The 54,485-nt window shown below is 49.1% G+C and overlaps 3 protein-coding genes across 3 annotated transcripts; 2 read left to right on the forward strand and 1 right to left on the reverse strand.

Moving 5' to 3' along the window:
- The first annotated feature begins 974 nt into the window (after positions 1-974).
- LOC146349176 (olfactory receptor 52P1-like) lies at positions 975-11,167 on the forward strand. Its single transcript, XM_084842117.1, has 3 exons — positions 975-1,085; positions 2,277-2,380; positions 10,285-11,167. The coding sequence occupies exons 1-3, from the start codon at positions 975-977 to the stop codon at positions 11,165-11,167; spliced, it is 1,098 nt and encodes a 365-aa protein (XP_084698243.1).
- A 7,161-nt stretch (positions 11,168-18,328) lies between these two features.
- On the reverse strand, positions 18,329-19,345 carry LOC146349177 (olfactory receptor 52P1-like). The gene has a single exon (XM_084842118.1). The coding sequence runs from the start codon at positions 19,289-19,291 to the stop codon at positions 18,329-18,331; it is 963 nt and encodes a 320-aa protein (XP_084698244.1). The 5' UTR covers positions 19,292-19,345.
- Positions 19,346-39,355: 20,010 nt separating this feature from the next.
- Positions 39,356-40,315, forward strand: LOC146349178 (olfactory receptor 51G2-like). The gene has a single exon (XM_084842119.1). The coding sequence runs from the start codon at positions 39,356-39,358 to the stop codon at positions 40,313-40,315; it is 960 nt and encodes a 319-aa protein (XP_084698245.1).
- The last annotated feature ends 14,170 nt before the right edge of the window (positions 40,316-54,485 follow it).

The following is a 54,485-nucleotide window of genomic DNA, read 5'->3' on the forward strand; positions in this document are numbered from 1 at the left end:
TTCCGCAAACGGGGGGCACCGCCGAAGAGGCTCCCTCCCGCAGCCCGCCAGCGCCCGCCGCGCCTCGCTTGGCAGATGCCCACGGAAGGCCGCAGCCGGGCAGCAGCAGCGCCCACCGTCCCTCCCGCAGTCCCCAGCCGCTGGGGCCGAGAAGCAGGCGGCCGCCGGTGCTGGAGCGCACGGCCGTTCTGGGCGGGAGCCGCGGCTAGCCGCGCCCCGCCCCGCCCCGCCTGCCTGACCCCCTCCACGGCTGCCGAAGCTGGCCGCGGCCGCGCCATGCGTCACGCCAGGCCGTGGCGCGCATCAGCTGTGCGCAGGCGCCTGTTCCCCGGAGCGCCCTGTGCCCGGCAGGCCTCAGGCAGCGAGCTGCCCCGCGTTGCGGCCCTGCCGCGGCCAGGGGGCCTGGCGGCGGCGCCACCATGTCTGCGGCCGGGCCCCTTTCCCGGCCGGTCCCGGCAGGGGCGGCTCCCTTTTGCTAATGCCCCCGGCCCCGTCTGGGGGGAAAGGCGGGGCCGGGAGCCTCGGCCGCACTTGCCCGTGATGTTCCCGGGTCCCTGTTCGCACCCACGGGAACGGTTGATTTTGTCGCGCAGACGTGCCGGGCTGCAGGCGGGGAGAGCCGGCTGCGGGCTCCGTTGCGGCTGCGGGCACCACGTTGCGCTGGAGAGCTGCCCGAGACGGCCGCTCTCCGAAGCCAGGCTCCTGGAGAGATCCCTCCCTGCAGGGAGCGGGGAAAGCGCCCTGCCTCTCCGGGGGAGGCGAGCGTGCCAGGCGCGGGGAGGGGTGGGAGGGGAGGGGGCGCCCCGCGCCGGGCACCCTCGCCTCCGCCGGAGGAACGGGACACAACTTTTTTATGTCACTGTTCCGCTCTTGCACAAGAACCGAACGAAGGCATTTTAAAAAATGGAAAGGGGGTGGGGGTGGGGAGTGGACACCCCAGAGTGGGCTTGGGGTGACATCCCACCCTAGCACGAATGGGGAACTGGCTGGTTATGGGGGTTCCAAAGCGGGTTGGTGAAGATCCCCCTGCTTTCCTCCACCCTGCTCTGGAACACCCACTTCCCAGCAGGATCCTCCTTGCCAGGGTAGCGGGAAACCCCAAGGCCCCCCAACTGGGGCACCCCCTCCCCCTGCCCTCACCTCCCTCCATCCCAAAAATCCTTTTCCCACCAGTCAGTGGAAAGGTTTTCTCTCGCAGCTTGATTTTTAAAACTCAAGCCCCAAAAGGAAACCTTCCTGCCAACTGCCTGGACATGCGTTTTTTGGGGTGGTGGTGGTGGCAGGGTGTGTGTGAGTGGATCCCCAATTTGGGGAGCCCACTAGGGTGCCAACTCAGCACAGCACAAAGGGGGAATCTTTCGGTAAGTGGATGTTTAAGACCCGTCCCAGTTCCAACTGCAGGGTGGGGGCATGGAGAACGGGTCTTCAGCACCCACTTACCAAAGGATTCCCCCTTCATGCCAGGGTGGGTCAGTATCCAAGAGGGCTCCCCCACTTGGGGAGCCCCACGCCCCATGGCATTTTCTCTATGTCCACTATTGGGGAGCTCCTTTTGGAGCTCTTCGCAATCCCTTTTTGTTGTAACCACCCTAAATAATTTGGCATCATCAGCAAACATGGCCAGGAATAGTGCCTTTGAACAAGGATGACAAACATCTGGTAGAAACCCAGTCCCAATGGGAATAAATGGGTCTCTCTCCCAATTCCAGACAGCTCATAGAATCATAGAACAGTAGGGCTGGAGGGGGCCCAGAAGACCCTCGAATCCAACGCCTTGCTCAGTGCAGGAATCCAAGTCGAAGCATCCCTGACGGGTGGCTGTCTAGCCTCGTCTTGAATGCCTCCGGCATATGCAAAGTATGGAAGCCCTGCAATGTAGCCAACGAGAGAGTGTCTTTGAGCTAAAGGTGCCACAGTGGCGGAATCTTTGGGGCTCCCAGCCTGCCAAAGAGCGATGGTCTGTACCATGCTGCTTCCATGATCCCAGAGCTTTCTTCAGTGCACGTACGGTTGGAGGGCCTGTTCCCCAGCTCCCTGATGAACAAAAAGCACCAGAGCCTGTTGCATGGCCCTGCTCTGCGCTCTGCTTTGGAGACTGGGCCAGAGCTGCAGCTTTCCCATTGGCAGCGGATGCCAGCATTGTCTCCTTCGTGGACCCTGCTTGGCATTCTGCACTCTGCTGGCGGGCGGGTGGGGGGGGGGTAGGCAAGCCCAGGGAGGGGGCACTCTTCCGGCCCTCCTGAGGGGCTCTTTTGAGCTGGGTCTGTGTGGAGCAGGACAGACTCCCCCAAGGCCGTGGATGGGCCTGGAGGAGGAGGAGTGGTGGAGGAGGCGACTGGGCAGGGCTGACTATAAACCGCTTGGATGTTGAGCCTGGCACGCCTGGGCCAAGGGGACCTGCACACAGAGCGTGTGGGATGGGCAGGCAATGCCTGTCCTGCATCTGTGCCAGTCCCAGGCAAGTCGCTGGGTGGAGGTGAGCAATTCTCAGGGAGGAGGGAAGCAAGATGTGGGGGCAGCAGGACTGTCAAAACAGACTCAGCCAGGGGTGTGGGTGGAAAGCTGTGTGTCGACAGGTGTGTTTGTGTGTAAGACTGACACTGGTCCAGGGCAGAATGTCAGGATTTGCTCTTGCTGTTGTTGTCAAGTCGTTAAGTTGCTTCCAACTCTTCGTGACCCCGTGGACCATAGCACACCAGGCCTTCCTGTCCTCCGCTCTCTCCCAGAGCATGCTCAAGTCCATATTCATTGCATCGGTGATGCTATCTAGCCATCTCATCCTCTGCCGTCCCCTTCTCCTTCTGCCTTCAATCCTTCCCAGCATCAGGGTCTTTTCCAGGGAGTTTTCTCTTCGCATTAGGTGGCCAAAATATTTCAGCTTCAGCTTCAGTCTCTGTCCTTCCAATGAGCACTCAGGGTTGATTTCCTTTAGGATGGACTGATTTGACCTCCTTGCAGTCCAGGGGACTCGCAAGAGTCTTCTCCAGCACCACAGTTCGAAAGCATCAATTCTTCGGTGCTCAGCCTTCCTTATAGTCCAGCTCTCACAGCCATACGTTGCTACTGGGAAAACCATAGCTTTGATTATACAAACCTTTGTCGGCAAGGTGATGTCTCTGCTTTTTACTATGCTGCCTAGGTGTGCCATAGCTTTCCTCCCAAGGAGCAAGCGTCTTTTAATTTCATGGCTACAATCACCGTCTGCGGTGATCTTGGAGCTCAAGAAAATAAAATCTGTCACTGCTTCCATTTCTTCCCCTTCTATATGCCAGGAAGTGATGGGGCCAGATCCCATGATCTTCATTTTTTTAATGTGGAGTTTCAAACCAGCTTTTGCACACTCCACTTTCACCCTCAACAAGAGGCTCTTTAGATCCTCTTTGCATTCTGCCATTAGGGTGGTATCGTCTGCGTATCTGAGGTTGTTGATAATTCTTCCGGCAATCTTAATTCCGACCTGTGATTCATCCAACTCGGCGTTTCTCATGATGTACTGTGCATATAAATTAAATAAGCAGGGCAACAATATACAGCCTTGTCGTACTCCTTTCCCAATTTTGAACCAATTGGTTGTTCCATGTCTGGTTCTTACTGTTGCTTCTTGACCCTCGTACAGGTTTCTCAGGAGACAGGTAAGGTGGTCTGGTACTACCATATCTTTAAGAATTTGCCACAGTTTGTTGTGATCCACACAGTCAAAAGCTTTAGCGTAGTTAATGAAGCAGAAATAGACGTTTTTCTGGAATTCTCTTGCTTTTTCCATGATCCAGTGAATGTTGGCGATTTGATCTCTAGTTCCTCTGCCTCTTCAAAACCCAGCTTGTACTTCCGGTAGTTCTCGGTTCGCATACTGCTGAAGCCTAGCTTGTAGGATTTTGAGCATCACCTTGCTGGCATGTGAAATGAGCGCAATTGTGCGGTAGTTTGAACACTCTTTGGCGTTGCCCTTCTTTGGAATTGGAATGTAAACTGACCTCTTCCAGTCTTGTGGCCACTGTTGAGTGTTCCAAATTTGTTGGCATATTGAGTACAGCACTTTAACAGCATCATCTTTTAGGATTTTAAATAGCTCAGCTGGAATACTGTCATCTCCGCTAGCTTTGTTGTTACTAATGCTTCCTAAGGCCCACTTGACTTCACTCTCGAGGATGTCCGGCTCAAATTCAGTGACCGCACTATCATGGCTATCAGGGACATTCAGATCTTTCTTGTATAGTTCTTCTATGTATTCTTTCCACCTCTTCTTAATCTCACCTGCTTCTGTTAGGTCCCTGCCTTCTTTGTCCTTTATCATGCCCGTCTTTGCACAAAATGTTCCCTTGATATCTCTGATTTTCTTGAAGAGATCTCTAGTCTTTCCCATTCTGTTGTTTTCCTCGATTTCTTTGCATTGTTCATTTAAGAAGGCCTTCTTGTCTCTCCTTGCTATTCTCTGGAACTCTGCATTCAGTTGGGTATATCTTCCCCTTTCTCCCTTGCTTTTCACTTCCCTTCTTTCCTCAGCTACTTGTAAAGCCTCATCAGACAGCCACTTGGCTTTCTTGCATTTCTTTTTCTTGGGGATGGATTGAGTTGCTGCCTCCTGAACAATGTTACGGACCTCCGTCCATAGTTCCTCAGGCACTCTGTCTATCAGATCTAATCCCGTAAATATATTAATCACCCCCACTGTATATTCATAAGGGATATGATTGAGGTCATACCTGAATGGTTTAGTGGTTTTCCCTACGTTCTTCAATTTAAGCCAAAATATTGCAACAAGAAGCTCATGATCTGAGCCACAGTCAGCTCCAGGTCTTGTTTTTACTGACTGTGTAGAGCTTCTACATCTTTGGCTGCAAAGTACATAATCAATCTGATTTCAATATTGACCATCTGGTGATGTCCATGTGTAGAGTTTTACTCTGCATAGTAAAAGGCAGAGGAAAGAAATGGTTGTTCAGCTATTAAATAAGGATGGGAAAACTATAACAGATGACAAAGAAAAGGCAGAGGTGCTCAATTCCTACTTTGGCTCAGTCTTCTCCCAAAAGAGGGTCTATGACCCCCCTGGCAAAGGCGAAGTACAGGCTGAAGGGGCAGGATTGCAGCTTGAGATCGACAGGCATATGGTCAAGGAACACCTCATTACTTTGAATGAGTTCATATCTCCGGGGCCAGATGAACTGCATCCTAGAGTCATAAAGGAACAGGCAGAAGAACTCTCAGAACCGCTGTCTATTCTCTCTGAGAAATCATGGAGGACGGGGGAAGTGCCAGATGACTGGAGGAGGGCTAATGTTGTCCCTATCTTCAAAAAGGGTAAAAAGGAGGAACCTGGGAACTACAGATCAGTCAGTCTGACATCAATCCCTGGGAAAATACTGGAGCAGATGATAAAGCAATCCATCTGGAAGCACCTTGAAAACAATGCCGTGATTCCTCAAAGCCAACATGGATTTGTCAAAAACAAGTCCTGCCAGACAAATCTGATCTCATTTTTGGATCAAGTCACCTCCCTTTTGGACCGTGGGAATGCTGTAGACATCATATACCTCAGCTTCAGCAAAGCTTTTGACAAAGTGCCTCATGTTATCCTGATGAGTAAACTAGCTCAAAGTGGGCGAGATGAAACAACGATCCGGTGGATCCACAGTTGGCTACAGAATCGGACTCAAAGAGTGCTTATCAATGGGACCTTCTCAAACTGGGGAGAGGTAACGAGTGGGGTACCGCAGGGCTCAGTCCTGGGCCCAGTGCTCTTCAACTTTTTAATGAATGACTTGGAGGAAGAGGTGCAGGGAATGCTGATCCAATTTGCAGATGTCACCAAATTGGGCGGGATAGCTGATACTTTGGAAGACAGAAACAAAATTCAAAGTGATCTGGATAGACTGGAGCGCTGGGCAGAAAACAACAGAATGATATTTAATAGGGATAAATGCCAAGTTCTGCACCTAGGAAAAAGAACCCAAATGCACAGTTACAAGATGGGGGGTACATGGCTCAACAACGCTACAAGCGAGAAGGATCTTGGAATTGTTGTCGATCACAAGCTGAATATGAGCCAACAATGTGATGTGGCTGCAAAAAAGGCAAACGCTATTTTGGGCTGCATTAATAGAAGCATAGCTTCCATAACCCGGGAAGTACTAGTTCCCCTCTACTCAGCACTGGTTAGGCCTCATCTGGAATACTGTGTCCAGTTCTGGGCACCACACTTTATGAAGGATGCAGACAAACTGGAGAGGGTTCAGAGGAGGGCAACAAAGATGATCAGGGGACTGGAAACAAAGCCCTATGAAGAGAGACTGAAAGAACTGGGCATGTTTAGCCTTGAGAAGAGAAGACTGAGGGGAGATAGGATAGCACTTTTCAAGTATTTGAAAGGTTGTCACAGAGAAGAATGCCAGGATCTCTTCTTGATCATCCCAGAGTGCAGGACACGGAATCATGGGCTCAAGTGACAGGAAGCCAGATTCCGGCTGAACATCAGGAAAAACTTCCTGACTGTTAGAGCAGTACGACAGTGGAACCAATTCCCGAAGGAGGTGGTGGGCTCTCCCACACTGGAGGCATTCAAGATGAGGCTGGACAGCCATTTGTCAGGGATGCTCTGCCTTGGATTCCTGCATTGAGCAGCAGGTTGGATTCGATGGCCTTGTAGGCCCCTTCCAACCCTACTATTCTATGATTCTATTCTATGATTCTATGAGTCACCTCCCGTGCTGTTGGAAAAGAGTGTTTGCTATGATCAGCGTGTTCTCTTGGCAAAACTCTATTTGCCTTTGTCCTGCTTCATTTTCTACACCAAGGCCATGCCTGCCTGTTATCCCGGTGATTTCTTGACTTCCTGCTTTAGCATTCCGATCCCCTATGATGAAAGGACATCTTTTTTTGGTGTTAGTTCTTGAAGGTGTTGTAGGTCTTCATAGAACCGATCAACCTCAGCTTCTTCGGCATCAGTGGTTGGGGCATAGACTTGAATTACTGTGATGTTGAATGGTTTGCCTTGGATTTGTACTGCGATCATTCTGTCATTTTTGAGATTGTACCCCAGTACTGCTTTTCCCACCCTTTTGTTGACTATGAGTGCTACTCCATTTCTTCAAAGGGATTCTTGCCCACAGTAGTAGATACCATGGTCACCTGACTTAAATTCGCCCATGCCTGTCCATTTTAGTTCGCTGATTCCCAAGATGTCAATGTTCAATCTTGCCATCTCACGTTTGACCACCTCCAGCTTACCTTGATTCATTGATCTGACATTCCAGGTTCCTAAACAATATTGTTCTTTACAGCATCGGACCTTCTTTTCACCACCAGACACATCCACAGCTGAGTGTCCTTTCGGCTTTGGCCCAGCCGCTTCACTCTTTCTGGCGCTACTTGGAAATCCCCTCTGCTCTTCCCCAGTAGTATATTGGACACCTTCCGACCTGAGGGGCTCATCTTCCGGCGTCATCTCTTTTAGCCTTGTGATACGTTCCATGGGGTTTTCTTGGCAAGAATACTGGAGTGGGTTGCCATTTCCTTCTCCAGTGGACCACATTTTGTCAGAACTCTCTGCCATGACCTGTGCGTCTTGGGTGGCCCTGCACGGCATAGCTTATGGCTTCACTGAGTTACGCAAGCCCCTTCGCCACAGCAAGGCAGGCAGTGATCCATGAAGGGGCTGCTCTTGTTGCTGGACCAGATTTCCAGCTGAATGGGTTGCCCTGTCTTACCTGTGCCTTTCCAGGGAGGTTGCACTCATAGCAGCTCCCCCCGCCCCCGAGTCTGGCCCAGGAGAAATTGGTGCCATCCATTCCCACCAGAGGGTCCTTCCAGCTGGAGCCATCGATGAGCAGATGGCATGTCAGGAAAGCAAGAGAGAGGGACTCACTTTCTGTGCAGTGAAGCACAGCGTGTCAAGGAGCTGCGGAGGGAGGCCATCCTTGGCTGCTCTGAAGCCAAGCTGCCGCCCTTCTTCAGAAACTGACCGGGGCAGGGTGGGGCGGGGCGGGGGGAGAGGCTGCATCACTTTTGAGGACAGGCCATGGATTTGGCATCCTGTGGGGGTGGGAGGGAGCTCCAGTTTGCAGCAGCTCCCCATCATGGCCCCACTGTCTGGAGACACAAGTCTCCCCTTGATGCCGGATGCTATATGTCCTGGGGCAGCACTGGTGTACCCACCACAGAGAGAGTTGTGCTAAAGGCAAAGTGCCTCTAAGTGGGATGTCGGGGCATTGGGGAGGCTGGGGCTTGGGCTCTGTCCTTGCGTGTCCCAGACAGCATGTCAGTAGAATCCGCTCCTCACCTCCTCAGTAGGAAGTCCCTGAATCTGAGGCCTTTCTAGCCCAGGACAGAGAACCCCCACCCCCCTGTTGCTCTGCAGTGAAACCTATTCCATGCAATGCCTCCACGAAGGCACCACCTGCTCCTGTTGCTGGTCCGGGCTCTAGAGCTCCAGGACAGACCAGGGGCCATCTTCAGGAGCCCCGTAGTGCACAGTGAGAGCCGCTCGGGACAGAGGGCGCTGTCACCCATCCACTGCCCACCAGCCGCTCCCCTCTTGAAAAGCCGCATTTTCTGAAACTCCTTTTACTCTGACTTTTTTACTGAAAGCGGCCCCCTGGCAGTTTTACCACAGTGTGCCATGTCCTCCCTGCATTAAATCCTGGCCATGCCTCTGTGACTTGGCAGTGACGTGGTCAAGGGGGTCGGATGCCCCATTCCCTCTTGTTTCCCCAATGGAAGAAGTTTTTCCCATCCCCATTGAGAAAATCCCCAGGAGCGCAGCAGCGATCCCTCACATTACTGCAATAGTGGGGTCACTCAATCACTTTAGATAGCCTGCTTTTAATCTTTAACATATCCCCCCTTCTGTGCTTTACTCAGAAGTTTACTCAGTTTACATGTTTACTCAGAACTAAGAAATAAATCTTGCTGCCCTGCAGTGAAAGGGTTAAAGGGTAACTTTAGTAACTCCCCCTAAAGTGCTCTTTCACTTCTCTGATATTGTGCTTCTTTGATGTCCTGTAGTTTCTCTGCTGTAAAGTCATTTCTCTGTTGTTATGTAAAGTCCCTTCTCCGCTTTATTGATTTATCACAGTAACAATCTTTTGGGTTTGCGGGAGCTTCTCATTGTGAGTAGGGAGAAGGAGAAGGGAGAAAGGAGGGGTTGGAAGGGGGGTTGGAAGCAATAGACAAAAGTGCACACATGGGGGGAAATGGGGTGGGAGCAATAACTCCACAGCAGATTGCTGGGGTGCAGCGCAATTGGGGTGGGGTGGGGTGGGGTGGGAAGCTCTCCGGAGCCTTCAGATGCTGCACTGGAGAACTGGGGATTTTGATTTCTTCAGGGAAATCTGCACACATGGAGAAAGTAGTTGCTCTCCATTCATAATGCAGTAGCAGCAGGGAGCCTGGACGGGGGGGGCAAGCCTCTCATTAGTTGAGCAGCCCCTGCCAGTTTGATGACATTCAGTTCTGCTCCCCCCCCCCTGGAAGTATGTTCCTTTCAAGTGCTGAAAACCAGATTTTAAAGGTAGGGTCCACTGGGCTTATCTTGCTTCATGTGTCCCTGACAGCCCAAAGCTGATGCCATGAAAATCCAGGTAATGCCCTAATGCACTTCTCATTCTGCTGTTGTGAAGATCCCCCAGCACCCCGCAGGAGACATCTTCAGTGTGCATCAGCTGCTATTTGCATCTGTGGTCTTTCCATTTTCACAACACTCTTCTGTGACGCTTAGTTCTCTATAAGAGGAAAGGTTTTGTTTACTGTCACCATAAATGTTAGACTCAGGAAAGCAACAACCCTATTTGGTACATACGCAACAACCCATGAATGTTCAGTGAAGATGGGCATGTGGAGAAGCAGGCAGGCAGGCAGGCAGGCAGGAAGGAGCTCTAGCGACGCAGAGAGCTCTTCCCTTCACCCACCCCAGGAAGCCAATTCAGCTATTTGGCGCTGCAGAGAAAAGGTTTATTCTGCTAGCATATAAACATGGGATGTGGTTCGGAGGAAGAAAGAAGACAGATCACTTAGCAGGCTGACAAATGGAGAGCTCTGACTGACAGCCAGACAGGTTTCTTCCTAGGTTTAAAGTGGAAATAAAATCCTACTGTGTGGCTGCAGGTTAGATCGTGGGGAAGTCCACATTTTAACAAAACCCTCTCCCACCAAACCGTGATCCTAACCTGTCCTTTGTTTCTGCCGAGGGGCTCCTTCTTGGCTGATCTAGCTGTGCCACTGACCATACCAGCTGCCATGAGTCTTCATGTCTGGCCCTGCAAACACCACGGCCAGCTCTTCTGGCAGCTTCAGCCTTCTGGGCATCCCGGGGCTGGAGCCCATGCACGTCTGGCTCTCCATCCCCTTCTGCTCCATGTATTTCATGGCTCTGCTGGGAAATGTCTCCCTCCTGCTCATGGTCAAGATGGAGCCCAGCCTGCATGAGCCCATGTACCTCTTCCTGGCCATGCTGTCCCTCACCGACCTGGTGCTCTCATCCTCTACCCTGCCCAAGCTGCTGGCCATCTTCTGGTTTGGCATGCAGCACATCAGCTTCAGCGCCTGCCTGGCCCAGATGTTCTTCATCCATGCTTTCATGGCCATGGAGTCCGGCTTCTTCCTGGCCATGGCGTACGACCACTACGTGGCCATTTGTCACCTGCTGCACCACGCTACTGTCCTGACCAACACCGTGACTGCCAAGGTGGGGCTGGCTGTGGTGGCCAGGGGCGTGGTGCTCTTCTTCCCCCATCCATTCCTGGTGGGATGGCTCCCGTTCTGCAAGTCCAAGGTCATTGCCCACAGCTACTGCAAGTTCATGGCCCTGGTCAAGCTCGCCTGTGCGGACACCGCAGCCGGCGGGGGCTACAGCCTCAGCCTGGCTTTCCTCATTGGAGGCTTTGATGTGTGCTTCATCAGCCTCCCCTACAGCCTGATCCTGCGCACAGTCTGCCGCCTGCCTTCCAAGGAGGCCATCCTCAAGGCCCTGGGCACCTGCAGCTCCCACATCTGTGTCATCCTCGTCTTCTACACAACAGCAGTCTTCTCCTTCCTCACCCACCGTTTTGGCCACAACGTCCCCCATTCCATCCACATTCTGATTGCCAATGTCTACCTGGTGATCCCACCCACTCTGAACCCCATCATCTATGGCATGCGGACAAAGAAGATCTGGGACAGGGTGCTCTAGGGCCTGTTCTGCAGGAAGAACTGATGATGCTTGGGCTCACTGAGAACTCTTCAGTGTGAATGGAGAAAGGGCATCACTTCCAATACAGGGCTCTTTGTCCAACAGCTGAGAGCATTTGGGGAGGGGGTGCCATGTTTTTGGCCACCTGAGATCTTGAACACAGCCAGGGCTCAAGAACATCACGAACTTGTTATGCTTGAAAGGTTGCTGCCTTTTTGGAATGCTTCAACAGGGGTGTCGTTTCCAATAATGGAGATTTGGATCAGGATGGAGCAATAATCCAGAGAGGTTCTGTGACCCCCACCCCCATGAACCAGAACTGAACCCAAACTTAGAATCTCCCCATTACCTTAATGAACAGTTCAATTATGAGGAGCACAGGACAGTGAGAAATGTGGGAGCCCCCCCCCCCGCAAACCTAAAGAGAGAAGCAAGACTTGGCAATGAGAGTGTGCTGGTTGTCAGGCTCAAGTGAGGCGAGGGTCTGTTCCCTGGCGTTCTCCACCCCATAGCTGGGCGTGCTTCCCAAGTGCAAAAAAGGGGTTGGAGCAACGCCCCATCAGGAAAGCTGGCAACGTCTGAGAGCATTAAGCTTAGAGAAAGGTGGCTGAGGGGAGACAGGATAGAGGTGTACAGAACTATGCCTGGTGTGGAGAAGTGCATAGGGAGACATTTCCCCCCCCCCCATAGTACTAGAACCCAAGAATCTGATAGCCCTGGAATCTGATAGCACTCTTCAAGTACTTGAAAGGTTGTCCCAGAGAGGAGGGCCAGGATCTCTTCTTGATCATCCCAGAGTGCAGGACACAGAATAATGGGCTCATAGAATCATAGAACAGTAGGGTTGGGATGGCCCACAAGGCCATCGAGTCCAACCCCCTGCTCAATGCAGGAATCCATGTCAGAGCATCCCTGACAGATAGAATCATAGAATCATAGAATCATAGAATAGTAGGGTTGGAAGGGGCCTACAAGGCCATCGAGTCCAACCCCCTGCTCAATGCAGGAATCCAAGTCAGAGCATCCCTGACAAATGGCTGTCCAGCCTCGTCTTAAAGGCCTCCAGTGTGGGAGAGCCCACCACCTCCCCAGGTAATTGGTTCCATTGCCGTATTGCTCTGACACTCAGGAAGTTTTTCCTGATGTTCAGCCGGAATCTGGCTTCCTGTAACTTGAGCCCATTATTCCGTGTCCTGCACTCTGGGATGATCAAGAAGAGATCCTGGCCTTCTTCTCTGTGACAACCTTTCAAGTACTTGAAGAGTGCTATCATATCTCCCCTCAGTCTTCTCTTCTCAAGGCTAAACATGCCCAGTTCTTTCAGTCTCTCTTCATAGGGCTTTGTGTCCAGTCCCCTGATCATCTTTGTTGCCCTCCTCTGAACCCTCTCCAGTTTGTCTGCATCCTTCAAGTTACAGTTAACTTGAACAGTTAACTTAGGCTAACTTACAGTTAACTTAGGCTCAAGTTACAGGAAGCCAGATTCTGGCTGCACATCAGGAGAAACTTCTTGACTGTAAGAGCAGTACGACAATGGAGCCAATTCCCTAGGTGGGAATTGGCTGTGGTGGGCTCTCCCACACTGGAGGCGTTCAAGACGAGGCTGGACAGCCATCTGTCAGGGATGCTCTGACTTGGATTCCTGCATTGAGCAGGGGCTTGGGCCCCTTCCAACCATACTGTTCTATGATTCTATGAGACAGATGTGCATAAAAATGTGCACGTGTTAATTTATCCACACAGATGCAAATGCAGAGGTGATTACTCCAATGTGAATGGAAACACGCCGTAGTGGGGAAGGCTGGCCAGGTGGGCTGTGTGCTGCTCAGCCTGCTGTCCCAGCGCCGAGTGTGGGTGGGCAGCTTGAGGCCCCTGCACTCTCCCTTCGATGGTGCTTGACCTTTTCGCTGGACAGCCCTTCCGATGGGGGATGCCCTCGAAGAGAGGAGTGTCCTCTGTAAAGTAGTACACAGTGCCAACCTGTTTTATGGTTGAGCCAGTTGTCCAGGATTTTTGGCTGGTACTTGTCAGGGCCTTGGAGGCTATAGCCAGGATTTGATTGGAAGTCACTGGGAAGGGCTGGGGCCTATTCAGTTTCTGGAACGCCAGAGTGTGTGTGAGCGTCACTCCGTCAGTGTTGTCCGAGCAGAGCCAGGGGGTCGCCTGACTCCCCTCCACCTGCTGGTCCGGCCTTGGCAGGAGGGAGGCTGGGACCTGTCCGTAAGGACCTGGCAGAGGTGGGGGGGGGGTGCAGAAGGGCTGCCCAGGCTGAAGCGTCGCTGCTGGAGGGCTGAGCGGTGCCGCCCTGTGCAGACGGGGGCCTGGCCGGAAGGCTACGGGCCGTCGTCTGCCAAGGGATCCGGAGCGGGGTCCTGCAGTCACGCCTTCCCTGTTAAGCCGATGCAAAGGCGAGGAGCCTTTGCAGGAACGTCTCGCCTTCATTGCCCGAAGCCTTCTCTGTTGGATCCATCATCGCCTGGGCTTTTGGAGGCCCTCTGCACCTGGACTGGAACTCTGGATTGTTAAGGACTTGCCATGAAAAGTGCTGTGAGGCTTTTCATGGACTTGAGCTCCAGTTGCTGTGGATTGTGTGTCTGTGTTTGCAGTCAGCTCAGTACTGGCAGGCTGGGTTTGATCTACGACTTTTGGACTTCCCTCCGCCAGAACTCATGGAGCGTGGAGTTGCCAGTGCGAAAGTGGTGGCCTGGAACTCCTTGCGTGCGTGGGTATGCCCTTTCCTCGATCTTGATGGGCCTTGACCATGTAGCCTGGAGTTATCAACAAAAGAGTCACTCAGGCACTCCCCCTTGCAGACGGATTGCCTATCAAGGATCATAAGAACATAAGAAGAGCCCCAAGGCTGGATCAGACCCAGGGTCCATCTAGTCCAGCATTCTGTTCACACAGCAGCCAACCAGCTGCCCACAGGAAACCCACAAGCAGGACATGAGTGCACAGCACACACACCCCATGTCCCCAGCCACTGGTGTACATAGGCTCACTGCCTCTGACACTGGAGGTAACATATCGCCATCAGGACTAGTAACCATCGATAGCCTTCTCCTCCTCCAAGGATTTGTTCAACCCCCTTTTAAAGCCATCCAAATTGGTGGCCATCACCACATCTTGTGGTAGTGAATTCCATAGTTTAACTACACGCTGTGCGAAGAGGTCCTTCCTTCTGTCTGTCCTGAATCTCCCACCCATCGGCTTCATGGGAGGACCCTGTTGGGTTCTAGTACTATGAGAGTACTATGGGAGAGTAGATAGTACTACTCTCATAGTACTATGAGAGAGGGGGAAAAAATGTCTCCCTATGCACTTCTCCACACCAGGCATAGTTCTGTACACCTCTATCCTGTCTCCCCTCAGCCGCCTTTCTCTAAATCTAGTATCATAGTCCTGCCCACGGGGCGTGTAGCCTTTGTGGGGGTGTCGCTCTGACCTCAGTGACCCCACCCTTTCCCTCCCTGTTTTCCGGACGTTTCATTGCTGTTTTGGAGCAGGATGCTGAGGGACCAACATTGAAAATAAGCACTAGAACACAGCCCATGAGCCCGTGTGTGTGTGTGTGTGTGTGTGTGTGTGTCTCCCATTGTGCTGAATGAGGCTTGCTCTCTCAATGGCCACAGAAATGACAGAGAAGCCCCTCAATTGACATGGCACATATCAAAGCCCTCAGTTCTTGAAATGTGATTAAGTGTGATCTGGTGGCTTCGTTCCATTGCCTCAGGACGTAACTCATTCACAGCTTCCAAATAGAGATCCTGTGCGTTAAAATAGGGGCTGGTTTTGCTCTCTTTCTCACCACAAACCCATTAGTGTCGCCTCAGAAGTAACTCCCATTGCTGTGGATGAGGCTGAGATTCCCCCTCAGTTGAAATGGCACACATTAAAGCCCAGTGGCTATTGCCTTAGGACATAAGTCCCTCATCGCTTCCAAATGAGATCCTGCATTAAAATGGGGGCTGGTTTCACTCTGTTTCCCACAACAAACCCATTACTGTCTTGTCAGACGTAACTCCCATTGTGGTCAATGAGGACCTCTGGGTTAAAATGGGGGCTGGTTTCCCTCTTTGTGTTCTCCCCCCTTTCCCAGCATAAGCATATGTGTGTCTACTCGGAAGTGACTCCCATTGTGCTCAATGAGGCTTGCTCTTGAAATGCAGGTGCTTCTGGACATTCAGGGGAAAGGAGAAAGGGGGGAGGAGAAGGGAAAGCCTTTTTAAAAATCCTGTACTCCTCTATTAGCTTCTCCTTCTGTTGTCCTGGAAACTTGGCTGAGGTGGTGGGAACACTGAAGTTGTGTGAAGGAGAGGGGGAGATGATCCTGGAGGGAGCAGTCAGACAGAGATGAAAAGATGCACACATAAGCACCTGTTTTAGGGGCAAGAAAGAATAAAGGGGTGTGGGATGCTCCATACACAGCGCTTTGATTTTTCGCCACTTCATTAATGCACAATTGTGCTCTAAATCCCTGTTTCAGGGGCAACAAGGAAGGTTTAAAGTGGGGCGGGGGGTGCTCCAGACACAGCGCTTTGGATTTCTGCCCCTTTGTTAATGCACAATTGTGGTTTTAATCTCCATTTTAGGGGCAACAAGGAAGGTTTAAAGCGGGGGTGGGGGGATGCTCCAGACACAGCACTTTGATTTTTCACTCCTTCTCTAAAGCAAAACAAAAGGGCTGGGAAGGCAAGGAGGAGACTGGCCAGAGCAGAAAACTTCAGCGGGGCAGAGGGGGCGAGGGAGGGGGGAATCGGGAAGAGGAGGAGGTGGGAAAACAGATGGGGTAAGCAGACCCAACCCACTCCAAAAAGGTCCCACCCAGCTATCAAGAGAATAACTCAATTAGGGCTCCATGGAAATAGTGCAGACCATCAGGGTACAACGATGATAGACCAGGTCCTTTCGGGACATGGAAACACGTGCGAGAGAAAATGTGCTTGGGGAAACAGCACAACGAAGTTGGAAAAAAAGTGAAGGCAATAGTGTGGAAACACCCCCCCCCCCCGAGAGTCTTAAATGTGCACTCAGCTTTGGGGTCTGGATTGAATCTCTGTCTCTACAGGTCAAGGAGGGTGTGAGGTTGTTATAACCTACAGCAGGGATCGGCAGAAGGTAGTTCGGGAGTGACTGGTAGATCTCTGGGTGATGAGCAATAGAACAGCAAGGATTTCTGAATTCCTATTGTTCTAACAATAGCTACAACAAAACAGCGCTTTCTGCCACTTACCCCTTTCCAAATTAGACTGCTAAAATGAAAACAGCTTGGGGTAGCCAGGAATGGACGTTTGTGTGGAAGGACTGTGGGCTCAGCTCAGCTCTGAAACGCAAAATGAATTCCCAGTCTCAACAGCTGCTCAGAGGCGCCCTGTTCCTGAGTTCCAAGTACGTATATACCTTCTGCACCAGTTGGTGGATCTGGGGGCTCTAGTAAAACAGGAGACCCCACAAGCTTGAGGTCTGCCCTCCCCCGACCTATGGTATTGGCCAAATTCTGCCTGATCCAATTAAGGCTGCAGTACTATGCCCACTTTCCTGGAAGTAGGCACCACTGAACGCTCTGGGGCTTACTTCCGAGTAAACATGCGCAGGATTGCACTGCACATCTGCACTCCTCCAGCACTTGAGACTGCCACCAAATGCAGACTTTGTGCCTTCACCTTCCAGCCTGATTTTGTTTTCTTCCTCCTCCTCCTCCTTTGCTCAACACCCCACCTGAAGAGGACTTCTGGGGAACTCGAAAGATTGCTCACCATTCTGTGCCTTCTGGGTGGTCCTAATCAAGGCATTGCCCAGCCATGGGTTTTGGAGTTTTTCTTATGGACTAACAAGCTTCCTGTTGCTTTTTGTTTGTTTGTCAAAATAGTTTTGTTCAGCAAGCTTACCCAGCCAAGAAGACTGTCCCATGGGTCAGCGCACAGGGGGCAACGGAGCACGCACCGGGCGCTGGCTTCTTATTGCCTTCTAACCAGCAGTGCCCCGCTGATGCCAATGTACAGGAATGTTTACCTATTTCAGGCCCTTTGAGAAGACAGGTTGTGGGCACAGACTGAGATGGAAACTGGCCAAACGGCATATGATAAAGATGATTTCCCCAGAATGTGCTCGTATTTCAAGAAATAGTATTTCAGAAACTGAGAAAACGCAGTATAAGAATATTCTCCTCACCTAACTGTAGTGGCCCTGGATCAGTGGTGGAGCCCCCGCTTGGCACGTGGCAGGTCCCAGGCTCAATCCCCGGCCTCTCCAGGAGGGAGATCCATTGCTGCCAGTCAGTGTCAACGATACTGGGCCGGACTGACTGGGGGGAGGGGGTTCTGACTCGGTATAAGGTAGCTTCCTATGTTCCTGTGCAGATCCACCTCTTGTAACCTACCCCTGATTTGGTTTTTTCACCACTTCCCGGGTCATCTGTGACCGAAGCAAGCCGTTGTTTGATATTATTTCATAATTCTTGTTCAACTGTTTGCAGAAATAGGTGCTTGCAGAACCACAAAATGTATCTCTAACAATCTTACACTTCATGTCCGCTTGAGTGCCATTTTTCTTGGTGGAAAGGTGGGGTACATATAAAATAAATGAATAAACATTTTTATTGCTTATCATTAAACCACAGATCAATAGACAGTCATAATTACACCACAAATATGGTAGTTGGAACACAGAGTGAGTACTAAAACCAACAACAGGCATTATATACGGAGCACTTCTTATTCCTACAAGAACGTTCTGACCACCTCTTCTACTGCAGGAGGACACACATTCATTTATTCATCAATAAGACTTCCTTTTTCTTTCTCTTCCTTACATCTTATCAACTAATAATGGGCTCCAAGATCACCTGAACAGCTCTTCAATTTCCCTTATAGAAGCTTTCATTTCTTCCTGTAATTAGCATACTGATCACCAATTTTCTATTTTCCTGACATAACAAAATAATCAAAAGGGTTGTATGGAGGATCTAGCACTATTTCTTCTTAATTTGAAGTAATATTTCTTCCCAACTGCCCCCCACAATTGTTGGACCACCAGTTGGCAGACCACCATCCACCTTGCCCTTCTGAAACCTCCAACATTGGTCACCTGCTGCAGTTGTAACCCAAATACAAGGGATGCTCCATGGACAAGGGTCCTTCCCATCTGGTGGATGAGGAGGCTCTAATGCTGTATGAGCACCTCCTTCCTTTGGCTGAAAAGGCCAAGCACCCGCTGACGGATCTGCTGTGTCTTCAGACCATACACAAGTGGGTTCACCATGGGTGGCAGCAAAAGGTACAGGCTGGCTAGCAGGATGTGGATGTAGGGAGGCACATTTTTGCCAATGCGGTGAGTCAGGAAGGTGAACAGGGCAGGCACATACGTTACCAAGATAGTGCAGGTGTGGGCTGCACATGTACCAAGGGCCTTGGCACGCGCGTCTCGTGATGAAAGCCGGAAGACCGCGTAGAGGATCATAGTGTAAGAGGTGGCAATGAGTCCCAGGTCCACTATCACCACCAAGAGGGCCACACAGATTCCGTAGGTCCGGTTGATGATGGTGTTGGCACAGGCCAACTTGACCACCGCCATGTGCTCGCAGTAGGTGTGCTCGATGACCCTGTGAAAACAGTACGGCAGTCTTTTGATGAGTATGGGGCAAGGGATGACCATGATCACACCACGGGCAGTGGCTGCCAACCCCATCTTGGCCACCACCGGGTTGCTGAGGATGGTAGCGTAGTGCAGAGGGTGACAGATGGCCACATAGCGGTCAAAGGCCATTGCCAACAAGATGGCAGACTCCATGATGGAGAAGGTGTGGATGAAGTACATCTGCACCAGGCAGGCATCAAAGCCAATCTCCCCTGAACCTGCCCACATGATGTTCAGCATCTTGGGCAGGGTGGAGGTGCTGAGGACCAGGTCATTGATGGCTAGCATAGACAGGAAGAGGTACATGGGCTTGTGGAGGGCCGGCTCTGTCTTGATGATGAAGAGGATGGTGAGGTTCCCCAGCAAGGTCAGAACAAACGTGACGCAGAGCGGGATGCCGATCCAGGCGTGAAGGGCCTCCAGCCCAGGGATGCCCACCAGGAGGAATGAGACCTGGCCCAGGACAGCCGTGCCGTTGGGAGCCTCCATCAGGGCCAGCGTGGCATCGGCTGCTCCATGTCGCTGGCCCTGGCTGGGAGGGAGGACCGGCCTGAAGGGGAGGAAGAGCTAATGGCCATCACAGAACATCCCCCGTGCTGAAGAGGGTCCCCCCCCGCCTCCTCCGCCCCGTCCATAGCCCAAGCCTGGCTATTTCACAGTCGCTGCTAAAATCAGGCTGCCCTTCTTGGCGAGCCGGACCTGCCGCCTGACCTTGACGCCCCTTCAGCATGGCCACGCCACTTTTCTCCACCTCCTAATTAACATCTGTTTTTTGCACTTTAAAATACACCTGGGACACCCCTCCCGTTGGAGTTATTGTAGGGTGCTTTTTGTCTTTGCAGGGTTATCCTTTTAAAACCCACCGTTTCGCAGACATATATTGGCTCCTCTCTGGTCTTGCGTTATCTCACCTTGGTCCTGCCACTCATGTCTCCCCTCGTTGTCCCTCTGAGCCCTCCTGTGCCCCCTCCACTGGCTCCCTGCCCGCTCCTAGATGCTGCCTCCCCTCTCTGCTCTTGCCTTCCAGCCCCTCCCTGCTCATAACCTTTGCTCCTCCAGTTCCTCCGCTCCCCACTGCTGCCCGAAAGTCTCCTGCTCCCTCCAGAGATGCCACTCCCCCCTGGCTGCCTCTCGCTGCCACCAGCCTGGGGCCACCTCTCTTCACGTCCTCCAGAGCCCTGTCCAGGAAGCCTTTGGCTCACCCCCCCCCCCCCGCTTCCTTCCTGGAATGCAGCTGGCTGTCACAGTGCCTGCGTGTGTAAGTGAACCAGCAGCTGTGTCTCCTCGCCCTGTCACCTCCCCTCGGTCTCCACCTCGCACCCCATCTCCTGTGCCTTCGCCTGGGGCAAGTTGCAGATTGGAAGCACCTCTGGGCAGCGCCATGCACATTGATGGTAACAGCATCAGCAACAGCATACAATGCAGCACATATTGCATTCCTCGTAATCACTGACCTCCTGGGTCTATGCGGAGTGTTTTTGTGCCTGCCGTGTTCACCTTTTGGACCAGGTATCACTGTCTCGGCACTGTTGTGTTTCCATTAACCCCTTCTGATGAAGCCATGGCTTCTGTTGACCAGTGGCTAGCTGGCTGGCTGGCTGCAGGACTGTCACAAGCCAAATGAGTGCTTGCCACTGCAAAACAGAAGCCACAGCTGCTCTCTCTCCAAAGGCAGCAGCAACCCAACTAAGAGGGTATTTCAGAAGATCCAGGACATGAATTGCAGAGAAAAGAAGCACCAGTCCAGAAGCACTTGGCTGAACAACAGCATCAGGTTGCACAAGACGTCAAAACGTGGCAGCAGCGCAAACATCCTGCAGCAGAAAAGAGAACATCCCAAACATCTGTTAACAGCTGCTGCACCCGTGAAATGAACAGAATGCTGAAGCACAACAGTGCAAGGGATCCAGAACTTTTGGTACCTTGTGCAGTCTGCATGGTATTCATTTCATTTCATTTCATTTCATTTCATTTATTCTGTTTCTATACCACCCCATAGCTGGAGCTCTCTGGATGGTTCACAAAAATTAAAAGCCATTAAAATGACATTATACAAACTACAAAAACTATTTACATAAACACATAGAAACAGATAGCACACACACTGACAACATATATCTAAAAACCATTTTAATTGGTATCGTTTAGCAAGGACATTTTGGATGTTTTCATGCAGGCCCTCTTGCATGAACTTCAGTCCCATTATAGTGTTTCCAAATTACCAACAGCAAGGCCGTGATAACTGGCCAAAGCCAGGCTGAGCCACTGAGGCCTTCAGAAGCCGCCTTCTGCTGAGCCAGGCCCTGGATTGGTCCCTCTAGCCCAGGATTGTCTGCGCTGGCTGGCAGCAGCGGTTCTCCAGGGCTTCAGGCCAGATTCCTTCCAGCCCTACCTGGAGATGCCGGGGATCGAACCGGGGGCCTTCTGCATGGAGAGCGGGGGCTCCGCCACTGTGCCATGGCTCCTCCCTCAAATGACACGGCCGAACTCTTTGAAGCCATGCTTTGCAGCCTTTTCCATCACGTCCCTCCGCAGTGAGGTCCAGGCCACAACCAGGGCATAGAATTGTGGCTTTCTGAAAGGGAGGCCTCAATATTCTTTCCAGGTAGGAGCAAGTGCAGCAGTCGGAAGAAAAGGACAGTGGCAAGGTGATGGGGAATGCAAGGAGGTCCTTGGCACCAAGTTGCCCTGAGCGCGAGCCTCGCGAGTCCTTCCTGGGCATGGGCTGCTTTGACCCTTCAGGGCTTCATGATGCCTTATATGATGGTCCTGAGTTCCACTGGGGCTGCTGCTGTGCCAGCTCCTTCTCCCACTTGCATCTAATTGTGGTTCAGACATGGGGCTTCCCTGTGGATGGGAGGACAGCCAATCCCAGGAGGGGCGCTGCAGTCGTGGTGCGATCCAGTCAGTATCCAGGCACTGGTGGCTGTAGCCTTTGGTTTTCGAATGAGACTGAACTCACCACATCTGTCCTCCCGCATGAATCGAGAGGAAAGGGAAGTCTCTCCCATCAGGGCTGATGTAGCACGGGAGAACACATCTCTGCAGGCTCCACAGTGTGCTTTTTCTGGGTATGCTCCAATCATCTGTGCAGGCTCAGTCACAGATCCTGAAGCTAAGTATGCCCTTACTAAGTGTCAGGTTTGACATCTCACAATACACACAAAAGCACAGTGGGGAAGGATGGAGGAAGCAGTTTTGTCAGTGGCACAGAGGCAAATTTTGAAGTGCAGATGCACCCGCAAGGAGAGGCCAAAAATGCAGGCAGCCGTGTTGATCCACATCAACAAACCATTTCTAACAGTTTTCATCTCCACCAAGAGCAGGTGTTTGGAAAAGCTAAGGCATCTTCATTGCCCATTCCAGGCCAAGCCACCCCAAAATACTTTCCATTGCAACAGGGAACAATAAACGGTTGCTGGGGAAATCCATTTCTTTCCCAGCTACTGTGAGAATTGCAGCTAGGTTCAGAGGGGACAGAGGGGATGGGGGGGGATGACATCAGCATCCCTGATCATCATAAGGTGCTGGCACTATGTCCCCGCGAGGCCTGGTGCCACTGCGCCACTGAGTTTTATGCTCCTCTTGTCTGCAAACCTCCCAACTCGCAATGACGCAATCACCTGGCACTCCCAGCCACGCCACTGCACAACCCCAGCAGCCACGGTGAGGTGGGCGGGGTCTTGGGGCCCACCCCTCACATCACAGGGCAGCTTCGTTGGTGCCCTCACAAGCCTGGGGCCCTTGAGTTGCCTCCTGATCTGTTCGGGTGAAGACAGTTGCACAAAAGCGCAGCTCAGCACAAATTCTACAGCTGCTCTGTGAGCCCTCACCTGGCTTTGTAGCAGAAACGACAGACACTCACACCAGAGAACCAACCGCTGGCTTGGCCCGGAGCCACCCTTCCCTTCTCCTTCCCCACACCTTTGGCAATGCACCAGGTGAACATGGATCTTTTCTCATCATCTCCTTAAGTAAAAAAGAATCGTTGCTAAGACTGCAGAAATGTCACAAGGGCATGTCGAGGGCGGTCCCTCAGCTCTGAAAAGGTTAGTTCACTCTTGACCTTTAGATCCCCAAATTGCTGCCCAGGCCTTGGCAGCTGCCTCCTGCTGCGGCCGTCCTCCTCCTCTGCATCCTGCCATCGCAAGCTCTTAGTCCTGGGCCAAGGCTGGACTGCCAGGGCAGGGGGGAGGCCTTCCTGGGGCACTCCCTTCCCTTGAAGGTTTGCCAAAGCCAGAGCCTCCTTCAGAAGCACCTAGAAGCCCGACTGGCATTAAGCTTTCATCTGGAAATGAGAGTTGAGTATATTACAGTAGGAACATACGCTATTGGCTTTCAGGCCCAATACTGGGATACGCTGGACTATTTGGCCACCTGAATAGGCCAGTATCGCCTACTCTGACTGGCAGTGACTGCACCATTTTTCTCATCACCCGCCACCCAACCATATTTACTGGAGATGCTCTTGGGGATTGAACCCAGGACCTTCTGCATGTAAAGCAGGAGCTCTATCAGTGAGCCAGGGGCCCTCCCCAAATATACAAATGCTATGGCATGCTCTCATACAGTAAATCAGGGCTCCAGGTCTGAGAGGTCCATGGCAAAGCAGTTGGACCATTGGATGACAATAGCGTAAAAGAGTACTGAAGGAGGACAAAGAGATTGCAGAGAAACTGAATGAATTCTTCTCATCCGCCTTCACTGCAGAAGATCTAGGACAGATACCTGTGCCTGAACTCATGTTTTCAGGAAGGGAGTCTGAGGAACTGAGGCAAATAGTGCTGACAAAAGATGAAGTTCTCAACCCTATTGATCAACTGAAAGCAAATACATCACCAGGCCCAGATGGTATCCATCCTAGAGATACCCTCAAAGAACTCAAACATGAAATTGCTGATCTTCTAACCAAAATATGCAACATGTCCCTAAGATCAGCCTCTATACTAGAGGACTGGAAGATGGCTAATGTAAAACAAATTTTCAAAAAGGGATCCAGGGGGGATCTGGGAAATTACAGGCCGGTTAGCTTAACATCTGTTCTGGGTAAATTGGTTGAAAACATTATTAAAGATAAAACCAGTAAGCATGTAGAAGGACAACTGCCTCCCCAGCTGGTTTTCTGCTTCAGATATATTTAAATAATTATTATTTAAATTTATTAAATAATTATTAATTTAATAATTATTAAATATATGCTGATCAAATTTGCAGATGACACAAAATTGGGAGGGATAGCTAATACTTTGGAAGACAGAAACAAAATTCCACGTGATCTGGATAGACTGGAGCGCTGGGCAGAAAACAACAGAATGGCATTTAATAGGGACAAATGCCAAGTTCTGCACCTAGGAAAAAGAAACCAAATGCACAGTTACAAGATGGGGGATACGTGGCTCAACCACACTACGAGCGAGAAGGATCTTGGAATTGTTGTCGATCACAAGCTGAATATGAGCCAACAATGTGATGTGGCTGCAAAAAAGGCAAATGCTCTTTTGGGCTGCATTCATAGAAGCATCGCTTCCAAATCCCGGGAAGTACTCGTTCCCCTCTACTCAGCACTGGTTAGGCCTCATCTGGAGTACTGTGTCCAGTTCTGGACACCACACTTTAAGAAAGATGCAGACAAACTGGAGAGGGTTCAGAGGAGGGCAACAAAGATGATCAGGAGACTGGAAACAAAGCCCTATGAAGAGGGACTGAAAGAACTGGGCATGTTTAGCCTTGAGAAGAGAAGACTGAGGGGAGATATGATAGCACTCTTCAAGTACTTGAAAGGTTGTCACAGAGAAGAAGGCCAGGATCTCCTCTTGATCATCCCAGAGTGCAGGACATGGAATAATGGGCTCAAGTTACAGGAAGCCAGATTCCGGCTGAACATCAGGAAAAACTTCCAGAGTGTCAGAGCAATATGACAATGGAACCAATTACCTGGGGAGGTGGTGGGCTCTCCCACACTGGAGGCCTTCAAGACGAGGCTGGACAGCCATTTGTCGGGGATGCTCTGACTTGGATTCCTGCATTGAGCAGGGGGTTGGACTCGATGGCCTTGTAGGCCCCTTCCAACCCTACTATTCTATGATTCTATGAATTATTTATTGTTGGTCTTGATGTTGCTAGCAATATGCTCTTCAAAATGCTTTTTTGCATCTCTTATTGTCTACTTGCATCTCCTTTTTGCAAGCTTGTGCTTCTTTTTGTTTTCCTCACTTGGGTAAGACTTTCATTCTCTGAAGGAAGCTCTCTTTTCTCTAATACCTTCCTTGACACTGTTCATTAACCATGCTGGTGACCTCTTGGACTCAGTACTACTGTTCCTAATCTGTGGTATACATTTTATTTGAGCTACTATTATTGTAGTTTTGAATAACATCTAAGGATGTGGAAGGAATTTAATCCTCTTGGCTCCCCCTTTCAACTTCCTTTTCACCAGTTTCATTTCATTTCATTTATTATATTCCTATACCGCCGCAGAGCTGAAGCTCTCTGGCCAGTTCACAAAAATTAAAAGCCTTTAAAATACATTATATAAAGTATAAGTATAAAATTCCCTCATTTTAGAGATGTGTCCTCTTTTGAAGTCAAATGGGACTGTGTTGGACTGCCTTGGCAATTCTCCACTTCAACATACATTAAATCTGATAGTACTATGGTCACTCTTTCCAATTGGTTCAACAACATTTACATTTCGTACTCGGTCCTGGGCGACACCATTTAGGATTAAATCCAAGGTCCCCTCCCCTCTGGTCGGTTCCATGACCAACTGTCCTTGGGCACAGTCATTCCGGGCATCAAGAAATGTAGCCTCTTTGTCTTGACTGGAACATGCATTTATCCAGTCAAAGTGGGGGTAATTGAAGTCACCTGTTGTTACAACACTTCCTCATTTGGAGGCCTCCCCAATTTCATTTTTCATCTCAAGGTCACCCTCAACATTCTGGTCTAGGGGATGATAGCATGTTCCTAGCACTAAATTAGTTTTGGAGCCTGGTATTGCCACCCACTCCCTTCATGGACCACTGCCTTGTTGTAGCGAAGGGGCTTGCGTAACTCCGTGAAGCCATAAGCTATGCCGTGCAGGGCCACCCAAGACGCACAGGTCATGGCAGAGAGTTCTGACAAAATGTGGTCCACTGGAGAAGGAAATGGCAACCCACTCCAGTATTCTTTCCAAGAAAACCCCATGAACGTATCACAAGGCTAAAAGAGATGACGCCGGAAGATGAGCCCCGAAGGTGGCCGAAGGTGTCCAATATACTACTGGGGAAGAGCAGAGGGGATTTCCAAGTAGCGCCAGAAAGAGTGAAGCGGCTGGGCCAAAGCCGAAAGGACACTCAGCTGTGGATGTGTCTGGTGGTGAAAAGAAAATCCGATGCTGTAAAGAACAATATTGTTTAGGAGCCTGGAATGTAAGGTCAATGAATCAAGGTAAGCTGGAGGTGGTCAAACATGAGATGGCAAGATTGAACATCGACATCTTGGGAATCAATGAACTGAAATGGACAAGCATGGGTGAATTTAATTCAGGTGACCATCATATCTACTACTGTGGGCAAGAGTCCCTTAGAAGAAATGGAGTAGCGCTCATAGTCAACAAAAGGGTGGGAAAAGCAGAGGAACTAGAGATCAAATCGCCAACATTCGCTGGATCATGGAGAAAACAAGAGAATGCCAGAAAAATGTCTATTTCTGCTTCATTGACTACGCTAAAGCCTTTGATTGTGTGGGTCACAACAAACTCTGGCAAATTCTTAAAGAGATGGGAGTACCAGACCACCTTACCTGTCTCCTGAGAAGCCTGTACGAGGGCCAAGAAGCAACAGTAAGAACCAGACATGGAACAACCGATTGGTTCAAAATTGGGAAAGGAGTATGACAAGGCTGTATATTGTCACCTTGCTTATTTAACTTATATGCAGAGTACATCATGAGAAACACCGAGTTGGATGAATCACAGGTTGGAATTAAGATTGCCGGGAGAATTGTCAACAACCTCAGATACGCAGATGATATCACCCTAATGGCAGAAAGCGAAGAGGATCTAAAGCACCTCTTGTTGAGGGTGAAAGTGGAGAGTGCAAAAGCTGGTTTGAAACTCCACATTAAAAAAACGAAGATCATGGCATCTGGCCCCATCACTTCCTGGCATATAGAAGGTGAAGAAATGGAAGCAGTGACAGATTTTATTTTCTTGGGCTCCAAGATGACTGCAGATGGTGACTGTAGCCATGAAATTAAAAGACGCTTGCTCCTTGGGAGGAAAGCTTTGCAAACCTAGACAGCATAGTAAGAAGCAGAGATATCACCTTGCCAACAAAGGTTCGTATAATCAAAGCTATGGTTTTCCCAGTAGCAACGTATGGCTGTGAGAACTGGACTATAAGGAAGGCTGAGTGCTGAAGAATTGATGCCTTCGAACTGTGGTGCTGGAGAAGACTCTTACGAGTCCCCTGGACTGCAAGGAGGTAAAATCAGTCCATCCGAAAGGAAATCAACCCTGAGTGCTCATTGGAAGGACAGATACTGAAGCTGAAGCTCAAATATCTGATCTCATTTTTTGATCAAGTAACCTCCCTTGTAGACTGTGGGAATGCTGTAGACAGCATATACCTCAACTTCAGCAAAGCTTTCGACAAAGTGCCCCATGATCTCCTGATGAGCAAACTAGCTCAAAGTGGGCTAGATGAAACAACGATCCGGTGGATCCACAGTTGGCTACAGAATCGGACTCAAAGAGTGCTTCTCAATGGGACCTTCTCAAACTGGGGAGAGGTAACGAGTGGGGTACCGCAGGCCTCAGTCCTGGGCCCAGTGCTCTTCAACATTTTTATGAATGACTTGGAGGTGCAGGGAATGCTGATCAATTGGGCGGGATAGCTGATACTTTGGAAGACAGAAACAAAATTCAAAGTGATCTGGATAGACTGGAGCGCTGGGCAGAAAACAACAGAATGACATTTAATAGGGATAAATGCCAAGTTCTGCACCTAGGAAAAAGAAACCAAATGCACAGTTACAAGATGGGGGATACTTGGCTCAACCACACTGCAAGCGAGAAGGATCTTGGAATTGTTGTCGATCACCAGACCATGCTCTGGTCCATGGGGTCACGAAGAGGCGGACACGACTGAACGACTGAACAACAACAACAACATTGCCACCCACAGTGCCTCTGTGGAAGGGCCTACCCCTTTTTGGTGTTCTAGTCTGCTTGACACGATGAGCTCTTTGACATACAGGGTAACGGCCCTCCAAGGACGCCCTTCCTTGTCCGTCTGTATTGAGAGATGACCATATCCCACCGGTTCTCCCCATTCCACCAGGTTTCCGCAATGCTCAAACTCCATGTGACTATTAGTTGTGTTGTTCCACACCCTAATGGGTGATGATGATGAGAATTTAACCCAGAGCAGCTGCAGGAAACTACAGTCTGGATAAAAAGTTTGCATGCAGGGCAGGGGAGGGAAATATGCTTTTCTCTTTCTCCACAGGCCATTTTTCTTATCAAAATCACTCTTCTCCAAGGTGTTTTTTATCCAAGCAGATTCCAACCCTACTGAAAAAACTAGGAAGAGGAAATTAAATGCAGAAAGTACTGACAGTGACAATCACATTTTTCTAAAACCCATACTAGTGTAATACCTCTATTAGGCCAACTAAAAGATCACAAAAAGTGTGCAAGCTTTCGAGATCTTCAGAACTCTTCATCAGGCACAATGTTATAGAAAGCAAAGTGGGGAGCATAGGGGATGGGGAAAAAAAGTTGACCTGATGGTAAAGTTACATTGTCTGCATGTTCTGCATGCCAAGATGGAATGGGGGAAGAGGGGTCTGCAGACATTCAAATTAGGGTCTGCAGGACATGTGATGGTTGCAGGAAGGACCTGCAGCTGCCCCTGGGGCTGCTGGATGCAAGAAAAGGGAAAATGTTAGATTCTTCATTTATGAAAATATTAAGTCCTTTGACTGGTGGACCACAGAGAGAAATAGGCAGTCTGTATATTAACAATGCCGGAAGCAATTTTACATGCTGCTCAGTAGCAAATGGATTTCTAAACCCCTGACTCATATCCAGCAAAGGGTGAGCTTACAGCATAGTGGCAGCACGCACGATGCTTTGTACGTGCAGAAGGTCCCAGCTTCACTCTCCAACCTTTCCAGTGAAAAGGATCTTAGCAAGAGGCCCAGGAAAGGCTCATCTCGGCCGGAGACCATGGGAGCAGGTGCCAGGTGCAGGAGAGGATGTTGGGCTGGCTGAGCCATCCGTCTGACTCAGGAGGCCCATTTCCCTAATCCGCGTGGTTCAATCCCCTGGAGAGCTGACCCAAGGCAGAAATATGGAACAGCCAGGTCAAAGAGCTGACGAGTAGCACTCCTGCTATGGTGTAGAGGCTCTGGTGCTCCCCGGTCACACCCTACCTGCCCGCAGCAGAGGTGGCAGGGAGCAAAAGCCCTGCAGGGGATGGGATGTTAAAAGGGCCCCGCGGGTGGAGGCTGTATTGCCTTCCCACGCTTCCTCTGCAGCGCGCATTGAACTAAGCAAAAGCAGAGCAATCCTCCTGGAGGAGCCAAGAGAGAGGCAGAGACCCCCAAGAGACCCTGCTAAGCAGGCCATCCCTGTGGGGGAGGGGTAAACCGCAGCCCATAAATCCTCCCGCAGCATGTGCCAGAGCACACGGCAGACACGGATGGGCACAGCCAGCGGGAGAGCCGTGCCTGAGTTGCTGTGAGCTGCAGAAAACTCTGCTTCAGCGCCTGGGCAGCCACTGGGTGAGTCACTTTGCCTGCTGTGGGTAGAGAATTGCTCCGTCAGCAATTTCTCACCTTTGTTCTCTCAGTCATTATTTTTCTGACACTTTTGCCAAATCTTCCAGAGATGGGGGAACATTTTCTTGGCAATGTGTTTCATTTTAGCATCTGACTATTCTCCCTACAATTTCCTTCTCCCTCCCTCCCTCCCGCTTACTCTGTCCTCAAAGGCCACAGAGAAAGAAGAATCCTGACTCTCAGTCCATATGAACATGCGGAACGGCCTTCTACTGAGTCAGACCTCTGGCCCTTCTGGCCTGGGAGAGGGCCGGCCCGGGGTGAGTAGCCCCGCCGGAGAGGAGGGCCCTTGCTGCTCCCCCACCCCCCGACCCCATAGTCAGGTGCGCAGGGCCACCCGGAGGATTTATGGGCCTGGTGCAGGTGTGACGTCCATCGAGAGCAACATTGCTCAAAACCTGGATCTCTCAGCCACTGGGCTACACTTTGCACAAGCCAAGTTCGAAAGGCACATCCTGAGCAGTGGCAGCGCATGATGCAACTCAGCAGAACTATCACGGGTTTTACCTATAATATTTTTTGTTTTGTATCATTTCCTATTATTAAAAATAATAAACAAAAGAGGTATCCAGTGGACTTCTTACAGGTCATGGCTTTATTTTATTATGATTTATGTAGCGCTCATAGCGTTTTCAGTATTTGAAGTGCGAAGCGCTCAGTAACATTGCCTCAGTGTAAAGCTGCATTCCACTGATTTTCACCTAGCGCAAATGACATCAGAGTGGAAATTGAAAAAGGAACATAGAATCATAGAACCGTAGAATAGTAGGGTTGGAAGGGGCCTACAAGGACACCGAGTCCAACGCCCTGCTCAATGCAGGAGTCCAAGTCAGAGCATCCCTGACAGATGGCTGTCCAGCCTCGTCTTGAAGGCCTCCAGTGCGGGAGAGCCCACCACCTCCCTAGGTCATTGGTTCCATTGTCGTATTGCTCTAACAGTCAGGAAGTTTTTCCTGATGTTCAGCCGGAATCTGGCTTCCTGTCACTTGAGCCCATTATTCCGTGTCCTGCACTCTGGGATGATCGAGAAGAGATCCTGGCCTTCCTCTCTGGGACAACCTTTCAAGGACTTGAAGAGCGCTATCCTATCTCCCCTCAGTCTTCTCTTCTCAAGGCGAAACATGCCCAGTTCTTTCAGTCTCTCTTCAGAGGGCTTTGTTTCCAGTCCCCTGATCATCTTTGTTGCCCTCCTCTGAACCCTCTCCAGTTTGTCTGCATCCTTCTTAAAGTGTGGTGCCCAGAACTGGACACAGAACTCCAGATGAGGCCTAACCAGTGCTGAGTAGAGGGGAATGAGTACTTCCCGGGATTTGGAAGCGATGCTTCTATGAATGCAGCCCAAAAGAGCATTTGCCTTTTTTGCAGCCACATCACATTGTTGGCTCATATTCAGCTTGTGATCAACAACAATTCCAAGATCCTTCTCACTCATAGTGTTGTTGAGCCACGTATCCCCCATCTTGTAACTGTGCATTTGGTTTCTTTTTCCTAGGTGCAGAACTTGGCATTTATCCCTATTCAATGTCATTCTGTTGTTTTTTGCCCAGCGCTCCAGCCTATCCAGATCACTTTGAATTTTGTTTCTGTCTTCCAAGGTATTAGCTATCCTGCCCAATTTTGTGTCATCTGCAAATTGGATCAGCATTCCCTGCACCTCCTCCTCCAAGTCATTCATAAAAATGTGGAAGAGCGCTGGGCCCAGGACTGAGCCCTGCGGTACCCCACTCGTTACCTCTCCCCACTTGGAGAAGATCCCATTGATAAGCACTCTTTTGAGTCCGATTCTGTAGCCAACTGTGGATCCACCGGATCGTTGTTTCATCTAGCCCACTTTGAGCTAGTTTGCTCATCAGGAGATCATGGGGCACTTTGTCGAAAGCTTTGCTGAAGTCGAGGTATATGATGTCTACAGCATTCCCACGGTCTACAAGGGAGGTTACTTGATCAAAAAATAGGATCAGACTTGTCTGGCAGGACTTGTTTTTGACAAATCCATGTTGCCTTTGAGTAATCACGGCATTGTTGTCAAGGTCCTTCCAGATGGATTCATTTATCATCTGCTCCAGAATTTTCCCAGGGATTGATGTCAGACTGACTGGTCTGTAGTTCCCAGGTTCCTCCTTTTTACCCTTTTTGAAGATAGGAACAACATTAGTGCTCCTCCAGTCATCTGGCACTTCCCCCGTCCTCCATGATTTCTCAGAGAGAATAGACAGTGACTCTGAGAGTTCTTCTGCCAATTCCTTTATGACTCTAGGATGCAGTTCATCTGGCCCTGGAGATTTGAACTCATTAGGTGTTCCTTGACCATATGCCTATCGATCTCAAGCTGCAATCCTGCCCCTTCAGCCTGCACTTCGCCTTTGCCAGAGGGGTCATAGACCCTCTTTTGGGAGAAGACTGAGCCAAAGTAAGAAATGAGCACCTCTGCCTTTTCTTTGTCATCTGTTATCATTTTGCCATCCTTATTTAATAGCTGAACCACCATTTCTTTCCTCTGCCTTTTACTATGCACGTAGCTGAAGAAAGCCTTTTTGTTGTTTTTAGCATCCCTCGCTAACCTCAGCTTCGTTCTCAGCTTTAGCCTTCCTGACTCCATCCCTGCAATTCTGTGCTACCTGCCTGTACTCTTCTTTTGTAGCTTGGCCTTCCTTCCACTTCCTATATGTGGCCTTTTCTGTTTTCAGGTCATCCTTAAGCTTTTTGTGAAGCCACATTGGCTTCTTCTGTTGTCTTTCACTTTTTCTTCTTGTTGGAATGGTTTGTAATTGTGCCTTGAGAATTTCCTTTTTTAAAAGCTCCCACCCATCTTGGACTCCTTTTCTCGTTAGCGTCGCTTGCCATGGGACCTTACTGATCATCGTTCTGAGTTTATTAAAATCAGCTTTCCTAAAATCCAGGGTACATGACTACACTCGTCTTTTGCTTCCCTTAGCACCAAGAACTCAAGTACAACATGGTTGCTTTCCCCTAGACTTCCTGTAACTGCTACTTTATCCACTTAGTCATCTCTGTTGGTTAGGATCAAGTCAAGGATAGCCGATCCTCTAGTTCCTTCCTCCTCTTACTGTAGGAGGAAGTGATCCGCCACACAACTCAGGCATTTCCTGGAGGGGCCATGTTTTGCAGAATTTGTCTCCCAACAAATATCGGGGAAATTGAAGTCCCCCATGACTACTACATCATGCTTCCTTAAAACATTGGCTATTTGCTTTTCAAAAGTTTCATCCTCATCTTCTCCTTGATTGGGTGGCTGGTAGTAGACTCCGACCGCCATGTTCCTTTTATTCTTTGCTCCATTTATTTTTCAGATGCTCTCAATGGGGCTACCAAGTTTAAAGCTAATTGAAGGAAGATCATTTTTGTAGTTAGTACCCAAACAACCCATAGAACCTTGAAAGAAAGGTCACAGACAGTTGCCTTTTGCCACCCTAGTGCACTGCAGACAGTACATTCAAAGAACACTTGCCGTGGGCAAGCGCCCAGCTCACCCACCCCTAAGGCCTGCCTGCCTAGGTGGCCACTTCTATCTACTTCTATGGGCTGCTGTTCTCCAGAATCTCTGGCCCGGATGGATCCCTTTCCCAAACCTGCAACCTGTGACCCTTTTAATGGGAGATACCTGGATGGTGCCTGGGAAGTCATCCATGCAAAGCATGCGGTCTACCGGTGAGCTCTGCCCCCGCCCCCCACGTGAAGCCCACCTTTTCATATTGGTAGGATTGTGAACATGTTTTCTTTACTCTTCTTTCGCCCATTCAACATCATTCTTGTATTCCAGAACCCAGACTAAAACAGGATGCAACCTCTCGCTCTGCCCCCCCCCCCCTTAGTGTGTGTGTGAGGGAGTGAGTGAGTGAGCACAGCTAAGGTAAACCTGTCGGGAGTGGTTTTTGCTACTGGAAGGTGCTCAGGGCCTGGGAAATATAGAAACTGATGGGACTGGCGGATTGATTGATATTGATAGGCCCTAGGCCTATAATAAAAGTTCTCAGGGTGGCTCACAAGATAAAAACAAGCTAAAGCAACAACAATAAAAGAGTAATGCAATAACATGTAATGAGCATTAAAACAAACACTAAATTAAGACCAAAAGCAAAGGGCAGGGAATAAAACCTAAAAGTTAAGATGTTCTGAAGAGCGGCCACAGCAAGATTTAAGTGATCTTTGCCTTGTGCTGAAAGGACACTGAAGGAGGTGCCAGGTAAGCCTCTTTGGTGAGGTCATCCCAAAACTAGGTGCATGGGGTGGGACTACTGTTAAGAAGTATACTTTAATTTACATGGACATGCACATATCACATACATGTAAACCAAGCACACCCATGAGGGACCTTTTGGTGTTGAACTCTGGGCATGTAAGAATATCTGTTGATCCACAAGCTGAGATAGAGGACACAGGTGAGATGCTTGAACTTAATCCCTTATTTTATTCAAGAAGAATTTAAAATGAATTAAAATCACACCGCAGGGGAATCAGAAGCAGACATCCAAAAGACATTAACATTGAGAAGGTTAAAATCAGTAGTAAAGGTAAATACAATGGAATACACAGAAAATTGTGTGTGTGGATTTGAAACGGAGCGATGGAAGTGTGGCGCTTCAAAGAGAACAGTTTTAGTTCAACACTGAGCGAAAAGGTAGCAGCTGGCGTCGAAGCGAAAACTAGCCTTTGAAGGGGAAGGCAAATGCCGGCCCGTAGCCGGGGGTCGTGAGTCTCTTTCCAGCAAAGCATGAGCCTGTTCGCAAATCGCAGCAGCCCATTGTGGATCAGGTGGCCTCTGGGGGGTGCTGCACCCACAGGCGCCCGTCTTGCTGTGCCTTGTCATGTCATGGCAGCCCAGGCAGCAGGGGGTGTTTGAGGATTAGACGACCCTCGAATAATCCTAAAACAAGCCATGGCTTTTTTGAGGGTTGTCTAACCCTCAAACAGCCCTGCTGCCCGGCTTCACACAGCACGGCAAGCCTCTGGGTGCCCAGCACAATGCAACATCCCCGTCAGCAAATTTATTTATTTATTCGCAGCATTTATATATCACTCCACATCTAAACAGATTCCGAAGCAGTAAGCAATACAAGATGAATGAAAAAAACATAAAAGAAATAAAACACAGTATTAAAAATTGTTATTTTAGAAAACAGAGTACCGATAAAAAATGTGGCTGGTCAGTCAAGGAAGGCTTCCTGGAATATTGGGACCAATGCTCTTCAACCTGTTCATAAATGATCAGGAATTAGGAGTGAGCTGTGAAGTGGCCAAGTTTGTGAATGACACCAAATTATTTAGGGTGGTTAAAACACGAAGGGATTGCGAGAAGCTCCAAAAGGATCCCTCCAGACTGGGAGAATGGGCATCCAAGTGGCAAGTGCGGTTCAGTGTAAGCAAGTGTAAAGTGATGCACGTTGGGGCAAAAAACCCCAACTTCAAATATAACCTGATGGGATCTGAGCTAGCAGTGACTGACCAAGAAAGAGATCTTGGAGCTGTGGTGGACAGCTCAGGGAAGATGTCAACACGGTGTGTGGCCGCTGTAAAAAAAAGGCAGACTCCATGTTAAGTATAATTAGAAAAGGAACTGAGAATAAAACTGCCAATATCATACTGCCCATATATAAATCTATGGTGCGACCACACTTGGAACAGTTCTGGTGACCACACCTAAAGAAGGATATTGTCGATCTGGAAAAAGTGCAGAAAAGGGCAACTAAAATGATCAGGGGGCTGGAGCATCTCCCCTGTGAGGGAAGGTTACAACAGCTGGGATTGTTTAGCTTCGAAAAAGGAGGGTCAGGGGAGCCATGATAGAGGTGTACAAAATGATGCCTGGTGTGGAGAATGTGGAAAGGGAGACATTTTTCTCCCTCTCCCAAAATACTAGAACCCAAAGGGGTCATCCCCTGAACCTGATTGCTGGGAGGTTCAGAAGAGATAAAAGGAAGTCCTTCTTCACACAGTCAGAGTCAAACTATGGAATTTGCTACCACAAGATGTAGTGATGGCCACCAATTTGGATGGCTTTAAAAGTGGGTTAGCCAAATTCCTGGAGGAAAAGGCTATCAATGGCTTCTAGTCTTGATGGCTATGTGCTACCTCCAGTACCAGAGGCAGTGAGCCTATGTACACCAGTTGCTGGGGACCATGGGTGGGAGGGTGCTATTGTGTTCATGTTCTGCTTGTGGGTTCCTGGTCGACAGCTGGTCGGCCACTGTGTGAACAGAATGCTGGACTACATGGACCCTTGGTCTAATCCAGCAGGGCTCATCTTATGTTCTTATGGGTGGAATATTAGGAAAAACAGAGAAGAAGACCTAACTCGCTTGTGGGCCAGTCAGAGGGAAAATAGAATTTAATGCAGAGATTTGCCTCTTCTCTGCTGAATTGTGAGCACTGGAAGCTCTGAGTTTCTTCTGGAAGAAAGAGAGTAGGAAAGGCGGGGAGCTGCTCTTCTGAGCAACAAGTGTGTGGGTCCTTCCTGGATGGAAAGAATCCTTCAAAAATCCAGCAGTGTGGAGTGCTCTTTTTATCCCTCCTCTCAGGATAGAGGAACTAAAAGAAAAGAAAACAAGTTGGGTTTCCACGAGTGATTTACTTTGAACTGGCTGCGTGTGGAGGTCGTTAGGGATACATGATGCCGTGACCATCCAGCAGCTTATCGCCGAAAAACCAGATTTCCTGAGACTGCTTAAAGTCCGATTCTTTTTCTTAAGTCAGGTTCTCCGCAATATAGGTGCCGTGTGCCCCAATCCCCACATTGACCTCGGGTATGCTAGCCCTGCCCAGGGAGGGGAGTGCCTTTCACCATGATCCTGGTCAAGGGGTGTTTCCTGTGTGTTTCCCATCCCTGCACAAACCCACTAGTGTCTCCTCAGTAGTAACTCCCATTGTGCTGAATGAGGCTTGCCCTCTGAATGCCCACAGAACTTACAGAGATCCCCCTCAATTGACGTGGCACAGCTTAAAGCCCAGTTCCCTAAGTGCGATCTTGAGGCTCCAATTCTCCTTAGTTTGGTTTATTACATTAGGAAGAAACTACTTCCATCCTTTGTTATAGAGATCCTGCAGGTTAAAATGGGGTCTGGTTTCTGTCTTTGTGCCCCCCTTTTCCCAGCACAGGCATATGTGTGTCTGCTCAGAAGTAACTCCCATTGTGCTCAATGAGGCTTGCTCCTGAAATGCAGGTGCATCTGAACCTTCGGGGGAAAGGAGCCGGGGAGCCTCTCTTTTTGGTTGAGCAGCCCCTGCCAGTCAGCTGACGCTCACTCCACCCCCACCAGGAAGTATGTTCTGTGAAGCGATTTTTACTGGTGTGGAGAACCTGCTCGTGGAGCCCTGCAGGGACCAAAGCGCAGCAAAGCTGATTCCTTTTTAAAAATCCGGTACTCCTCCATTAGCTTCTCCTTCCGTTGTCGTGCAGACATGGCCCAGGTGCCAGGACAGAAGAAAGACGAAAATGGCTTTTCTTTCTCTGTCATGATGGGAGGAAAGGCTGGGCAGGGTTGGTGGGGTTTTGGCATAAGTATCTCTCGCTATCGCAGGCCGGGTGAGGAAGGCTGTCAGAGGTTCCTGACAACGGTCTTAAACAAAGGCCTCCCTGAGGAGATCAAAAGTCAGCCACCGAGGCCTGGCAGGACAGACTTCATCCGCTGTCTCCCTTCTGAGACAAAAGTTGCCTCCCCCTCCCACACACAATTCCCACACAACATTGGGGGTTTCTGGGTCCCAAGCTTTCAAAGGTGTTCAAAATACTTAAAAGGTTAAACTGGTAAAAGGTAGACTGGCTAATCATTTTTTCCTTCCATCTGGCTTAAACAGGAAGGGTAAAAACCAGCATAATATTTATTTTTGGGTGCTTCTGTGGTTGTCATCCTGAGGTAAGAGTTCACATTTGCAAGTTTTAATAGAGAGACCTGGCCAGAAAGTTGTTTGCAAAGACTCACACAGGCCGTTTTACTTGAGACGTGCAGAATGTCCATCTTGCCTGACAAAGAGACCTGGAGATTGCAAAAGCGTGAGCAGCTGGCCAGGAAGGGCAGCGCACCCTTTGGGTTTTGGAAGTCGTTTCATAGCCAGCACGGCTGCCTTTGTGTCTCGCATACTTACTGGAACTTGTTATTCTGCCCTTTCTCCAAGAGCAAAAACCCAGCCTCCTTCCAGGTATAGACCACTTCTTCCTAGAGCTGCAAGATTTCTGGAAATTTTGAAGCCATGGGGGAAAAAAACCCATGGGAATTTTTTCCTGTTTTTTCCAGAAAAAAATGGAAATTTTGGAAAAAATAGAAAAATAAGCAAAACTTTTTTTTTTAGCATTCTTTAAAGATTTAAAGTCATTTTGTTGCCTTAGGACAGCCTTCCCCAACCTGGTGCCCTCCAGATACTTTGGACTTCAGCTCCCATCATCCTCAGGCAGCATAGGGAATGGCCAGGAATGCTGGGCATTGTCGTCCAAAACACCTGTAGGGCACCAGGTTGAGGAAGGTTGCTTGAGGAACGTAAAGCAGCCTTTATGTTCCCAAAGTTATATTACGTACAACATGGTTTGCTCATAAAATCATCATTATATCTGAAAACTTTAAAAAGTGAAGTCAGTTAGTAAATTCGCAATTATTGTCTGAATAAACTATATTTTTAAAATTGAATATAACAAGCATGGTTAATTTTATGAGCAAACCAAGTTACACATAACATATTTTATATTACTAGTTTATATCTGACCAGAGGGAACTTTCAGTAGTCCCTGCAATGTCTGAATCATCCTAGAAGCCAGAAGAAGCAGGAAGGACTGGAGGCAGAGGAAGACAAGTCCAAAAACAAAACCCACACTGCCAAGAATGTACATTTTCTCCCATATTATGATATGGTGGCTCTGTTCATATGTTGAGAAACTGAGCATGACTTGGAGTATCCCAAAATGTCGATCAGTAAAATATGATCAATAATTTTAATATGAAATAGAGGAAATCACTATGCTGAGAATCTTACAGAGAGGATTAAAAAAACATTTCCCCCCATGGCTTCATTCTTTCCAGGCATATTACACCTCTAGAGTTTCTATAAAAGTCTTCTTATTACATAGTTTTCAGAAAACATGGTGGGCAGGGGGGGGAGGCAGATGAAGGCTTGGTAACAGTATATAAACACATTGTCTTAAATTCTAAAATAAAATATTTCATAATCCAAAGCTGTTCAATATTTCCAATTTTTCGGAAAAAAAACCAAAAATGGTCCTGGGAAAAAGTGGTCCCCCCCGCATTTTTGGTTTTTTTTTCTGGGCCTTCACATCTCTTGTTGTTCAGTCTTTCAGTCGTGTCCGACTCTTCGTGACCCCATGGACCATAACATGCCAGGCCTTCCTGTCCTGCGCACTGAGGACAATGAGCGCAAGTGGGGGTGCTGGCTGGCGCAGAGGTCAAACATGAGGACATGAGGGAAGGCATTTGATTCTGAGTACACGGAAAAATAACACATGATGAATGCCAGTCTTTCAAAGAGGAAGGTGGTGGGCTCTCCCACCCTGGAGGCGTTCAAGATGAGGCTGGACAGCCATCTGTCAGGGATGCTCTGACTTGGATGCCTGCATTGAGCAGGGGGTTGGACTCGATGGCCTTGTAGGCCCTTCCAGCCCTACTAGTCTATGATTCTAGGATTCTAGGACCGCCTGAATTACTTAATTGTGTCTTCCCTTTACAGTGAGCAGATAAATCCAGGACTAACAGAAATAGCATCATGTCCACCAACCACTCAGTCTCCAGCCTTCCGATTTTCCTCCTCACAGGCTTTCCTGGGCTAGAAAAACACCACATCTGGCTTTCCATCCCCATCTGCTCCATGTACCTCGGGGCCATTGCGGGGAACTGCACCATCCTCTTCATCGTCCGGACGGACCAAGCCCTCCATGAGCCCATGTACTGCTTCCTCTCCATGCTGGCGCTCTCGGACTTGGGCTTGTCCTCCGTCACTTTGCCCACCATGCTGAGTGTCCTTTGGTTCAACCAGCGTGTGATCGATTTTAATACCTGCCTGATCCAGATGTACTTCATCCACACCTTGTCTATTGCGGAGTCAGGCATTCTGCTGGCCATGGCTTTTGATCGCTTGGTGGCCATCTGGAACCCTCTGAGATACGCAACCATCTTGACCCACAAAATCATCATCAGGATTGGGGTGGGGGTTGCCATCCGGGGTGCCCTCCTTGTCTTCCCAGCTTCCTTCCTCCTGAAGAGGCTGCAGTATGGAAGAGTGAATGTGCTCTCATATTCGTTCTGCGTGCACCAAGATATTATGAAAGCTGCACTCTCAGACAGAAGGATCAGCAGCATTTACGGCTTGCTGGTGATGCTCTCATCCACAGCTGTAGATTCGCTCTTGCTCGTCTTGTCATACTTCATGATCCTCAGAACTGTGCTGGGGGTGGCCTCCAAGCAGGAGCGCTTCAAGTCGCTGAGCACGTGCATCTCCCACGTCTGCGCTGTCCTCACTTTCTATGTCCCCATGCTTGGCCTGACCATGATCCACCGATACGGGAAGCATGTTCCCCCCATGGTTTACACCCTCATTGCCAATGTCTATCTCTTGGTGCCTCCTCTGATGAACCCCATTGTGTACAGTGTGAAAACCAAGCAGATCCGCACCCGGATAACCATGAAGTTCCGGAACTGGGAAAAGATGCTGAGAGCCTTGAGGTGAAGGAGTCCTAGCGGCTAAACTTAGTGGGTCAGATTTTTAAATCACCCATGAAATGTTTTTCAGCCATGCATGCAGTTCAGAGAGGGAGAAGGCATTCTTGAAAGACCACTTTCTTCCACATGAGCCTGCCTGAGTTTTAAGACCCCAAGGAGAGGCCTTTCCTCTGTCCCACCACCTTTGGAGGCATGTCCGGTGGGGATGCAAGACGGGCCTCCTCAGTGGCTGCTCCCAGGCTCTGGAACTCCCTGCTGAGGGAGGCCAGGCAAGCTCCCTCTCTCCTGTCTTTCTGCCAGCTGGCAAAGATGCTTCTATTCTGGGAGGTGTTTGGCTTATAACTAGACCTGTTTGCTTATGCAGGTGTTAACTGGTGGTTGCTGCTTATTTCTTTTTTATTCATGTCATTTGAATTGTGTTTTAAGTTGATTTTTTTTTAGGTTTTTGTTATAGTTCAGTATCTTATCGTTTTTTTTTTATTGTGAGCCACCTTGAGCATTATTTTTAGTGGGAAAACGGGATATAAATCTAATAAATATATAAATAAGGCTGGCGGGTGTTAGGCCATGGTGCCAGAGCTTCCCGGTGTCAGGGAGTGGCCAACATGGTGGGTTAAACATGTATTATGTGACTTCAGTGGAAAATACTGATTTGCAAAGAGGAAGCAGAGGCTACGGTTGTCTTGGGCCTCATCTACATGAGCCATTTCCCCTGGTGCCATTTCGAAGGGAAGATCTTTGCGACAGATGATGCAGTCCCCACTTCGTAGCCCAACTGTGGTTTTCACAGAGAAATCCAGGTTTTCTGAGTCCATTTGCTGCGAAGTTTTCACTTGCTTCAGGTTCACTGCGGTGGATTGAGCGGCCTGTCCCTTCCGTTACTGGTGCCCCTCCTCCTTCTCAGCTCCGCAGTTACAGAGGCATGTAGAAGTGGGCTGGTGGAAGGGAAAGTAGCCTGGGCGGGGGGAGACCAGAGGGGCAAATACGTAACTCATGGCCTTCCGTTCCACATCGCTGCCTCTCTCATTAAGTATCGAGCTTGAGAGTAGAGATGTGCCATTACAAAGGAACACACCTCCGAAACGCCTGTGGATTCGCAGCTGCGAAGCTGAGGAAGGGTGGGTGCCCAGGCAGAGGATTTTCGTAAACATGAACTCAGAAGCCCTTCACTGAGCCTAGGGATGCATGGACTCCCCACCATCCGTTCCGGTGGGGAATCCGTCCGGGGGGGGGAGGCGATCCTTTCCTCCCCCTGGAATCCTCTGGAGCGGCTCCACTCTGTGAGGATTCTGCAGAGCCGCCCGGCTTGAGGGCCGCTTACCTGGATGGCCAGAGCCGTTCTCCTCTGCGCCGATCACCTTTTTTTTTTTTTTTAAGGCGATTGGCAGGATGAAAGCCAGAGACTTATACACAAAATTAAGCCATGAATCTTGCATATAAGCCTATGGACACATAGACTTATACGCAAGATTCACGGCTCTATTTGTGTATGTCTATGGGCTCATCCTCCCGATCGCCATATAAAAAAAATGGTGATCGGCACAGAGGAGAACGGCTCCGGCCGAGCAAGCAGCCGAGTGCTATCCCACGCAGAATCCTCATGGAGCGGAGGTAAGTAGGGCCAGTCTGCCACAGAATCCGGCCTCATTTGAATCCACGGCGGATTTCTCTAACATCCCTAATTGAGCCTGTGGATTGGGCAGCTAAGAGACTACGTGCTACTCGCATGCTCCTTCTCCCCAGCTCCGTGCTCTCTGCTCTCAGCGCGGGCCCAATCTCCTGAGGCAGTGGCTGCCTGCCTGCCCACCCACCTCAGAAATGTGTATGCGGGGTTTGTTAGGAACATCTACTTGCAAGCAAGCCCTACATGCTAGTTGCGCATCCTCCTCCCCAGCTCTGCACTCTCTGCTCTTCCCAGCTTGGGAAGCCCGCTGTAGCCCTCCCATCTCCTGCCCAAGTTGCTAATTTGCAGTGCTAACACTGCGCACCTCCGACGGAACGAACAATGTAATCGATGCCATGTAGATGTGGCCTTGGAATCCTGTGCAGGAAAGCAAAACAGGCATTCATAAATTGAATAAATAAATATAAAAGAAATAATTTGGTATGGCAATTTATTTATTTATTTATTTATATACTGCCCAAAAGCGGAAGCTGTCTGGGCAGTTAATTGGCAATCAAGGCATTACATTTGAGATCTCTGGAGGATGACATGCACCAGGCCTCTGAAAGAGTGCTCAGAGCAGGGCCTTCTCTGTGATGGCACACCAGCTCTGGAATTCTTTCCCCAGAGAAGCCCACCGGATTCTCAGCTTTGGAGGCCAGTTGGGAGGCACGTGGCCTACACACCTACTGGCTCAGGGAAGCTAGCAGCCCAGATTCCAGTTGGGGAGCAATCTGGCAACATCTCTAAAACCAAACAAACACTTGCTTATTCTCTTCTGTTTTTGCTGTTTAAGCAGGGCAGGGAGTCTTGTATTCCGTGCTGCTGTTTTATTTTAGGTTCCGGGTTGGGATTTTATGCTCACCTTACTTGATCTGAACAATTTCCCCCTTTTCTTCTATATTGTCACATACGTTGCTGTTGTTCGTTGTTGTTGTTGTTCAGTCATTCAGTCGCGTCCGACTCTTTGTGACCCCATGGACCATAGCACGCCAGGCCTTCCTGTCCTCCGCAATCTCCTGGAGTGTGCTCAAGTTCATGTTCATTGCATCGGTGACGCTATCTAGCCATCTCATCCTCTGCCGTCCCCTTCTCCTTTTGCCTTCAAAATTTCCCAGCATCAGAGTCTTTTCCAGGGAGTTTTCTCTTCACATTAGGTGGCCAAAATATTTCAGCTTCAGGTTCAGTCTCTGTCCTTCCAATGAGCAGTCAGGGTTGATTTCCTTTAGGGTTGACTGATTTGACCTCCTTGCAGTCCAGGGGACTCGTAAGAGTCTTCTCCAGCACCACAGTTCGAAAGCATCAATTCTTCGGCGCTCAGCTTCCTTATAGTCCAGCCCTTACAGCCATACGTTGCTACTGGGGAAACCATAGCTTTGATTATGCGGACCTTTGTCGGCAAGGTGATGTCTCTGCTTCTTACTACGCTGTCTAGGTTTGCCATAGCTTTCCGCCCAAGGAGCAAGCATCTTTTAATTTCATGGCTACAGTCACTGTCTGCGGTGATCTTGGAGCCCAAGAAAGTAAAATCTGTCACTGCTTCCATTTCTTCCCCTTCTATACACCAGGAAGTGATGGGGCCAGATACCATGATCTTAGTTTTTTTAATGTTGAGTTTCAAACCAGCTTTTGGACTCTCCACTTTCACCCTCAACAAAGAGGCTCTTTAGATCCTCTTTGCTTTCTGCCATTGGGGTGGTATCGTCTGCGTATCTGAGGTTGTTGATAATTCTCCCGGCAATCTTAATTTTGACCTGTGAAATTAACACAGGTCAATCCAACCTGGCGTTTCTCATGATGTACTCTGCATATAAGTTAAATAAGCAGGGCAACAATATACAGCCTTGTCGTACTCCTTTCCCAATTTTGAACCAATCGGTTGTTCCATGTCTGGTTCTTACTGTTGCTTCTTGACCCTCGTACAGGTTTCTCAGGAGACAGGTAAGGTGGTCTGGTACTACCATCCCTTTAAGAATTTGCCAGAGTTTGTTGTGATCCACACAATCAAAGGCTTTAGCGTAGTCAATGAAGCAGAAATAGACGTTTTTCTGGCATTCTCTTGCTTTCTCCATGATCCAGCGAATGTTGGCGATTTGATCTCTAGTTCCTCTGCCTCTACGAAACCCAGCTTGTACTTCCAGTAGTTCTTGGTTTGCATACTGCTGAAGCCTAGCTTGTAGGATTTTGAGCATCACCTTGCTGGCATGTGAAATGAGCACAGTTGTACAGTAGTTTGAACACTCTTTGCGTTGCCCTTTTTTGGAATTGGAATGTAAACTGACCTTTTCCGGTCTTGTGGCCACTGTTGAATGTTCCAAATGTGTTGGCATATTGAGTGCAGCACTTTAACAGCATCATCTTTTAGGATTTTAAATAGCTCAGATGGAATACTGTCATCTCCGCTTGCTTTGTTGTTACTAATGCTTCCTAAAGCCCACTTGACTTCACTCTCGAGGATGTCCGGCTCAAGTTCAGTCCTATCAGGGACATTCAGATCTTTCCTGTATAGTTCTTCTGTGTATTCTTTCCACCTCTTCTTAATCTCTTCTGCTTCTGTTAGGTCCCTGCCTTCTTTGTCCTTCATCATGCCTGTCTTTGCACAAAACGTTGCCTTGAGATCTCCAATGTTCTTGAAGAGATCTCTAGTCTTTCCCATTCTGTTGTTTTCCTCGATTTCTTTGCATTGTTCATGTAAGAAGGCCTTCTTGTCTCTCCTTGCTATTCTCTGGAACTCTGCATTCAGTTGGAGATATCTTCCCCTTTCTAGAGTCGCCTCTTGTGCTGTTGCAAAAGAGTGTTTGCTATGATCAGCGTGTTCTCTTGGCAAAACTCTATTAGCCTTTGTCCTGCTTCATTTTGTACACCAAGGCCATGCTTACCTGTTATCCCGGTAATTTCTTGACTTCCTACTGTTGCAGAACTCAGAGTCAGAGAGACCACGGAGTGAAGGAAAAAGGGTTTCTTTATTTAACATGCAGGCTTAAGGCTGGAATCTTTTCCAAAGAGCCAGAAGCCCCGATTTACATCAGCACATTGTTTTTATAGATATTGTGACACATACGAAATGGCTCCTCCTCTCCCTCCTGTGTGGGGTTGCAGTCCTCAACATTTCTTCTCCTAGCGCCATTGTTTATAATACAAGAAATGGGTTATAGGGTAGCCATGATAAGGAGAGAACAGAAGAGAACAAGATATACAATTCTATGACCTTAGCTTTTGTTGACAAGATAAGAAATTCCTGTGTCTTGTCAGCTTACAAACATATATTTCAGAGAGCAAGAGCTCAGCAAGAACAAGAAGCATGAGACTGCATGAGGCTACTTAGTCTGACCCCCGATATGGCTGCTACATTCCCCCCTTAAATGCATAATTTCATTACAATTATAGCATTTCATTACACTAATAGACATTCTGGTTTGTGGAGCATAACACAGGACTCTTATAGCAACCCTCTTACTTAATATCTTGTTGAGCTATTAGAGCATAGAGGGCGGCGGTTTTACTAGCCGAGACATAAAACAGATTGGTTAAACAGCGCATAAGACAAGGAATGCAAAGGCATAACAGTATCCCTATGAACAACAGTGGTAGAATTAGGATTAACAATGCTTTAAGCCAGCTAAAATCTGGAAGCCAAGGGGTTAACCAATTTAGCTAATTGTTTTGTCCCATGGTTATGTCAGCCACTATATTATGCATGCAGATTATTGATTTGAACATCTACAGCATTACTATTATTAGTCAAATTAAATGATGGAGGAGAAAAAGATTAAAAAAAACTGTTTGCAGGTATATCTCTTGGCAAACAAAAATGTTTTACTCCAGTGATGTTAGCCAGGTGAAGCCAGTAATTATCAGCCAATCACTGGGACAGATTTCTCTCTCTAGGGGCAGACCCCCCTTTTTGCACCTTATTAAGGAAACACAATGCAACACTACTAACACTACAACACGCATGTTTGATCTTCTTTGGGATCTGACCATACGCTGGGCAGCTATTCACCTGGCAAGCTGCAGTAGGGTCTAGTCCCCTTCTTCAATTTTCTCCAGTTGCAGGTCTGACCGTACGCAGGGGGACAGTCTCCCAGTGTGCCCACAGTAAGGTCTAGCCTGAGTCTTCTTACTGCTTTTTCAGAACGATTTTTAAAGGATTTTCAGGATTTCTGTTTACAGTCTACTCTCCCCCTCGCGCTCTCTTGACTCGTGTCCAATGTATCCAGGGTTTAACTCCAGCTGCTTTTACAGCTGTGGGGGTGGAAAGTATAACAGTTTTCGGTCTTCTCCACTTGGGAGTTAAAGGGTTATTTTTTCCCTCTTTAACTCATACTTCAACTCTTGGTCGGAAAGGATGAACTTCTGTGATGGGAAATGGGGGCTTATTTTCTAAGACAAAGCGACGCTGGGCTTGAAGAACTTTGCCCAGTGTTTGGACTTCTTGTTTAAGGCTAACGTTTGCTTGCTTTTGATGCCGCTCCAGTGTCAATCATGAAGTCAATGTCACGGCCCCTCTCAAGCTGTCTTCTCTCTCGCCCGTTCTGGCTCCTTTGGTTTTCTCTTTTGTGTATTTGATTCATTTTATTTGGGCATTCATGCCACCAATGTCTATCTTGTTCACACTGGTCACACTGTGCCTCTGCTTCTGCTGGATCTTCTTCTATTTTTCATCTACATCTTCTTGGGCCTCTGGGTCGAGGGGGGTATACTGGCGATAGGCATCTGAAAGACGCTCCAAGTACGCTCTGGGGCCTCGGTGGCACCTTGCAGCACTTTAGACACTTTGGTCATATTAACTGACTTCTTCATACCTGCCTTCATGGCTTCTAACAGCAGGGGTTGATACTGGGTGAGGCGCTCTAGCCCCGCTTGTGTTTTGGGATTCCAGCAGGGGGGGTTTACTTACAAGGAGACTTTATTGGGTAACTTACAGCACACAGGCGTACCTAATGGTTGGATCAGACAGCTTCTCTGAACTACAAGCTATTGGGCTAAATGGGTTTTATACCATACATGTTACCCATGAGGCAGCACAACACTAGCAAGCATTTTCAGCATAGGCTAGAAGTGTTTGGTTCTCAGGCACAGCTTTCTGTGAACAGACTTCGCTTCCCAAAGTGCTTGATAACACTTTTGTTAGTATGGGAAGAGAAATTTTTCTCTTTCTTTTGCTTTCTTTTTCTTTTGCTGATCTGCCTGTATTGCAGATCATGTTTCAAACTTTTTACATAAAACTTTCCACTCCATGCACCAGCCTTGTCTCTTCATTTGTCTTTTTTTCAAGTTAAACTCACTTACCTAAACCTTTCTGCCCTACACTAGTCCCAATGACGCACATTTGGGATAGGCTCTTCTTCTCCTTCTAGTTACATTTTCTCATCTTAAAGAACTATTACATTATTGTGGCTACTTTACCCCCAGGTAATAAGCTCCAGGCACAATCAGCTGCTTCTAATTCACCCTGGGGGCAACTATGGCCACGCTTCTTCTTTACAAATTTTTTTTTCTCTTTGCCTCTTGCCTTCTCTTTCTTTTTTTTTCTCCCTTCTCTATCTGTCTGCCACTTTCTCTATTTCTCTGTCTTTTTCTACTTGCCTCTGTCTTTCTCTACTTGCCTTTGTCTTTTCTCCTTGTCATTCATTGGGAACCACCCTCAATATTATTTGGATTTGCAACTAACACTAATCTGCAAATATCACAAATATTTTATGATATTTAAGAAATCATAAAATATCCACAACAAACTTTTTCTGCAATTTAACACAATGAATGGAAAACACTTGTTGCATGGTAAGGCATGTAGGAGCAGATCCAGCAGTTGGGGGGGGGGAAGCTCTCAGGGCTATCTGTCACTAGACAAGCTAGCCAGGGATTTACAATATCACACACACCCCTCTTTTCTTCTCTTCCCCTTCAACTTGGTACACGAAAGAAAAGTGCCGAAACTCAGGACGCTGGGGGGTGATGGGCATCACCTTATACTTGCAGTTTTCAGGCAGCCATTAATCTTCTTCGGGGAGGCGGTGGGGTGATTTGCAGGACTTCAAAGGCAAGCTTCTCAGTTTGTATTTGTAAATCCATAGCTTAAAACAGGACACAATGAGGTACAGGGCAGCTAAATTTTTGCTTTGGCACGGGCAACAAATAACTCAGGTCAGCTTTCTTCGCTGGGGTCTCAAACAGGAAAACAGTCTTAATTTAAAGTTGTAACATCACTGACAGCGTCAGCTAGCCAGCTACACAGATGTCTTTGTTTTTTAAGGCAGTTACTCCAGTATCTTCTTTTCTTCTCAATCAGGTTGGGTCTCCCAGCTTACACGGTTTATTGCAGCTTTCAGGAGCATGGTAGTAGCGTGATTTTGGCTTGGCCAGGAACATGCTGTCTGGTTTCTCGGTCTCTTCAGCACACACACTCAGGCAGTCTAACACTGGACACTCAAATCAGTGAGATTTCTTCATTGCAGGGAATCCCACGGCAAAAGCTTAACGGTTACGCTCTTCAGAAATCATATAGCTGATGGTCTACAGGCTCTACGAAATTCTAGGACAGTTCAAAGCTAAACACGGCTACCTTGACAGAGATCTTCAACGTGGTCTTTCCGCTTCATTCTGCCTTGGGACCATCCTATGGCACACTTTTCACTCGAAGAGGGGTCTAGCCTGTGCTCTGGGGGCTGATTCTTCACCTTTATTTTCTATTTTGCCTTCATCTTCTGGGTCTTCATTTTCAGTTTCCATTTCTTAGGGATTTCATCTCAATTAGGCGAGGTGATGATGTTGCACAACTCAGAACGTTGCGGGCAATTTTCCTGCCCCCCCCCTCTCGGCGCGCTAGGCTAACAGCTACTTCTTCGGCCTTACGCTCTCACGCTCCCACGCTTTGTTAAAAGCCAGACTGTCCTGCAACATTTCTCTAATTAACAGCCTCAGATCTTGTTCTTTTTTTTCTCTCAGCTCGACCTTGAGCTTTTTGCTGTTTCCTCTCTCTATTTTGAATCTTTTTTTAAAAAATCTTTTTCCTTCTTTTTTAACATACATCTCAAGGGGGTGCAAGTCTTGCTTCCCCCACCTCCCATAGCCTCCCTCTTAAGATGAAGACGGACACAAACAGTGAAGGGGATTGGTCAGCGAGTAAGGGGTCTCACTGGCCGACACAAAAGGAATTTTTACACCACGCACTTTGCTACTGGCCTGGGCACCCGGACGGTCGACGGTATGCAACAGAAACCACAGTAGCCACTCACACAGTCATCAATTTCACCACTTCATTCATATGTCCCTGCCACCCACTTTCCCACTTTTCCACTAGAGCGAAGCAGTTTCCTCAGCGCCTTGCTGAGTATTAGTGCCTGCTCGGGGGAGTGATCAAGTCCCCCCTTCCATCCCCAATCAGGTGGGTCTCTTTTTGTATACATATACTAACACTGACCTTTCTCCCTAAAGGTGGGGCCCTCTTTTTACTCCATATACTTGCCTTTCTCCTGAAGGCTTCCAATGTGGGTTTCAACTCAATTGCAGCTGCGATACAGGCAGGGCTCAAGTTCCTTCCTCCGCTTCCCAAGGTTCTCTTGCCGCTCGCTGCCGTTTGGGCAGTCCCGGCACAGGCTCCCTCCCGTTCACCCGACAAAAAGGTTGGTGGTGCCAAGAAAGGGAGGCATGCGCCGAGCTCTCCCTCCTGGTGCGGCGATCAAGAGCAGGCAACTGCCACCTGTCTGGCTCAGAGCCTGCCACATCCGAGTCACGGCACCATTTATGTTGCAGAACCCAGAGTCAGAGAGACCACGGAGTGAAGGAAAAAGAGATTCTTTATTTAACGTGCGGGCTTAAGGCTGGAATCATTTCCAAAGAGCCAAAAGCCCCGATTTACATCAGCACATTGTTTTTATAGATATTGTGACACATAGGAAACGGCTCCTCCTCTCCCTCCCGTGTGGGGTTGCAGTCTCAACATTTCTTCTCCTAGCACCATTGTTTATAATACAAGAAATGGGTTATAGGGTAGCCATGATAAGCAGAGAACAGCAGAGAACATGTTATACATATCACTATGACCTTAGCCTTTGTTGACAAGATAAGAAATGCCTGTGTCTCGTCAGCTTACAAACATATATTTCAGAGAGCAAGAGCTCAGCAAGAACATGAAGCATGAGACTGCATGAGGCTACTTAGTCTGACCCTCGATATGGCTGCTACACTACTTTGGCATTCCAATCCCCTATGATGAAGAGGACATCTTTTTTTGGTGTTAGTTCTAGAAGGTGTTGTAGGTCTTCATAGAACTGCTCAACCTCAGCTTCTTCGGCCTCAGTGGTTGGGGCATAGACTTGAATTACTGTGATGTTGAATGGTTTGCCTTGGATTCGTACTGAGATCATTCTGTCATTTTTGAGATTGTACCCAGTTCTGCTTTTCCCACCCTTTTGTTGACTATGAGTGCTACTCCATTTCTTCAAAGGGATTCTTGCCCACAGTAGTAGATATGATGGTCACCTGAATTAAATTCACCCATTTTAGTTCGCTGATTCCCAAGATGTCGATGTTCAATCTTGCCATCTCATGTTTGACCACCTCCAGCTTACCTTGATTCACTGATCTTACATTCCAGTTTCCTAAACAATATTGTTCTTTACAGCATCAGACTTTCTTTTCACCGCCAGACACATCCACAGCTGAGTGTCCTTTGGGCTTTGGCCCAGCCGCTTCACTCTTTCTGGTGCTACTTGGAAATTGCCTCTGCTCTTCCCCAGTAGTATATTGGACACCTTCCGACCTGAGGGTCTCATCTTCCGGCGTCATCTCTTTTAGCCTTGGGATACTTTCCATGGGGTTTTCTTGGCAAGAATACTGGAGTGGGTTGCCATTTCCTTCTCCAGTGGACCACATTTTGTCAGAACTCTCCGCCGTGACCTGTGCATCTTGGGTGGCCCTGCACGGCATAGCTTATGGCTTCACTGAGTTACGCAAGCCCCTTCACCACAGAAGGCAGTGATGCTGTCCACCACCTTAAATGCCTTTCCAGAGAAGCAATGTAGACAATTTGACCCCAAGAAATGAACAGGGCTCTGCCCCTCTGTTTGTTGGCAAGTGCAAGGGGAAATATGCAGCACGTTGCTTGGTTAGATGTAACCCCACTGTTAGTGCTGTGCTTGGTCCTGGGAAAAGGCCGTGGAGGGGTGGTGAGCATGAAGGGAGCTTCTGTGCACCCAGGGAACGGCTGCCTTTGTCTGACCTAGAATATTGGGCCAGGTGGACCACAGCTGTCTATTCTGACTGGCCAGACAGAGACTCCCCTTTCCCATCACCGCCACCAGAGATGTTTCCCTAGAGGTCCTGTGTCAGGCACTGAACCCGGGACTTTTCGCATGTGCTCCAGCACGGGGTATGACCTCTCCCTTAGAAGGCCTGATGGGATGTCCATATAAAATTATGCATGTTGTGGAGAGAGGGGCCAGAGAGAAAATGCTTTCCTCTCATAACACTGGAGTCTCCCAATGGGATGAATGGGCAGTAGGACACATCAAGGGAAGCCCTTCTTCACATGACACAATAATTGACTTATAAAACCCACTGGCACAGGATATCGGGATGTGGGGCCTGCTGGCTTGGGTGGCTCTGAAGTGTCTGTGGGTGGGGGCAGCATAAAACGTCACGGAGGAACGGTAGCCAGGCAGAACCTCTGTGGACAGTAGTGGCAGCAGCGGCGGTGGCAGCATCCCTCTGGATCACCCCCATGGCCGGTGGGCCAACAACAAGAGGGGGCTGTTGACTGCACCCACCCCACCCCCACCACCCGCTTGTGGCCTTCCTGGCTGCCTCTGGTCGGTCCCTCTGGGAAGGCCAGTCCTGGACTTGAGAACAGGGAAAACCCAGTGTTTTCTGTGCTTGCAATTGAAATCGCCATTTCCCCCCTGCGTACTTCTGCTTTAGCACTTTGTCCTGCTTTGTGTGGGCAGTGTTGAATAACATTGTCATTGCAACAGATCGGTGGGAGGGTGGGGGCAGGTCACTGACCGTGCTTCCCGTGACCGTTTCTGCCTCTCTCCCATTCCACTACGGGGTGCTTGAACTGTAGACCATCCCTAATGCTTCTCCGAGATCCCCGGAACACAGCAATGCTTACTTCTGAGTAAACCCATTGGCTGTAAAGCTGTACTTTCCTGGGAGTAAGTGCCATTGAAATCTGTGTGATTTGCTTCTGAGTAGGCATGCATAGGAGTGCAGTGTAAGTCTACTTAGCATAGCAGTCTGAAGGTCTCCCATCTCCCTCAGTGCATTTACTTGGAAACTCCCATTGACTCCACTGACTGCTTCTTCTCCTTTTTGCTCACCAGACTGATGGGCTTTGTTCCTCCCAGGGTGGATGGGGGAGTCTCCCTTCTCAGCCCGCAGGAGAAAGGCTTGACAGTTAGGATTCCAGTGGGTATTAAAAGTGCCTTTTCTCTTCCCCTGAATAAATGCATCATACAGAGCTTGGAATTGTCATTTTTAATGGTTTCTTCTTGTGTGTGGAGCTGTTTTAGATAAGGCAGTAATGCTGAGGTGGTTTTCCATAGTGCTCCTTCCCACCTACAGCAAACCACCACAATCACCTCCACCAGGTCTTCTGAGTGGCAACCATCTAGGACAGCATGGAAGAAGGTGGGGCAGACAACTGCACAGGGTTGGCGTGTATGTGCAGACAGCCATTGAATGAGCTTGCACTCATGTCTGTGAAAACATCCGTACAACTGGGAAGCCAGCCAGCCACTCTCTCTTCTTCTAGCCCACCTTACGGGGTCGTTGGGAAGCCAGAATATGGGGGAAGAGCAACCACAGCACATGTGTGGTTGGGTGGGGGAGAAAGAGGACCATTCCAATAGCCACTGTCCCGGTCACTAGAAGGGCTTCTGACTTCCCTCCTGCTGTGGAGGAGTGGAGGGATGGGCAGAGCCATCAGTCATGTTGTTTTCGCTGGGCAGAAAACAACAGAATGACATTTAACAGGGAGAAATGCCAAGTTCTGCACCTAGGAAAAAGAAACCCAGTGCACAGTTACAAGATGGGGGATGGCTCAACAACACTGCAAGCGAGAAGGATCTTGGAACTGTTGTCCATCACAAGCTGAATATGAGCCAACAATGTGATGTGGCTGCAAAAAAGGCAAATGCCCTTTTGGGCTGCATTCATAGAAGCATCGCTTCCAAATCCTGGGAAGTACTAGTTCCCTTCTACTCAGCAGTGGTTAGGCCTCATCTGGAGTACTGTGTCCAGTTCTGGGCGCCGCACTTTAAGAAGGATGCAGACAAACTGTAGAGGGTTCAGAGGAGGGCAACAAAGATGATCAGGGGACTGGAAACAAAGCCCTATGAGGAGAGACTGAAAGAACTGGGCATGTTTAGCCTTGAGAAGAGAAGACTGAGGGGAAATAGGATAGCGCTCTTCAAGTCCTTGAAAGGTTGTCCCAGAGAGGAAGGCCAGGATCTCTTCTCGATCCTCCCAGAGTGCAGGACACGGAATCATGGGCTCAAGTGACAGGAAGCCAGATTCTGGCTGAACATCAGGAAAAACGTCCTGACTGTTAGAGCAATACGACAATGGAACCCATGACCTAGGGAGGTGGTGGGCTCTCCCACACTGGAGGCATTCAAGACAAGTCTGGACAGCCATCAGTCAGGGATGCTCTGACTTGGATTCCTGCATTGAGCAGGGGGTTGGACTTGATGGCCTTGTAGGCCCCTTCCAACCCTACTATTCTTTGATTCTATGTTACAGAAACCCATTACCAGGGGCGGGGCGGGGCAGAGCCCGCAGGCCACTTCTGTCCTGATGGTTCCGTGCAGCTCCGCCCAGCCATGAAAAGGTACAGAGTGGAGGGAAGCGCTATGAGTGGTGCCTGTATACAGGGCCAGTCTAAATCCTGGAAAGGATCCAGAATCAAAAGGACAGGTTTGTGGTGGGAAAAATGCCAGGTGTGGAGAGAGCCCCTGTCATGCCATCCGCATGCGGAAGGGGCCCGGGTCAGTGTCCAAAGCTCCAGGAGAGCACTGTCTGCTCTGGAGCGGTGGCTACTGTTCTGGCCAGGCTGCCTGGAGGGCCATCTTGACTGCCCAGGGAAATGACGGGGAGCAGCCTGAAGTGCTTCTGCTTCAGTAAAAGCCAGCAGCAGAGCAAGTTCTAAAACTGCACCAACCCTGGGAAAATAAGGTCTTCGCCTGGCGTTGAAAAGGCCACAGGCAGGTGCCAGACAGGCCTCTCTGGGAGGGCTTTCCACGACAGACCCAGGTGCCAGCACTGAAAAGGCCTCTCCTTAGCAGCCACCCACCTCACCTCCTTCAGCGGGACAGCCAGAGAAGGGCCTCTTTCTGCAATGGCCGCACCAGCAACGCTTTATGGGGAGAGGGGGCCCTCCAGGCATCCTCAGGAACAGGTGCACGTATGGCAGGGACCAGCGGAGGCTGCTGCTGGCTACAACATGTGCTGGTTGATCCTCTGGGGTGGCCACTCAGATGGTTCAACTGGAGCACGCACAGGGATCTTTTAC

The sequence above is a fragment of the Heloderma suspectum genome, chromosome 3 (assembly GCF_057233095.1).
Source record: "Heloderma suspectum isolate Gila_16-S chromosome 3, 16-S_ref, whole genome shotgun sequence".
Taxonomy (NCBI): domain Eukaryota; kingdom Metazoa; phylum Chordata; class Lepidosauria; order Squamata; family Helodermatidae; genus Heloderma; species Heloderma suspectum.

Excerpts from the sequence above, each read along its gene's own strand:
- LOC146349178 (XM_084842119.1), top strand. The coding sequence starts at position 39,356 with ATGTCCACCAACCACTCAGTCTCCAGCCTTCCGATTTTCCTCCTCACA.
- LOC146349177 (XM_084842118.1), bottom strand. The coding sequence starts at position 19,291 with ATGGAGGCTCCCAACGGCACGGCTGTCCTGGGCCAGGTCTCATTCCTC.
- LOC146349176 (XM_084842117.1), top strand. The coding sequence starts at position 975 with ATGGGGAACTGGCTGGTTATGGGGGTTCCAAAGCGGGTTGGTGAAGAT. Across the intron at positions 1,086-2,276 it reads GCAGGATCCTCCTTGCCAGG|GACAGACTCCCCCAAGGCCG; the intron begins GTAGCGGGAAAC and ends TGTGTGGAGCAG. Across the intron at positions 2,381-10,284 it reads TTGGATGTTGAGCCTGGCAC|CTTCAGCCTTCTGGGCATCC; the intron begins GCCTGGGCCAAG and ends CTCTTCTGGCAG.